The following is a 72,089-nucleotide window of genomic DNA, read 5'->3' as shown; positions in this document are numbered from 1 at the left end:
AGACAACATATGGCAGACTAAGAAGCCAGTAGTTTCACTAAAGGTAAACTCATCTTGACTGGATCCTGGTTACAGTATAAATGTCCAGATTTGTCACAGATAGTCAGTGTTCGTAACATACTCACCCTTCTCTCGACAGTTCATATCTGGGTTGTCAGGTCTGCCAGTGCGAGGTTCTAAAGTAAAAATAAATGCCTCTGCACCTCTACTGTATACACTAATATTTGTTCATGGGTCGGAGTCTCCGACGAGCTTTTATTACGACCCTTTAACTGTTGACACATGAATTAAGTAGTGAAAACCTGCATCACTCTGCTTCACCTAAAATCATTTAGATACAAAAAGTAAACAAAGTACGTTTACAGAACATCTCGCGTATGAAACGTGTTTTCTCGGGGTCCATGAGACTCTGTTACCTGGAGTCACATCCATTAACTGATCAAGGATAATGATTATAAAAGAACCCCCTAGATTCCATCACACATTGTGTCAGCCCTGAGGGACGCAACCATGCATAAAGGTTGGACGCATTAAACGACCGGGTGACGATGTGTCAGTATCTGAACTGAAGAATTTCTTTCACTTATTGTTAAACACATCGTCTTGACTGCATTCCTTATTAGTTGATGGTCAACACCCTCTCCTTCTCCCTTTAGTGACGTCAGTGTTAGATGTTACTTACCAAATCTGAAATTCGCACTGGTGTTTGTATCGTCAGCTCCCATCTTCACATAGTCGATATGCTTGAACTCTGGATCAGGGACCTGTTTCAATACGTCGTTTCCAACTATGTCCCCCCTACCCAAATTGATCGTTCCCTCATTCCAGGATATCCAGAACGGTGTCCACGAGGAATCATTACATGTGACAAGTGGTGTGTTCTCGTGACCGCTTGTGCCCATACCGTTATTGGTGCACAGTAGAAAATGCGGAGGATCACAATATTTCTTAATTCCAACTTGATACTTTTGCGAGCTGTCACGATCGATGAAGATCTCGTATTTGGGTAGGGGGGAGACTTTTGTCAGGATACAGCTCAAGTCTGAAAGCTCCACAAAAGCCCACAGAGAATGTGAATGAAAAATGTCCCCTCATGTCCAGTCCATGGTCATCGGACCACACCAAATCTGTTCCGACATCCGAGATGTTCACTGCAGCAACAAATAATCTGCATGGTTATTTGGAAGTGAAATCTACTGGTAAACAGTAGTGTGATTGTGCGAGGGGGGAGGGGCGTGGCGGGGAGAGGCATGGGTTAGGCGTGGACAAGGGGAAAGGAGTGGAGTGCAGTTAAATCGTGGTGAGGCGAGGTGGTGCGGGTGAGATGGTGTACATAAGGTGAGGTGTTGTTGGTGAGGTGAGATTGTGTCCAGGGCAGAATCTGATCATTTACCACTAGCTCATTTCGTCTGAGACGCTGGACGCCGCATGTGCATGTTCATGTTTCACATACGGCATCGGATGACTACCGCTATGTGTCGGATGAGGACAAAGCTGAATTGTTTAGGGGTAATCTGTTTTCAGATGAGAATATGTCCATGTTTGACAAATGTTTACAATCCATGTCTACAAATATGATTGTTGCCCTAGAAATATTAACAGATGCAGTATGTAGGGCTGCCAGTGGTATGAAGCGCCAGTGTGGTAGTTATGCACATAAACCTCAACAATTATGGCATGATCAGGTGTGTAGCTATCTCCGATGTAAGAGAGATAGGTTACTTAGAGTGTTTAGAATGAATAAATGTAATAATAGTTTGAGGCAGTATTTACAGGCAAGACATGTATTTACAGTAACTGTTGTTCGGGACAAAACGTGTGTGTATTTGAATAAATTAAGAAGTAAATTGATGAATAATCTTAATAATAGCAAGTCCTTTTAGTCAACACTGAAGCATGTTTCTGGTGCTTCCTTCTCTGTTGGACCATGTATTGCATTGCAGGAATGGTACTCTTATTTTAGAAATATGTATATGGGTTCGGTTGATGTGGATGATAGCAATATTGACGTAGACAATGTCATAATTGACATGGATGCATTTACTTCTGACATTATAGATTCAACAATTACGCGGGAGGAAGTGAAAGCTGCTTTGGATAATCTCAAAACATCAAAATCCCCAGGACACGACGGGGTTATTGGCGATTTCTTTTAAGCATTCAAGTGACGTCTTGTTACCTCTTCTTACTGTTTTATTAAATGGTCGTTTTGATAGTGGCGTTTTCCAGAGTCATGGTCGATAGGATTGATAGTCCCATTGCATAAAAAGGGAGATCTTAACACTACATCTAATTATCGAGGTATAACTAGTTTGGTAAGTTTGATAGCAAAAGTCGCAAGCCTGTTGACAGGAAATGGTATGAAGGTATTACGCAAAAGCAATGCTTATGCGCGTTAAGGATATGCGACCATTAAGTCTTGTTAAAGGGGAGGGTTTCAGGGCTTTCTGTGAACCATTGAACCCAAATTACCAGGTCCCATGTACTGCGACAATTCACAACTACCTCATAAAGTCGTATGAAGTTTGCAAGGAGAACAAAATATCAGTACCCAAAACAGCACCTGCCGTTGCCCTAACTACGGACGCGTAGACAAGCGTAGCCACTCACGGCTGTATCACTGTCCCTGCCCACTATACCTATGTTTGAACAACTTGTTTTCTACATAGATGTTCAGTCGTTCTTATCCAGCGTATTTCAGTGTTACATATTCAACAATCAACACATACATACGCATTCAAAATAACATTCACACTTAGAGACCTATATCCTTAATAGTGAAAATTTTAATCACAATGAATACCATTGACGTGATCTCCGTTCAGCAGAGTTTCGGAAGAAGAAATACAGCGTAGTGTTACTCAATAAATGGTTAGTCTTTAGTTTGAAACCAAACCGTTTTCACTATAAAAAGTCTAAAATAAACATCAATCCTGTTTTACATATTCTTTAAGTTCCATAGTCGATCCATCTTTACAAGATACTAGTATCTAATGCAGCATCAATCAATGAATGCTTTATCTATGTATCTTCCAGCTTTGGAACGTGTTTTGCCGCATTTTAACCGTGATTAAGGTTAATTGATTATGTGACTTATCGTCCAGGTGAACGTTTAAAAGTTGCTCATATGTCATAACTGCAACGACATATTAATATTAGATAATCTTGAAAGCGCAGTCAAACTTAAAACCAAAAGAAAAGAGAAGTAGATTGATTGGTTTCTTTTCCCGGACACATCCAATCATATTACAGCATTTACAGGCGTAATAAGGTATCACCGGCCCAGCTCATGAATATTAATCACATAATTGATCGCGTAGAACTTGGTCACAGTGACACTTACGTTGCCTTCACATTCTGTTTGCAAATAAAAAGGTAATAGATACTTCCATTGACATTGAATATCAATTGCTTTAAACGGGAACGTTTGGATTCACGTATACTTGTTGCATTATTCGTAGATTGGAAGTTGGAACAGCTACGTGTATGCCTGAATGTTGGTTTCAGATAAGCATCCAAATTGTCGGGTACTCGGGTCCGAGTCGGGTCTGACACCTCGAGTACTCGAGTCCCAAATTTTGGACTCGTGAGAGCCCTAGGTATAACTATCTTGAGTTTTTTCAGTACAGTTTATATTTCAGTCTTGAATGCGCTATATTAAAATTTTGGTGCGATGCGTACGAAAAAGTTTCAGAATCACAGGCCGGATTTCGGCATGGTTATTCGGCTATGGATAATATCTTAATTTGCAGTCTGTTGTTGGTCGACTCTTGGGGAAAAACAAAGGTGAAGTATATGTTTTATTTGTGGATTTTGCTAAGGCTTTCGATTTTATTAATCGTTCAAAGCTGTGGACAGTTTTACAACATAAAGGAGTTTCGCCAACTATGTTAAATCTATCTATGAGAGCAGAAAATCGCGTGTTGAATTTAATAATTTAGTTTCAGATATGTTTGAGAGTAATGTGGGAGTGCGTCAGGGATGTGTCTTAAGCCCCCTGCTATTTTCGTTGTTCATTAATGATCTTGCTATGAAATAGAAAGTTCATGCTATCCTGGCATCCAGACTTGACTCATTTATTCTTATTAATGTTTGCGGATGACGTCGTTCTTATATCTGACTCTATTGGAGGGTTACGAAATCGTATTAACGTGTTACAACAGTATTGCCAATAACATAATTTATCTGTACATTTAGATAAAACTAAAGTGGTTGTCTTTAAATACGGCGAAGTTCTTTCGAGGGGCTAAAAATGGTATTTTGATGGCAATCTCATTGAATGTGTCTCATCTTATCACCGCCACAGATCACTTTTTGGGTCATTGAGTTATGTACTCGCTTGTGTTCATCACAATTGGGTATCCTAATTTTCCTTTGAGTAACCAAATAAACTGTACCAAACTCACTCAAACTCAATTGGATATTTTGCCATTTTCCATTAATTGTAAAAATATAATAAAGTTTAAATGTTGGTTTACATGTTTGTTATTTGTATTTGATCTGTAATATGAGAAACAATAAGAAAGACTGCAAATTGCCAAGTTCATGTGCGGAAATAGAAACTCTCAATATGCCTCAGTTATTTGATCTGACCTCGGTAATCTCTATCACCTTTGTGTGTGTACGCATGTAAGATACACTTTATTGAGTATTTTCAAACGTTCAAGCGTACTTGTACGAAATAGGCTTAATATGAATTGAGTTTTCACATAAATATTTGCGTAATTTAGGCAGATACACAGCTTATCTGTACCTCTGTCTTATATATATTTAGGTGTGGTATTTTCTAGGAATTTAACTTGGAATAAGTAGTTTATTAGTTCATTGTTGTAATTTAGAAAAGCATTATTTGGTGTTTAAAAATGTCTGTTTTCTTGGTGTGGAAACGTCAACTTCAAACCAAGTCGTTCGTGGTGAGTGTGGGAGATACCCGGTATATATCTTTGCCTATAAGCGTTGTATTAAATATTGGGAGGAATTGCTATCCATGCCAAGTTCACGCTTACCCGAGAAATGTTATAACATGTTAATGTTAGATATGAGTCATGGTAAATGTAATTGGGCTTCAAAACTGAGAAATGTGTATTTAAGATGGGATTTGTTTATGTTTGGGATAACTAGTGCATTGATAATATTCAGTCGTTTTCATCAGAATTTATGGATAGAGCTAAACGTATTTATAGCAAGTTTATCATGCATCTTTGTCACAAGCTTCTAAAACATATAATTATTCTCTGTACAGGTCAAAGTTATATCCAGAGCATTATATTAAGCATATAATTATTCGTAAATTTCGTGTCGCTTTAGCTAAGTTTAGATTTAGTTCTCACCAACTGAAAATTGAAATGGGTAGATATTCAAATGTCCCAAGAGAAGAATGATTTTGTGTGATGTAAAATGAAGGTGAGTACCACGTCATGTTTTATTCCTAGGAAATACTACGTATTAGCATTAGCTAAATTTAATCCTTTAATGTCCAGTGATATCAGTGATCTTATAAGAAAGTTGGCTATGTATGTTGAGAATTCTGTGCAATTCTATGTATTGCGGCTGCTGTACAAGTGTTGGGTCAAGGGCCGATGTCCTACGTCTCTTGTTGAATACACCATTTAAGTATGGTGTCACTTGAGGTGAGGTGGTGTGCTTGAGATGAGATGGTGCGTCTGAGGCAGTGTGGTGTGAGCGAGGTGAGACGTTTTGGGTGAGGTGAGATGTGTGTGTGTGAGATGGTGTGAAGTGAGATGGTGCGTTTGAGGAAGCGTGATGTGGGTGAGGTGAAACGGTATCACTTGAGGGGAGTAGTGTGGGTGAGGTGATATGGTGTGGGTGTGAGGTGAAATGCCGAGTTTGCTCATATCTTATGACTATTGCTTAACATGAATAGAACGAAGACCTTTATCACGATCGACCCCTTATGAAATTTGCATTGCGTTATTCTAATATGTAGATGTCAACGGCTTATTAACAGACGTTCGCACATTTGTATGCTAAAGTCTCCTTTCATGAATTATATAGTACAATTTCCATCGGAGACCAAAGTTCATATGATCACTTCACAGGAAGTTGTGAAGGCCTATTTGATTATTCAGATGCTCAGAATTTGCTCAGACCTGTCACCAGTTGGCTAGTGTTGTAACTATACGAGACAAAAGAGACGATAAAACAATGCCATTTAGAAAGTGACCCACTGTAATATATGACATATTTAGGATTACACTTTCTCAGGAAAGAACAGATTCCCGTACATTTTGGACTTGAGTTTCGTCCGGGATTCGAACTCACACGTGCACCAAATTGACAACATACACCCACTCAGCCATCACAACATCCACACACAAATATAAAGTCTGACAACTGGCAGCCAAAATCATGTACTTTATGCATCCCCCCTGTCAAGTGTAAATTGGTGTGGCTCCCCTAGCCTAAGTCTTTGTATTAACAAGTCCATTTTGAAAATTGTTAAATGTTACACATACGATATTTGGGATTACACGTTCGCAGTAAAATACATATTCTGGGACTATTTTCGGGTTGAGTTCCATCTATCTTTGTGCACTAGCGAATAAGTGCACTACTCTAAAAGTGCAGGTTCGCAAACCTGATGGGATTCGACCAAAAAGGTACTGGTTCTTGACTGAGAAAGTGTAATCCAGAATATAACACATGTTACTTTCCCCTGAGTTCTTGGAGCTTAAAGCAAACCAATAGCATTCATTCATTACGTTAGGGCGGCGGGATAGCCTAGTGGTTAAAGCGTTCGCTCGTCACGCCGAAGGCCCGGGTTCGATTCCCCACATGAGTACAATATGTGAAGCCCATTTCTGATGTCCCCCGCTTGATATTGCTGGGATATTGCTAAAAGCGGCGTAAACCCCAACTCACTTACTCACTCATTCATTACGTTAGACATATGACGCCCCCCACATCTCATCACATTATGCATTAGAGCGAGAAGAGAAAGACCTTGCACTGAATTGCCAAAAGCAAGAACTAATCTCTGCCAGCGTACATGGAGAACTGGAATGGATTGCCTGCAACGTTTTTGCTGTATTTGGGCGTTAGGGTTGGTTTCCAAATGCCTCTGTCTCTGTTTTTTTCCCAAAGACCGATCGTAACATATGTCATCATTTCATACTTGAGACGTTGTATACAAATGTCATTTTGGTAATTCAAGTCGTTTGCCCGTTTCTGTTTTATTACTTTTGGGAAGAGTTTGATGGTGTGTTGAAGTAGACCATTCGCCCAACCTCGATGTATGATTTCCATTCTGCGTTTCTCTACATTTCGTATACTTTTACTGAAGAAAAGTGGATTGGACTTGGATTATAACTTTAACGGTCACCTAAGCTTAAGGTTGTTTCAGGCAAAGGAGTTACAACCTCAGTTCGACGTACCTTGTGTACCGGATGTTTCAACTGTGGTGGGATCACTTCCTGCAGTCAAGGTTGTAGTTGTTGTTTGACTTGTTGCAGCTGCAGAAGTGGTTGTTAAAGTTGTTGTTGCTAAAGGGAATCGAAACAGAAATCGTCACGATGTACCAGGTGTAATCGACATCCCCACTACGCGCTTTAAGTAAATATTGCCACCCCTGATATATTAAGTTCTAATACCACAATAATCTACACGGCATTGTCCACAAAGAGGTTCGAAAAGTCCATCAACAAAGTTTAATGAGTGAGAGAGTTATATCAGAAGACAACATATGGCAGACCATCAAGAAGCCAGTAGTTTCACTAAAGGTATTATCATCTTGATTGGATCCTGGTTACAGTATAAATGTCTAGATTTGTCAGAGATAGTCAGTGTTTGTAGCATACTCACCCTTCACTCGACAGGTCATATCTGGGTTGTCAGGTGTGCCAGCGCGACGTGCTGAAGTAAAAGAAAATGCCTCTGCACCTCTACTGTATACACTAATATATTTGTTTATGGGTCAGAAACTCCGACAAGCTTTTATTACGACCCCCAACTGTTGACACATTAATCAAGAAGTGAAAACATGCATCACCTACTTCGCCTGAAGAAAAATATATACAAGAAAACAAAATACCTGTACAGAACATCTCGAATATGGCACGTGTTTTCTTGGGGTCCATGAGACTCTGTTACCTGGAGTCACATCCATTAACTGATCAAGGATAATGATTATAACAAAACCTGGATTCCAATCACACATTGTGTCATGCATGAGGAACGCAACTATGCACAAAGACTGGACGCATTAAACGACAGGGTGCCAATGTGTCAGTACCTGAACTAAAGAACTTCGTCTCGACTGCTTTCCTTATTAATCGATGGTCAGCACCTCTCCCTCTCCTTTTAGGCACGTCAGTTTTAGATGTTACTTACCAAACATATAATTGGCACTGGTGTTCTTATCGTCAGCTCCCATCTTCACATAGTCGATATGCTTGAACTCTGGATCAATGACCTTTTTCACTATCGCTTTTCCGACTAGGTCCCCTTACCCAAATTGATCGTCCCTCAATCCAGGATATCCAGAACGGTGTCCAAGTGGATTCAACACAGGTGACAAGTGGTGTGTTCTCGTGACCACTGATGCCCATACCGTTATTGGTGCACAGAAGACGCGCAGGATCACAATATTTCTTAATTCCAACTTGATACTTTTGCAAGTTGTCACGATCGATGAAGATCTCGTATTTGGGTAGGGGAAGGCTTTTGTCAGGGTACAGCTCCAGTCTGAAAGCTCCGCAATAGCCCACAGAGAATGTGAATGAACAATGTCCCCTCATGTCCAGTCCATGGTCATCGGACCACACCAAATCTGTTCCGACATCCGAGATGGTCACTGCAGCAACAAATAATTTGGCAGGTTATGGTACTACACACAATACTGGTTTTCTGGTGACTTGTGATATAAGGTGAAACGACAGGCAATAGCAAGTTCCCGTCATATACACAAATATAGGTTTCCAGACGTCATAATTAGGTTCTAGTACACTCCAGGACATTTGTTCCAGACAAGCATTGATTTTTTTGCCGTTCTCATTGATGACGGAAATTTCCGAAGCCAGATATTAAACAAAGTTTGCCGATTACATCCTGTCCAAACAAAGGCCCTGTTGAACAACCGAAATTTTTGGAAGAGATCGGCAGTTGCATTCGACGATTCTTTATTTGGTACAGATCATTCCTTTGTGACGAACAGTAATGCCCAAAGAAGTATTGACTGAAGGTCTGCAAACCCAGCTCTTTAACCTTATGGAATAAGTGACAAACAGAACAGGATTACGAATCGTGCGGAAATAATCCTCTTCTGATAGATTGCTTCTGATGTCAGCACATGCCCTTGTGAATAAATCTCGAGTTCAGTTGACCAGCAAATCTGCAAAGACTTGGGTGAAACGCGTAACTGCTCAAGGAGATGTCAGTATATTTAGGTAACTTCAAAATCCATTCGAGAGGTGTAGGATGTGAAGCTTTTTGGCACTTTGTTTGGTCAACACTCTTTTCTGTCGGGCACCACTGGACCATCAACAAAATCAACACTGACGTTGAAATTGGGTTCAACATCCATGGTTCTTTTACAGAAACTCTGGAATGCCTTGACTTCGTTATGAGTTTTGGTAGACTCCACAAGAGGGTCATCAGACAAAAAGATGTGTGAAAGAATGCACAATAAAATGCTGGCATGAAATACCTCCACCTCAATGAAACCACGCCCTCCAATCATAATTGATACATGTAAACGATGTTTTGTTATCTTTATCAGATCTCATGTTTTTTAATGATAAAATGGAGCAGAGAGAGGTAGAAATGCCGTGTCAGGCAGGCTGGAAAGGCTCGTCACCTGCTCGGGTACCCTTTTCTAGACAGCAATTTGGACATTTGGAGCCGAACCCACCAAGAACTTTCCGAAGAACGTAGGCACACTCTTGATCTGCATCAAGAGATCAGGATGTACCAGTAGGACAACAGGCAAGACGGGATGCAGGCAAGAGATGCAAGGCCTGTTCCGCACATATGGCATCCCTTCCTTGAATCTTGACAATCATGTTGTCAAAAGGGACAGAAAATTAGATAACAGTTAGATACCAGATTAGATTAATACAAATTAAGGCGACCAGCAACTCATTAAACACTTGAGTAAATTAACTTTTGGCAGGTCAATACAATGTAAAGACCTCAGACTCCATTCATGAGGGACAAAGTCGTATACTATTTTTGTAGTCAATCCAGCACATTATCTGCTCACACTGGTGCGAGGATGGAATGTGACCTCGACATACACTCAACCGAATAAATAACTTGACACTTGTTAAACTGAATCACACAATGGGAGTAGTGTGTGCATTGTTATGAAATATATACATGGAAAGAAGAGTTGCATCAACCTATATTGTTCAGAGAATCAATATATACACACCTGCATTGAAAACGCACCAGTCTAAAATTTCCATATTTTCAAGATGGATTTCAGCCTGACAATTATCAATGAATATGAAGTCGCAGGGCACGTCCACTTGAAAAAAATATTATAGAAACAAATTCCAGTTCACAGTATGAAACTTAATTCCAACACGCCTCAACATACATCCACACCATAAAAAATGAAATCCAGCTGACTGTGACCTTAAAAGCAGGTGTATGAGAAACGATTCTCATTGCTTCACTAGCGATTGTGAAACGAGGAGAGGGCACTAGGCATGATTCAGGTTGGCACCAGCAGCGGGTACATTGCTCGACGACTTGGATGTAGCAACTCCACCATCGTTAGGTTTCATATACGACATCAGCAGACAGGCAGCACCCGTGACCCGGGCAACAACTCGTCACGACTCCCGGACATTATCGCCATATTGTCCGTGACCATATCCGTCATCCACAGGGGCATGTCACGCTTAGAAACAGCGTTAGAAGGACATGTAGGTTTATAGACCCAACCCTAGCACTATATAGAAGGAAAGGGATGTAACGACGGAACCACCCCTCCTCAATCAAAGTCAGATTTCACCACTAGTTGAAGAAGTCATCGATTCAGGAATGGTTGCCCAATTTCTTACAGTGTTGTCAGTCACATATAATGTGACTGCATGAATTCCTGAATTCCAGAAGTAACTGCATGAATTCCAGAAGGATTTCATCCCCATACTATATTGCAGTATTCCCTTGATGACAGTCATTTCAATTCGACCATCGGCACAAAACGCTTTTCAAACCATTTTCTGTTCGCATCACATCGGTTACCCTCACGAACACAGCACTGCGCGTGATGTCCCCCCTTTCTCTGGGGCAGAGGGATAGTCTAATGGAGACGTTTCATCTTCGTGTGACGTCACATGATGCACCCCAGGCCTCGGGCGACCTGCAACGGTACCTGTCTGATGTACACGGGTATTCAGACTGTGTCTTAACTGACGACTACAGCCCAGGGTTCGTGCACCTGCTGCAGCGGGCAATCCAGCATTAACCACCTATGGCCAGCTCACTTTGCTGATCTGTGATTCGTACTTTACTCGCTTTATCATTAAACTTCCAACAGTGATGGGTTTTCCAGTATGGTAAAGTATGTGTGCTTGCATTCCAAAGCACGTGTGATCATCGCTTAGGTGATCAAGTAACTTGCTTTGCATGACTGTTCTTGTTTGATTTGAAGCGCCTTATGGGTTTATATTATGTTATACAATCAACGCCGTCAAGTAACGATATCATGATATCAGTATAAACCTGCAATCCAACCCACAGGGTCGCTTCTTAAAACCCGCGGTTGTTGTGGTCAAGTTATAACCCAAAATGTCCATGGCCATATTTAATGTACATCAAAGTCGATTGTACGCTTTCAGATGCATCAAAAGCATGTGTTTATAAATCACTATATATAAATAACACTGCCTGCTAGTGCCGGTTAGGTAAACAATAAACAGATCAAGATGTCAAGTTATGAAACTGCCGATTGTTGATGTATTAGTATTTTTCCTTACAATATCCCTCACTCCAAAACAGGTTGTTCATTGGAATAATTCTGATCACTGAATGGTCTGGTCCAGGCATTACAGACAGTCGCTTTTTGGCTGGAATATTGCTGAGATCAGATAAATAATCATGGATTATTTGATTTAACGGCGTGTGATAAATGCTAAAACTCTCAATCGCTGATGCTGTCAAAGGAGTGAATGTATTAAAATGTGACAACCATCACATAACATATCGGTACGAATGCCCTTCTCATATTGTACAATATATCGTATTTCGTATACCATGCATGTTATATCCCTCGGCAATTATGGTAGTGGCTGTATCCTCGAAGGGGTTTAAAGGTATTGTGAAAAGATTGTCCTCCTGAGAAAGTAAGCAAGTCCCAAAACTTTCAAAGTTAATTTAGCACTACCAAGTTATTTAATCGTAGTATATTTGTTGTATATGTATTTGGCTAAATGTCAGTACAGTCGCCAATGGCTGAGAGATGGTATAATTCCAGCTAGGGTCCATGCAGGTAGCAAAAGTACTGTAAGTCCAAATGGTCCCTGGTATGGTGATCTGCCTTCAGTTGTTGACGATATGTATTGTATTGTCCTAATTTGAAAACCTATTTTAGAGACAGATGTTATTAGTTTTATTTCATGTTACTGTGATATACTAGTTGATTTTAAACTTCGTGTATTCATCATGGATGTATAACTATTTTTAGTCACGACATGGCTGCAGTACTGCCGCTGAAACTACATGTATAAACATTAAATCTCTCACTCCTCAGCAATTAAACTACTAAAACGTATTTGAAGTATCACTGGCTGTGACATAAAATTGTCACGTCTCTTTAGACAAGTCATATGTGGTTATATATCCAAAAACGTAAATATCGTTGGTAAATGTAGAAAGTCGTGAACTTACCGCCTGCTATGAGACGTGTGTACACGACCAGGACATACAGGTACAGCAGAGCCTCCATCGTCGGTGACATCTCGAGAAGGGATATTCGCAACACTAACACTAGTCAAGTCAAGTCATCCTTTTTGTCATAACAGATCCTGTGTAAGTGCCCTCTGACAGAAGCGTCTACATCCAAAGCTCTCCCCACCCCTTTCATCCCCCATCCCTTCTCCCAACGGTAAAGGCAAGATGTCCCCAGATGCCATACAAGATGGACGGTACTCTGTTTTAGATATCTGTCAACGTATTGCATTGTTCGTTTTCAAATGTGTCCCAAAAGGATTCGGTGAACTGTTCATGCCCCCCGAGTGATTTTGGTAGAAATACAATAGACTTGACTGTTTTACAATGCATCCAACAACATTACCGATGAGTATATGTGGCTAATCGGGGCTTTGTTGGAAGCATCAGTGGTTTGCAGGAGAAGAAAGTGGAAACGTGATTTAATCCTCGTGGGGCATAAAGAAACTTGTCCCTCTTGTGTCTTGTGAGACATTTTCTTAAGTAATGTACATATAGAGTGGTGTTTGTAATGCCCATGGTGCTTTCCATTACTAATCTTTTGTCAGAACAGTATGGTATTGTAACAAAAACCCAACGGTGCTACCTTTGAGAAAGGTATTCCCACACTACCATAAGCGCACAAGCCATGGCGGGTGTCCATACATTATCAATTTCAGATTTGATGATGTAAAACGCACACACAAATGTTCTATGAAGCGCGTCGACGTATTATTTACCTCACAACAACTTTGTCATTCCTGGTCTCACAGGATGTCGAAATAAGTTCGCATGAAGCAAGGCCGTATAAAACAGTTGGTCTTGAGGGACAAGCGGATGGTCATACTACCTTGATTTTCCTATATGTGTTTTGTTTCATGTTTGGGTTATGTGTGAAGGTGTCAGTTGTTCTCACTTAGCAATAGCTACATATTTAGATGAGGCTTGTTGTGGCAATTCGACCTTCTGTACCACACCTGAGTTGCCTCGAATAATTTGTCGTGCGGGTAGATAAGGTCCACATGCATCCAAAAGTTTTACTTCTTTGTAATCTTCATCGTGTCTGCTAAATTAATTCGATATCCATAGGCTGAATCTTGTGTCGTGGAAGTCCACGTTAGCCATATTAAATTTAAGGCGAAAATTCATATTCGGCATAAGTGGAAATAGACATTTCAAAAAAACGTATCAGACCATTTTATGTTTACAATTTGAGAACATGCAAGCAACTGGTTATGATTAAATTATTACGGCGTCAAAAAAGTACGAAAGACATGAGTAAGTCAGTATATTTTCCTCATACACTTGAAAATGTATACCTGCATACAGCCATTCACATGATTTCCATTAGGGAATCATCATCACATTACAGGCAAGACGACGCTCTCAAAGCTTAGTCACTGTTAAACTGAATGTCCACGTATGTAATAATTTCTTAGTCTGGTGAGTAAACCACAACTTTGTCCAAGCACTGGGCACATCCATACCAAGGCTATTCACTGATCCACGAGTTTGTCCTCGTACAGGGCACATCTGTGCCGAGGCTATTCATTGATCCACGAGGTTGCCCTTTTTCTGGGCACATATTTGCCAAAGCTAATATTATTATTATGTTTTACAGGTTAAAGATGAAAATGCAGCAGAAAGGGTTCGGGTGATCCTGGCACAGTCAGGCTGGTAAGGCTCATCATCAGCTCAGGGCCCTTGCCCCCTCTACACGCAGCCCAGACAGCGAATGGGACTTCTCCCAGGAAACACTGCCTAGTCGAACCCACCAAGACCTTTCCGGAGAATATGAAGGCTCCCAAACACTGCAGCCTTCTGCATTACCCAGAGTGTCAGAATGGCTGTGCTCCTGGTGGAGAACCCGGGCACTCTCCTGTTCTGTGCCAAGAGATCAGGAGGTACCAAACCAAAGGCACCGAGAACAATTGGGAGCCTGACAACAGTGTACTTGGGATGCAAGCGAGACATTTCAAAGGCGAGGTCCGCATATTTATCATGTTTTTCCTGAATCTTGCCAATCACATGGCTGTCAAGAGGGACAGATAAATCAATGATATAAATAAATTCATTAGCTTTATCAAAAAGGACAAAATCAGGTTTGTTGGCTGGAATTCATCTAGGCTGTATATGGGCCTATTCCAGAGAAGTTTAAAGCTGTCATTTTCCATGACGCCCTGGACATGTTCGGGGTCGTACCATGAATGGACCTCAGAGTCAAAGCCACAGGCATTGCGAAGACGATAGTAGAAACAATGAGCCATGTCATCATGTCGCTTAAGGTATGCTGTTTGTGCCAAGGAAGGGCATCCACTGACAAGGTGTTGGGCGGTCTCTGTAAATTTTTATTATTATGTTTTACAGATTAAAGATAGTATGCAGCAGAGAGGGTTTGGGTGATCCTGGGACAGTCAGGCTGGTAAGGCTCATCATCAGCTCAGGGCCCTCGCCCCCTCTACACACAGCCCAGACAGCGAATGGGACTTCTTCCAGGAAACACTGCCTAGTTGAACCCACCAAGAACTTTCCAGAGAATATATAGACTCCCCAACACTGCAGCCTTCTGCATTACCCGGAGTGTCATAAGGGCTGTGCTCCTTATTATTATTATTATGTTTTACAGATGAAAGATTATATGCAGCAGAGAGGGTTCGGGTGATCCTGGCACAGTCAGGCTGGTAAAGCTCATCCTTAGTTAAGGGCCCTTGCCCCCTCTACACGCAGCCCAGACAGCGAATGGGACTTCTCCCAGGATTATCATTATTATTATTATAGGATATTTATATAACGCACATATCAAAGCAACTAGTACATGGTATCTTTTTACCTCGATCGTTAGATGTCAATTTCAACGGCACATCGCATTTTCAAAATCTCAACTCCCTGGGGATAATACAACTCTTGACAGCCACTTGGCGCACCGAGTTATTGCGGCTTTCCCATCCTTACGAGGTACCCATTCACAGCTGGGTGGACTGGGACACATAGTCACAGTACTTTGTACCAGTTTACTACACGGTGCTGTACCCGCAACTAGGGGTTTGCACGTATTCATGTGGCCACCATCTAGTCAAATACCAACGGATTCGTGGGTTCTTTTAAATGCACAGGGTTGTGTACTGTACACAACTTAACTGAACGACAACTTCGTCCTCGTACAGGGCACATATTTGCTAAAGCTGTACCCAGCCTATTCATTGGGTAGCAATGACCACTCCTGGGTTGGTATGACCACTCCTGAGTAGGGATGACCGCTCCTGAGTAGGGATGACCGCTCCTGAGTAGGGATAACCGCTCCTGAGTAGGGATGACCACTCCTGAGTAGGGATGACCTCTCCTGGGTAGGGATGACCACACCTTGGTAGGCATAACCAGTCCTGGGTAGGGTTGACCACTCCTGAGTAGGGATGACCGCTCCTGAGTAGGGATAACCGCTCCTGAGTAGGGATGACCACTCCTGAGTAGGGATGACCTCTCCTGGGTAGGGATGACCACACCTTGGTAGGCATAACCAGTCCTTGGTAGGGTTGACCACTCCTGGGTGGCGATGACCTACCCAGTAGATGGGTCATTAGATAGTACTCATATTTCGAAATAGTTTATATTTTCCGTTTCCTTAACGTTTCCTGTTTTATTTCCTGTTTATCCCCTTCATGTAATATTTGGGTACAGGTGTTTACCTTAAGTTGTAAAACTTCGTGCCTATTTAAGCTCACCTGTCCGTCCACGAAGTAGATATACATAACATATATATTGCCTCTTGTGTTATTATTTTACCATTCAAACAGTCCCTTTGATGCTAGTTCACTCTAGACCTATTAACTAAATTTCAAGCAACAAGAATACATTCATTAAGAAATGCATACATTACTTACAAGGCTATATTTACAGATTTAACCAAGGACGGTGACGTAGTAGCCTTGACCAGCGTCACTGGATCCAGATCTATATCAGCAAGGTTCCCGGATAACTGCTCCATTTTTACGGCCGAATCAGGTAGTGTGAGTGAGTGAGTTTAGTTTTACGCCGAACTCAGCAATAATCCAGATATATGGCGGCGGTCTGTAAATAATCGAATCGGGACCAAACAAACCAGTGATCAACAGCATGAACATCGATCTACGCAATTGGGATACGATGACATGTGTCAACCAAGTCAGCGAGCCTGACCACCCGATCCCATTAGTCGCCTCTTACGACAAGCATGGGTTACTGAAGATCAGTTCTTAACCTGTTCTTCACGGGTGACGGCCGAATCAAAAGCCATATTAACAGCACTAAAGTATATTAGCAAGCAATCCAAATGTAAGCAATTTATTATATTTTCTGATTTTTGTCTTGCCCCCAGTCTATCAAAAAATGTCCTGTTACCATCCACTTTTACTCGAACTTACTGCATTATTAAATATTCTTGCTACTGGCCAGTGCGACATCGTCTTCTGTTGGTTACCCAGCCACGTTGGAATTACTGGTAATACGATGGCTGATGCTGCTGCAAAGGCTGCGCTCAACAACTCTGTGACACCACTTCTTATCCCATACAGCGATTATAAACCTGTAATTAGATGCTAAATCAGAAATCTAGTGCAAAAGAAGTAGGACACCCAAGTAGGTATCAATAAATTACATCAAATCAAACCAACCATCGGTTACACCTACTTGGGTTGTCGTATTGGGTTGACGCTGTCGTATTGGCCATTCTAGGTATACTCATAAATATTTATTAAAAGGTGAAGATCCTCCATTTTGTATCCCTTGTGATGAAAGAATAACAGTCAAGCATGTCAACGATTTCTCCACCACAAGGGATAACTATTTCAAAGTTTCAACCACGAAAGATCTTTTTAGCATAAATTCTCGTTTAATAATAGGTGTTTATAAAGAAATTGAGTTGCTGCATAAATTTTGATCAATATGTTCTGAATATAATAAATGAAGTTTTATGTTTTGTCGAATGTTCCTGAATTTGCTTGTGGCAGTACCCTCAATGACAACTGAAGTAGCGTAGAATATCTGTGCCCCTGAGAGGGTACGTAAGACCACGTCATTCAAAGTACATATATTCATATCATGTTTTTAATACTAGGATATGTTTTTATTTAAGTCATGACTAAGCCGGTCTTCAGCAATTTGTTTCCGGTGGGAACCGTTGTTATAACAATTATTGCGAACAAGTATCCAGAAAGGTCCGTTACACTGCCTCACTAGATTGGTTATATTGGATTATTGGAAAGAGAGAAAGGAGCAGCTTTCTTATCAGATATCAAAGATGCAATTGTTCTGGATATTGGTGGCACACCAACTGATGTAGGCGTTCTCAAGAACAGATTTCCAAGAGAAGCTTCCACTGAAGTAAATAGTGGAGGGATCAGGACAAACTTTCGAATCCAGATGTTCTCAGTATTGGCCTTGGCGATGGGTCGTATGTGACAGAAAACACGCTTGGGTCAGTTAGTATTGGTCCGTTCAGTGCTGAAGAATGAAGCCTTCATATTTGGTAATGGTGACACGAAGCAACATCTGATGTTGCTGTTGCTGCTGGATTGATGAAACTTGGAGAGATCTGAAGGAGGTTGCGGAGATAGACTGAAGCTGATCCGGAGATACATTGGAAGGTAAGGGACAGGAAACCAGTGAAGAGATGTGTCTACTGGGGTGATGTGTGTGCCTGAATGGGAGCTAGATATACAATTCGTGTTTTGAACACGAAGTCTATTGTTCAGAGATTTGGGAGCATTAATCAAGAGGCTGTTACAGTAATCAAGACGTGCGATGACTAGCGAGATAATGATGGTTATTGTTGCACTGGCGGAAAGGTGTTTTCTGATACATTTCTGGATATATTACTGGGCCTCCATAGTCATTTGGGAGTCAAATTTGACTCCATGGTTCCAGGCTGAGCTGACAAGAGGAATCAGTGTTGTTCCAACTGTAATGCTGCCAAGCAGTGCTTTTTTTGTATTCAACCCAGTTAGGACTTCCTCTGTTTTCTTGTCGTTCCGCTTCAGTGTATTTGCTGTCATCTTGTGTGTGATGTCTGAGTAGCACTGACTGATCTGCGTGTGAGCTGCTGATGCTGAGGATGGACCCGTTCTTAAGATGTTGATGATCTGGGCATCATCAGCATAGAAGGGCTTCGGAAGATCATAGTTTCCAATATGATTTCACCCAATTGTCGAATGTAGAGGGTAAATAACAGTGGTCCGAGCACTGAACCTTGTGGAACAACACGTCCATGCTCAAGCGCCGATGAAGATACCCCATTCATATGAATTGACTGATGCCTGTTAACGAAATAGGATTTGTAGCAAGCAAATGCAGTTCCATCCATACCGATGTCAATTTGAAGACGGGACTGAAGGCTACTGTGGTCGATGGTGGCAAAGGCTGCGCTAAGATCAAGTAAAACCAGTAGGACTTGCATTGCCATGGTAAAATCCATTTTGCAGAGCTGTCTCAGTGCTATGATTTGGTCGGTATGGAGATCGGTAGGTCTCGTGAAGATCATATAATGACAGTTGTTCTGATTGACGTTTGCACACCGCTCTCTCACTGAGTTTTTAAATGTATGGAAGGTTGGAAACAGGACGGTAGTTCTTCAATACATCACGCCAAGACCAGATTTTTCTCAAGAGAGTGCAGTATACAAAGAGTTTTGTTTGATTCCGTTGGCTAGACTGCGGTTGACCACTGGCGTCACAACAGGCAGGAGGATGTCAATGTTGTCGATAGTCAGCGTTGGAGGAAGGGGATCTAAGGGACAAGTAGCTGGTTTGAGTCTTCTAATCAACTTCATCATCTCAGCTTCAGAGGCTCGAAAACAGTTAAACGTTCATTCTCAAACATGACAGGATCGTTGTCATAGGCGTCATGAAACTGCTGACTAGTTGCCTCGATCTTGTCACAGAAATACGTCTACAGATAGAAGGAAGGATCAATCCTTTTACCCATCAGGGAGATCATAACCTTATACAACGCACTGGGATCAGATGTAATTTCCTCAATTTTAGCATTAATGTATGTGTCTTTTGTTTGTCTATCTGTCTTATTGGCAGCGTTCTGGCCAGAGACATATATCTGGTGATGGTGTTCAAGTTTAGTTTTTCTCCACTTGCGCTCAGCTTTCCTACTATCTGACTTTGCCCTATTTACATCCTCTGTATATAGCCAACGGGAGTTTGGTCTGTATGGAACACTTTTTGTCGCTTCAGATGCATTCTTGTCTAACAGTTCACTGAGCACATTGTTATACATGTCAACAAAGTCTCAGACGTTAATTGCAGCTTCTAACAGAAGCGGAGAAATATCATTTCTGAATGCTTGCATGTTGATTTCTTTAATTGTTTGCATGTTATGGCTTTGACAGGAGGTTTAGGTCGGCTGGTATCCAAACACAGGGTTATCGTGTGATGATCAGAAAGTTGCATATCAGTCACTGTAGTAGATTGAATAAGAAAGCTGAGGACCCAGTCGAGAATATGGTGACTTTTGTGGGATGATAGGATCGCAGAAGAGACATCATCATTGACGTGTTTGGATCACTCTGACTATCGTAGTGAAAGTTCAAGTCTCGCATAACGAGTGATCTCCCCTGTTCAACAAATATATGGTCATGCAGTGATGGAAACATGTTGGGTGTTAGCTTATTTTTTCTTGAAGGAGGGGGGCGATAGATAACACAGGCATGTTATCTGTAAATTCCATACACTCAAAACTGCAAAGTCCATATTTTGTGAATGGCTGAATTTCAATTTCAGATAGTCTCTGTACACAGCAGCGATTCCTCCGCCACGTAACGGGCATGGCTTATGTTCAAACCTGTATCCACTCGGTGTCATACTTGCTATTTTGGTTTTATCGCCGGATTGACGTAACCATGTCTCTTTCGTGATGAGGATATCAATGTTCTTGTTCATTATAATATCAGGGATTTCCTCGCAATTGTTCCGGTTTCAAACGGACGTTGTTTTTATGGTACAAGATAAATCAAGTTGTAAGTTTTGACACCTCGATTCTGATTTGCTGGTGGTTGAGGTTGATGACCAGTCAGTACACTGACGAGTCTCTGTTTTCTCCTCCCGGATCTCTTACCCCCTATGGGAGGAAGCCTCCTTCGTCGATTGTTTACTTGCAAACCTCTCAATGCTGATTGACTTACAAAGGGTATTGAAGAGTGGGCATGTGCTAGCTCATATCGTTGTCCAATTACAAAGAGGTGTTGTCTGGTGTAAGACAATCTGGTCACCGCGATCATAACTTGGCTTGGGCACATCCAAGTTGAACAAAAGAGGCACAGATAATATCATCAAAAGAGTGTATATTAAAACACATTTTTTAACAGAATATCGGTGGAGCATGATGAAGAGTTCACAGTGTTCGCGGTAGGTTTTGTACCAGTGCGTACAGAAATACAATAATATATATGTAGGCCAAATCTTTTGCATGTGAAATTTTCATTACAATACCATCATTATCATAACAAATAATTATAATTATAAGCTTTAACTTACCTTCCAATGTTTGAATATAATGAACGATCATTATGTGACTGTCGTTTGCCTATACCGTGTGATGAAGTCACTTATTGACTACCGACGATCGTTAATAGTGGTCTTACATATCGTTCCTATTACTGATCATATTATTAATTGCAACCTGGGCTTTGATTTGTTGAAGTGAACAATTCTGGGAATTCCTTTGACAGTAACCAATGACATCCTGTGTATGTGATTAATTATTCCCTTGTCCATTTCATTATATAACATGGCATATGAGTGACGTAGTTTTGGCGGCCAAGTTCGTAGACGGTAACCTGGGCGAAATTATCCTAAATATCGTGACAAGTAACGGATTTTCCGATAGTCAACTGTAAAAGACCTATGACTGCTAATGATGTCGACTGCTGAGACATAACAATATGATGTTATTGCTATGTAATTCGTGTATGTATTAAAGATATTCTAGTGAAAATATTTGTAACATGTACAATTCTTATTATCTATTTGAATGTCGATTATATTCAGCTTAGAGAGAAGTGTCTAATTTCGCAGCAATGTCAAAAACAATATAAACTGTAAATCAGAATCTGTTTTGCGTGTTTTATCATTTTTTTGCGTGAAATACGCAGGTTTCTGCGTTAACGGGAACACTTTGGTCACAGTTCATGTGTAAAACATGCTGTTGTCTGAAGACCATATCCAAGAGAAAAATCAAGAACACGGGGGATCAACGCTTGGTCCCGCTGCCTGTTGTACATTTGACCATGATGCCTTTATAACAAGCGATAGAATGCTAATGTCAAGGGATGCAACACACCTGGAACACAGCAACAGTATAAAGTGGACACTCTTTATTCATTGCTAAAGAAAACGTTTTACAAAAAGCGCAAAAATGGAAACGATGTTCAGAATCAAAATCAATCGTAAAACTGAAAAAGTATCACATAAACAAGTTTAAACGTGACGTATATACTTATGTATGTATACTGTGTGTATGTAAACTGTTTTAACATGGTTTCGACGAACTACACGTAAGATCTTGTCTTAAAGCACGTAAAGGTGTGGAACAAAAACACACGGAGTGAGTCACGTGATCGCACATACATTGAAATAAAATCGCGCAGGCATTGCTAAACAGTGAGTATGACGTGGCTCTCAATCGGCTGGGTCGTTGTCTACAGAAGTGTCACATAATCAATAGCTTCTGCTTCAGCAGACATTCTGTTCACGTGGAATTGGATTGAAAACCTTTCAGAAATGAATGTGCGTACATAAAATCACAAATGTTTTGGTGCGTAATATTCATTTTATGCATAAAGTTTAGAAAAGCAAACATCTAAATACATAGGATAAGGCGTTCTTCGTTGTGATAACTAGTACCCAAACCTTTACTTGAGAATAAAACATTTTGAAACTGAACTGAACATTCGAAGCCAGTGAGCCAGAGTGTTTTCATTTGTTCATAGCTGGTGACGAGATGTAACCTAAATTAACTGTCCATTATATTATCTGGATAGAATTTACCTGTGAGAGAAATCATAAAGTTCGAAAAAATGCAGTCATCACCTCCAAAGTAGATTGTTTCACCTGAGTAGCTTGTGCAGGTGTTTTACAGGTGTTTCATGGTGTGTCAGTTTGATGTGGGATGAATATCCAAGTGACACGGATCTCACATATACATGTATACTACCTACTAGCAAGGTGACGATGCAAACAGACCAAACATCACCCCAAACATATAAGTAGGTCAATGACCTGTGGTGGATAGTGTTCCAGTTTTATCATGGCGACCAAGGGTCATCTCAAATATATAATGACTTGTGGTGAATAGTGTTTCAGTTGTATCATGGCGACCAAGGATCATCTCAACTATATAATGACTTCTGGAGAATAGTGTTTCAGCTCTATCATGGCGACCAAACATCACAACAAATACATAAGTAGGTCAATGACCTGTGATGAATAGTGTTCTAGTTCTATCACGGCGACCAAACATCACAACAAATATATAAGTAGGTCAATGACCTGTGATGAATAGTGTTCTAGTTCTATCATGGCGACCAAGGATTATCTCAAATATGTAAGTAGGTCAATGACCTGTGATGAATAGTGTTCCAGCTATATCATGGCGACCAAGGATCATCCCCAATACTTCAGGAACATAACTACCGAGTCAGTCTCACTCTCCACTTGAGGCCGACATGCGGAGGTGATCCTGCAGGTGCCCGTGTTGCTGATGCTGTACAGCACGCAGGTCTGACGTGATGCACACAGCTCGGCGCAGCTCCCGGAAGTTGCCGAATAGAGCTCCTTGACATCTGGGTTGCTTGCTAACAGTGTTGTGTCGTTGGCTGCTTTTTCGAAAACCATCCCTAGATTTTCGGAATCAGGTCGCCGTGCGTTGTCACAATTATCAACGGTCTTCTTGTCATCTGCTTCTTTAGGTTGTGTTGTAGTCGTATTGGTTGTAGCGGCTGCTGCAACTTTTTTCAGATAACCTCTCTGTGTGGTTGTAGTGGTTGTTGTTGCTGATGTAAACATAAATTGACATTGTTAATGAGCACCTTGTGCCCTTGGCGCTAAAGTATAGCATTAACATAATCAATGAAACGTATTCTCGACATTTTGATTGGACATACTTCTACACTGCATTGTCAACAAAGAGGTTCGGAAAGTCCATCAACAAAGTTTAATAAGTGAGAGAGTTATACCAGAAGACAACATATAACAATAGGTAAAATTTTAACATCGAAAATATGCAACAAAATCCCGTGAGGGAGATTAAGATAATTAAGAAAGTAAGAGCAGATAATTCTTAGAACTTTCAAGAATTGTTCGGAAAGGACCTTCTGGCAGATGCACCATGAACCTGAACTTGACAGAAAAATGTACCCCGAAATATTTATAACTACTAACAACCTCTAACTGTTCACCATGGAAGAGAAGCTTCTCATATTTTCTAAGCTTACAACCTTCCTAAATACCATTACCTTAGTTTTTTTCTATATTTACCTTTAACTGCCATTTATCACAATAATTACTTAACTTATCGATAACTTTACTATCCACTACCGCCATGTCGTCAGCAAACAGTAACATAAATATCTGCAAAACTCCAATCTGCAATACTCCTCTGATCATCATCTCCCAAAAAGTCAATAGTATCATTTACATACAGAAAAAAGGAAACGCCATACATACGCCATACATACACTCAAAATCAAAAAAAATCAGCAAAGCCTTCAATTAGTGAGACAAAAGACTTTACATTGAAATACATATTTTTAATCAATCGGAAAACTCTACCCTTAATATTAGCCTGCCACAACTTGAACAGAGATCATCCTGAAGACTGGATCAAATGCAGCCTACATAGTTAATCAGGAATAAGTATGTGTCAAACCAATAAATAACAAACAATTATGCCGTAATTAACAATTTCATTTTAAACCAATCAATACAAATCACTTCAAAGGTATTTGTGAGTGAGTGAATTTAGTTTTACGACGCACTCAGCAATATTCCAGCCATATGACGGCGGTCTGTAAATAATCGAGTCTGGACCAGACAATCCAGTGATCAAAAGCATGAGCATCGATCTGCGCAATTGGGATACAATGACATGTGTCAACCAAGTCAGCGAGCCAGACCACCCGATCCCGTCAGTCGCCTCTTACGACAAGCATGGTTTACTGAAGATCAGTATTCTAAACCGGACCTTCGCTGGTCTCAAAGGTATTAGTATGGCAGTATAAAATTATGTGGCAGTACAAATTCAGAATATGACCTTTTAGCAACACTAATCCAACTTGCAACTAAGATAAGGCAGGGTATGGTTACCACACACAATGCTGGTCTTCTGGTGACTTGAGATATACTGTGAAACGAGATTCAACTACAGCAATCTCCCATCATATACGCAAATATATAAGTTTCCACACATCTGAATAGGGTTCTATAGACACTCCAGCACTCAGTCTTCTTGTTCCATACAAGCTTTGAGTTTTTGCCGTTTTCTTTGATGACAGAAAATTCCGAAGTCAGTAAACGAAATTTGACGACTACAACCACAGGCCCTGTTGGAAGAGATATTTTGGAAGAGATCGACAGTTGCAGTCGACGATTCTTTATTTGGTACAGATCGTTCCTTTGTGACCAAATGTATTGACCAAAGAAGTATTGACTGAAGGTCTTCAAACCCAGCTCAACCTACATTAAGTGACAAACAGAAAGGGATTACGAATCGCCCTGAAATATTTCTCTTCTGATAGATGGAGTTCTGAAGTCAGCGCATGCCCTTGGGAATACATCTTAAATTGAGTTGACCAGCAATTCTGTACAGACTTCAGTGAAACAAGTAACCACTCAGGAAGGTCAATACATTTAGGAGACTTCAAAATCCAGTCGAGAGGTGTAAGATCCAAAGATTTTTGGCACTCTGCCTGGTTAACACTCATTCCTGTCGAGCACCCTGGACCATCAACAAAATCAACATTGACATTGCAATTGGGTTCAAAATCCTTGGCTCTTTTACAAATAAAGTGGAATGCCTTGGCTTCATCATGAGTTTTGGCATGCCCCACAAGAGGGTCATGAGACAAATAAATGTGTGCAAACGTGCACAATTAAATGCTGACATGAAATACCTCCACGTTAATGAAACCACGCCCTCCCATCATAATTGATAAATGTAAACGATTATTTTTATCATGATTATAGATTAAGATAACATGCAGCAGAGAGAGGTTGAAAGGCTCATCATCTGGTCAGGTACCTTTGCTCCTCAACACGCTGTCCAGACAGCAATTTGGACATCTTTGAAGTCGAACGCAGTCGATGCTCAATATCTCGAGTTGAGGCGACCAACTTAACTTTACAATACAATGAAGAGAACTCAGACTCCATTGTTGAGGGACAATCCACCACACTATTTGCTCACACTGGTGTGAGGATGGAAGGTGACCTGGACATACACTCAACCGAATGAATAACTCGACACTCGTTAAATTGAATCACACAATTAGTAGTATGTGCACACACACACACACACACACACGCACGCACGCACACACACACACACGCACGCACGCACGCACGCACGCACGCACGCGCGCGCACTGGACAAAAATAGTTAGGGATATATGTAAATTTTGAAATTATGAATAATAATCTATTTATTAATTGACACACTGATACAATATCAATCATAAAAATACCAATATCCCTAACTTATTTTGTCCAGTATATATATAGAAAGAGAGAGAGAGAGAGAGAGAGAGAGAGAGAGAGAGAGACAGAGAGAGAGAGAGAGAGACAGAGACAGAGAGACAGAGACAGAGACAGAGACAGACAGACAGACAGACAGACAGACAGACAGACACACACACACACACACATGTAAAGAAGAGTTGCGTCAACACATATTTTTCTGAGTATCAATATGTTAGCATTAACCAAAGCCATTGGAATCTATTTGAACCTACATTTAACTTACTGTCTGGTTACACTGACCCTCAGATAATAAACTAATGGCAAATCGAAACACACGAAAACTGTGGTAGTATATCCATGGAAGCAAAGATGGCAAAACGTTGACTCATTTTGTAGTCCAGATAACTATGGTCGTGTGACATTAAGAAGTGCAGTCATTTTCAAGATTATGCCATATATCCTCAAAAATTCATCAATATCTGCTGTAACCTCCGCTACCAGCAATAGCATCCTTAACCCTCCTCCTCATTGCCTGTATCAGACTGTGAATTCAACGTTCAGGTATTGTGTTCCATTATTGATGGAGGGGTTGCTACAATACATCAAGTTCTCTCTGGTGTATTCTGCGACCCATAAAGTTACAACCACGTTCTGTGGGAATGAAGACATCAGATAGAGTGGCTACCATCTCTTGCAATAGGAATTCACCAACGGCACCTCATGATACCGTACTCAAGTCAAGTTTACAATCACAACCCACGCCATCAATGAACTCCCGCCGAACGGTACTTGATCCAGGATAATTCGTTGTGCATATGCAATGTTTCTGCACGAGCTCAAAGACGAGCTTGGCCATCCGTCATAAATACAACGGCTTTGTGGTCCTGTGCACAGAGCCCAGGTCACAAATACGTTGAAGTTAAGCAACGTTGTGGGTAGAGAGTCCTTAGATGGGTGACCGTGGACTCCTGAGAGTTTCTAGGACTTCAGTCCTCCCCACAACGAAGCACATGTGATACCTGTGGTCTCACCTTAGGCAAGTGAGTTTGTTCAAAATTGCCTCTGTTCACCCAGCAGAAAATTGGTACCCGTTGGGATAAGTACTGCAACTATAACCTTCTACCACCTACCAGGCAGCTTGAGCTATCCGGGGTAATAATGTACTGTGCTATTCACTGTTAGTGCTATGAGCATACCTGATGCGGAGTTATATATGGACACATTATTATTGTTATTTATTACTATCAAATATATACTAGTAACAATATTTAAGGGAACACTAAGATGTTTTGGTCATGGTGGAATTTATTGGAACTAAATTGTGACATTGTGTGAGCAAAGGTCAGTATCTGGTCCAGCCGCTTCAGGCATCAATGCATGTTTGGCATCTTCTGAGCATGCTTGAGATCAGATAGTAAATGGTCTCCCTTGGAATTTGACGCCATTCTTCTTGTAGGATTTGTCCGAGTGTCTGTAAGTTTGCTGGTGGCTGTGGTCTGCCTCAAACCCTGCGCCGCAAATCATCCCACAAATGTTCAATAGGTGAGAGATCTGGTGATTTGCCAGGCCAAGGTAGACTGTTTATCTGCTGCTGCAGGAGAAAGTCCAAAGCAACTTTTGCTCTGTGAGGTCGAGCATTATAGTCCTGGAACCCAAAGCTTCAACCAATCCTTTGCGAGAATGGAATCTGTAATGGTCTTAAAATTTCACCCAAATAGCGCTGGCCTGTCAAAGGTCCCTGCACAATCACAACATCAGTTCTGTGGTCATACATTATTCCACCCCACACTATTACTTTCACCACCGTGTCTCTCATGTTCTTGAACATTGACGTCATGATAGCGCTCTTCGCGTCTTCACCAAACCCGTTGTAGACCATCAATGAATCTCAACAGGAACCTTCACTTGTCGGTTTACATCGTGTACGGCCAGTGCCTCCTGTCATGATTACTAAACTGTCGAGACCATTCGAGTCTCAGCCTCTTGTGTTGCACAGTAAGTGGAATTCCACTGAATGGGTGCCTTGACTTTAACTGGGCAGACTTTAATCTGTTTATCACTGTAATGCAGGAAATCCGTATTCCGGTTGTTGTTCGGAATTGTCTGTGAGTTTCTGATGATGTCATGAACAGATTTCTAAGTGCAATTGTTGTAACGAAGCTATCTTGTTGGACTGTTGTCTTTCGTGGCCTTCCTCTCCCGGGTGGAATTGACACGTCACCTGTCTGTCGGTATCGTTCAATCGGACGGGACACTTTTTGTCTTCCCAAAATGACGTGCTACCTCGTTTTCATGTACCATGCAGACAACTTCCTATTGCTGATTTCTTGTTAAATAGACATTTGGAGGCATTTTGATACACAAATGTCACCATAACCTTGACAGGTTTTATACAATGATGATGCATGTGCAAATCATGCTTCAATGATAACACGATATCCTTCATGCTATCTCTAAGTCTGGTGAGTTTCGTTTGGATTGCTCATCAGGTTCGAATCCAGCATGCATTGTCTTAAACATACACGACTTAAAGTTAAGTTGGTCTTCTTATACAGGGGTTCCCATATATTTTGTTTCCTTATATTTTGTTTAAAGCCAATACGTTACGCAGCGTTTATAGATGAACACTTCAACGCCCAGACACTGCCTGTTAGTGTCAGTTACGTAAACAATAAACAGATCAATATGTCAAGTAAGGAAATTGTTGATAGCGATATATAATATTTTTTTCTTCAAATACTACTGATACTAATACAGCTCACATTTGTGGATGGATAAACCTTTGACAGTTATCACATAACGGTACGAATGCTTTTCTCATATTGTAACAGTTTCTTGACATCTGAGGGCTCCTCCGCCATACTGTGCTGTGATATCATCAAATCTTTCATCGTATTTCGTAAACCATGCATGTTCTTTTTCTTGGCAATTGTACAACTTTAAGGTATTAGAAGTATCACTGTTTGTGATATAAAACTGCCATGTCTCTTTAGACAAGTCATATATGGAGAATCCCAAAACGTAACTTTCACATTTGGTGTGCTTTGGTAATCACTCTGATTTGTTGAATATTAAATTTAAGTAAACAAATGTGACACCTCCAGAATGACACGAATAAACGAATAACACATGTTAATATAACTCTCGTTGGTAAATGTAGAAAGTCGTCAACTTACCGCCTGCTATGAGACGTGTGTACACGACCAGGATATACAGGTACAGCAGAGCCGCCATCGTCGGTGACATCTCGAGAAGGGATATTCGCAACACTAACACTAGTCAAATCAAGTCATCCTTTTTGTCATAACAGATCGTTGTGAGCGCCCTCTGACAGCATTCCCAGCACCAATGTTCCCCCACTTTGTCCCCTAAGTGTTGGTCGATATCGTCAGAAATATAACATCATACGTGTCTATTGCCGTGCACCCAGTTGCATAACAGTTGCAGAGTCAATAGTTAATTACGGCTTTGCTGAAGGCATCAGCGGTTAGAATGAGTAGAAAGTAGTCACGCACGTGATTTGATCATGGATTAGGACGTAAAGAAACTTGTTCCTATTGTACCTGGTGAGACGTTTAGTTAATTAATGTACATATAGAGTGGTATTGATAATGCCCAATGATTTCCATTACTCGTCTTTTGTCAGAAGAGTCTGGTATTGATACATAAACACAACAGTGCTACCTTTCAGAAAGATATTCCCACACTACCATAAACACAGCAGTGCTACCTTTCAGAAAGATATTCCCACACTACCATAAACACAACAGTGCTACCTTTCAGAAAGATATTCCCACACTACCATAAACACAGCAGTGCTACCTTTCAGAAAGATATTCCCACACTACCATAAACACAGCAGTGCTACCTTTCAGAAAGATATTCCCACACTACCATAAACACAACAGTGCTACCTTTCAGAAAGATATTCCCACACTACCATAAACACAGCAGTGCTACCTTTCAGAAAGATATTCCCACACTACCATAAACACAGCAGTGCTACCTTTCAGAAAGATATTCCCACACTACCATAAACACAGCAGTGCTACCTTTCAGAAGACATTCCCACACTACCATACACACAACAGTGCTACCTTTCAGAAAGATATTCCCACACTACCATAAACACAGCAGTGCTACCTTTCAGAAAGATATTCCCACACTACCATAAACACAGCAGTGCTACCCACACTACCACCATAAACACAACAGTGCTACCTTTCAGAAAGATATTCCCACACTACCATAAACACAGCAGTGCTACCTTTCAGAAAGATATTCCCACACTACCATAAACACAGCAGTGCTACCTTTCAGAAAGATATTCCTACACTACCATAAACACAGCAGTGCTACAACTTTCAGAAGTGCCCACACTACCATAAACACAACAGTGCTACCTTTCAGAAGATATTCCCACACTACCATAAACACAGCAGTGCTACCTTTCAGAAGAGATATCCCACACTACCATAAACACAACAGTGCTACCTTTCAGAAAGATATTCCCACTACCATACCATAAACACAGCAGTGCTACCTTTCAGAAAGATATTCCCACAACACTAGAAAGATATTCCCACACTACCATAAACACAACAGTGCTACCTTTCAGAAAGATATTCCCACACTACCATAAACACAACAGTGCTACCTTTCAGAAAGATATTCCCACACTACCATAAACACAGCAGTGCTACCTTTCAGAAGACATTCCCACACTACCATAAACACAGCAGTGCTACCTTTCAGAAAGATATTCCTACACTACCATAAACACAGCAGTGCTACCTTTCAGAAAGATATTCCCACACTACCATAAACACAGCAGTGCTACCTTTCAGAAAGATATTCCCACACTACCATAAACACAGCAGTGCTACCTTTCAGAAAGATATTCCCTCACTACCATAAACACAGCAGTGCTACCTTTCAGAAAGATATTCCCACACTACCATACACACAGCAGTGCTACCTTTCAGAAGACATTCCCACACTACCATACACACAGCAGTGCTACCTTTCAGAAAGATATTCCCACACTACCATAAACACAACAGTGCTACCTTTCAGAAAGATATTCCCACACTACCATAACACACAGTGCTGCTACCTTTCAGAAAGATATTCCCACACTACCATAAACACAGCAGTGCTACCTTTCAGAAGACATTCCCACACTACCATACACACAGCAGTGCTACCTTTCAGAAAGATATTCCTACACTACCATAAACACAACAGTGCTACCTTTCAGAAAGATATTCCCACACTACCATACACACAGCAGTGCTACCTTTCAGAAAGATATTCCCACACTACCATAAACACAGCAGTGCTACCTTTCAGAAAGATATTCCCACACTACCATAAACACAACAGTGCTACCTTTCAGAAAGATATTCCCACACTACCATAAACACAACAGTGCTACCTTTCAGAAAGATATTCCCACACTACCATAAACACAACAGTGCTACCTTTCAGAAAGATATTCCCACACTACCATAAACACAGCAGTGCTACCTTTCAGAAGACATTCCAACACTACCATAAACACAGCAGTGCTACCTTTCAGAAAGATATTCCCACACTACCATAAACACAACAGTGCTACCTTTCAGAAAGATATTCCCACACTACCATAAACACAACAGTGCTACCTTTCAGAAAGATATTCCCACACTACCATAAACACAACAGTGCTACCTTTCAGAAAGATATTCCCACACTACCATAAACACAGCAGTGCTACCTTTCAGAAAGATATTCCCACACTACCATAAACACAGCAGTGCTACCTTTCAGAAGACATTCCAATACTACCATAAACACAACAGTGCTACCTTTCAGAAAGATATTCCCACACTACCATAAACACAGCAGTGCTACCTTTCAGAAAGATATTCCCACACTACCATAAACACAACAGTGCTACCTTTCAGAAAGATATTTCCACACTACCATAAACACAACAGTGCTACCTTTCAGAAAGATATTCCCACACTACCATAAACACCGCAGTGCTACCTTTCAGGGGCCGGTTGTTTAAAACTCTGTTTACTTTTGACAGGTTGTTAACGTGACGTTAAGTTAACAAACCTAAGGACCGCCGCTAACTTTTTAACAGTGTGGTTAACTCGCAAATGGCGTTCATGGATAAAACTGCCTTCATGATGCCAGTTCAGCAAAGAAAGGATAGGGTGTGTCGTGGACTGGACTTCCATATTTGTAATTATTCTGGCGATGAGTTACATATGAAACTGTAACTATGCACATCATAGGAACTAAAATACATGTTGTATCGAGGAAATTATGTTCATCTACTATAGCGTTCTATAATACACTTATGAAATATAATACATGTTTTCCGACCTTGTAGTTATTAAAGGGGCGGCGGGGTAGCCTGATGATTAAAGCGTTCGCTTGTCACGCCGAAGACCCGGGTTCGATTCCCCACATGGGTACAATGTGTGAAGCTCATTTCTGGTGTCCCCCGCCGTGATATTGCTGAAATATTGCTTAAAGCGGCGTTAAACCAAACTCACTCACTCACTCACTCACTGAAGTTATTAAAATAATTATGCATTTTCTGCAGTCACTTGTGAATTGAACTAAATGGAGGTTCATCTGATTAATGAGTATCGAGGAAATTATGTTCATCTATAAATTAGACACAGCTTCATGGTTTTCAAGACATCTTTCAGGAATATGCGTCTGTGGAGGCGTTCAGATAATGACGATATTGCACAGTATTATTCATGAGATTCCTGTCAACAGTAAGGTCGGATAATAGATTGATTTTAGTCAGCAGTGTTGGCCCTGAGGCCTATAGTACAATTACAGTTTGATCTACTTGCACCTGGTGCTAGTAACATATTAAGATTCTATTGGCATTGAACGCATATTTCAGATAAAAAGCTAATGCTATTATTGTCACAACATCTATATTGTTTGATGTTAAAAGATTTGGCAATGTGTGTTCATATGTTACAATTTTTGACAGACTTGGCAAATAATTAATAAATGATACAAATAGCATCTTCACCGCTTGGCCATACAGTCATGACAATTTAAGGAGTGAAACGTGAGCGATAGGTCTTGTTGGAATTCAAAGATTCATTAGGACTGTAGCCGTCTAAGCGTAACTCCTGTCTGTAATATTTATAAATTTTCAATCCACGGACAACATGCTTCTACCATTAATATTATTTTTATGGATTCATCATATTTTATCTATAGCTGTGCTATGGTTTCTCATTAAAATGTCGTTTCTGTTGTCGGAATTGAAGTCAGTCCGACGCAGAGCTGGGGTCATATGTCTTTGAAATATATATATGCAAACGGCTGGAACCTTGTGTTCCAATACATAACGTTCGTAGCGCTAGACATTCGCATGCCTATGATAAACTATAGAGTTGGCCTGAGTTTGTCTCACAGTCCCTGAACCACATTATTTTCCCTACTGCGTAGCCCAATCTGCAGTGCTAAAGCCCTAGATTTCCACAGGTTCTGAATCTCTGGTCTCCAATGGGCTCCTTTTCAATTTAAATGGGCTTTGTTGCTATCAAAATTATATATATTCAGAGACTAGGCATATGTCTAAGTTGGCCTCAACCATTGACTGGATTACATTCTCTTCGTCAGCAGAGAAATTTCGACTTCTCTTTTTCCTTGGGATGCAGGCGACATTTCGCGTTTCCATTTTTGGAAAACCGGAAATAAACAGAAAACGGAATAGTGGGATATATGGAAGCTAACCAGTGACGTTAACCAAACTATTAAACTTTGACGGCGACGTTAGCTAACGGTATGACTTCCATGTTTTGAACAACGCACATTTAACGTTTGGTTACCTAATGGCCGGTTAAGGATTTAACCGTCTGTTAGGAGTAAACCGGCGGTTAAGATAACTGAGTATTGAACAATCGGGCCCAGAAAGATATTCCCACACTACCATGAACGCACATGCCATTAAGGGCGACTCAGTCTTGGTCGCAATAAGGTTGTGTGAAGCATGACCGTTGGTTTTGCGGGACAAACAACTGACCACTCCTGTGTAGGGATGACCACTCCTGGGTAGGGATGACCACACCTGTGTAGGGATGACCACACCTGTGTATGTATGGCCACTCCTGTGTAGGGATGACCACTCCTGTGTAGGTATGGCCACTCCTGTGTAGGGATGACCACTCCTGTGTAGGGATGGCCACTCTTGTGTAGGGATGGCCACTCCTGTGTAGGGATGACCACACCTGTGTAGGGATGACCACTCCTGGGTAGGGATGACCACTCCTGTGTAGGGATGGCCACTCCTGTGTAGGGATGACCACTCCTGGGTAGGGATGACCACTCCTGTGTACGGATGACCACACCTGTGTAGGGATGGCCACTCCTTGGTAGGGAAGGCCACTCCTGTGTAGGGATGGCCACTCCTGTGTAGGAATGACCTCTCCTGTGTAGGGACGACCACACCTGCAGGGATGACCACACCTGGGTAGAGATGACCACTCCTAGGTAGGGATGACCACACTTGTGTAGGTATGGCCCCTCCGTTGTTGGGATGGCCACTCCTGTGTAGGGATGGCCTCTCCTGTGTAGGGATGGCCACTCCTGGGTAGGAATGGCCACTCCTGTGTAGGGATGACCACTCCTGTGTAGGGATGACCACACTTGTGTAGGGATGGCCACTCCTTGGTAGGGAAGGCCACTCCTGTGTAGGGATGGCCGCTCCTGTGTAGGAATGACCTCTCCTGTGTAGGGATGACCACACCTGCAGGGATGACCACACCTGGGTAGAGATGACCACTCCTAGGTAGGGATGACCACACTTGTGTAGGGATGACCATACTTGTGTAGCAATGACCACACTTGTGTAGGGATGACCACACTTGTGTAGGGATGACCACACTTGTGTAGGGATGACCATACTTGTGTAGCGATGACCACACTTGTGTAGCAATGACCACACTTGTGTAGGGATGACCACACTTGTATAGGGATGACCACACTTGCATAGCAATGACCATACTTGTGTAGGGATGACCACACTTGTGTAGCAATGACCACACTTGTGTAGGGATGACCACACTTGTATAGCGATGACCACACTTGCATAGCAATGACCATACTTGTGTAGGGATGACCACACTTGTGTAGCGATGACCACACTTGTGTAGGGATGACCACACTTGTATAGCGATGACCACAACTGGGTAGCGATGACCACACTTGTGTAGCAATGACCATACTTGTGTAGGGATGACCACACTTGTGTAGCAATGACCACACTTGTGTAGGGATGACCACACTTGTATAGCGATGACCACACTTGCATAGCAATGACCACACTTGTGTAGCAATGACCACACTTGTGTAGGGATGACCACACTTGTATAGCGATGACCACACTTGCATAGCAATGACCATACTTGTGTAGGGATGACCACACTTGTGTAGCGATGACCACACTTGTGTAGCAATGACAACACTTGTGTAGGGATGACCACACTTGTATAGCGATGACCACACTTGCATAGCAATGACCATACTTGTGTAGGGATGACCACACTTGTGTAGCGATGACCATACTTGTGTAGGGATGACCACACTTGTGTAGCAATGACCACTCCTGCATAGCAATGACCATAATTGTGTAGCAATGACCACACTTGTGTAGGGATGACCACACTTGTGTAGGGATGACCACACTTGTGTAGGGATGACCACACTTGTGTAGCGATGACCACACTTGCATAGCAATGACCATACTTGTGTAGCGATGACCACACTTGTGTAGCAATGACCACACTTGTGTAGGGATGACCACACTTGTATAGCGATGACCACAACTGGGTAGCGATGACCACACTTGTGTAGGGATGACCACACTTGTATAGCGATGACCACAACTGGGTAGCGATGACCACACTTGTGTAGCAATGACCACACTTGTGTAGGGATGACCACACTTGTATAGCGATGACCACAACTGGGTAGCGATGACCACATTTGTGTAGCGATGACCACACTTGTGTAGTGATGACCACTCCTAGGTAGCGATGACCACTCCTGGATAGCGATGACCACTCCTGGGTAACAATGACCACTCCTGGGTAACAATGACCACTCCTGGATAGTGATGATCACACTTGGGACATATACAAGAACATGTTCAATATTTCCTTTTCTAATGCTTTATATATTTTCATTTCATTATTTCTGATAAGCATAGCCAACATTTCTGCACATTAGATAAACATATATGGTGATACAGGATCTCCTTGACGACAACCTCTGGCTATAGTGAAAAAGGTGCTAGCAAAACCATTTATAAGTACACTTGATCTAATATCTTTAGAACAGGTTTTATCCACCTTCATCTACCTTGGTAGCACCTGTGTCACGCTTCGCCTACATCGATGAGGAAGTGGCCTACAGAATCGTCAGAACCACCACAGCCTTCGGCTGACTGAAGGACAAAGTCTGGGAGCGACGAGGACTGAGCCAGGCTCAAAGTATACAGAGCAGTAGTTCTACAATCCTTGCTCTCTGCGTGCGAAACGTGGACACTAAAGTGCTCCAGCGTGCTATCCATGCTATCCTACTGCACGTTCAGCCCCGGTTGGCTTGCCACGTTCGCCGCATGGACGACTGTCGCCTCCGAAAGAGACTGCTCTAAATACGTTACCTCCTTGGAGCCCTACTTCCCGAACCTTTCTCCACTGCAACAAACTGCTATTTATTGAACAATCCCTGTGTAAGTCAATCCCTAGCCGCCCTTGTCTACAGAATGTACAGGCGCCGTAAACTTTATATCAACTGTTAGCTACCGTTTATCTTTTCATAATGTTATGCATTGTTTAATAGGTATGTGGGTGTGTCTATTTGAGTATATATACGTCAATATATTTTACATGTTCTACCAGCAAGTGGTCCCCCATCGTAGAAAATAGTGCTAAGTGCCAACACAGTAATGCTCTTTAGTGAAACAACTTTATTCGGGTTTCCAAAATTACCAGACAAATCATCAGATTTTGTCTGTCGATTTCAATGTGACTGTGCAAAATTTGGTTTAGTTGCGTTCGTTAGATTTTGTGTTAGTGAGCAATGCATCGGTCTCAAATGAAATCAAACGGACTGTACCTGATGTCAATGTCTTGTCTGTGATGCGTTGTTAGCAGTCTGACTTAAAAGTGTACTAATGACAACCGATGTTGGACAAGCAAGATTGCAGTAACCAATAGAAGCACCACGAATGTGTCAAGACTTATGCAAGCGCAACGAGATGAGTAAGGTGGAGGGAAGGGTGTGTGTGTGTGTGTGTGTGTGTGTGTGTGTGTGTGTCACAACGTCAGTTGGCAAGTACCTTCAACTGCCTCCAGGCCACCATCAGTAAATTGATAAACTGCTACCAGCAAACAGGCCAGACCCAAGACCGCCCGGCGGTGACAGCGCTCTCGTGTGCGAGCCGACCGCCGATTCCGTGGAAAAGGCTTCACCAGTCTACACCGTCAACGCAAATTGCAATGGGCTCGGACTGTATATAGATAAAAGTCGGTTCAGTCAGTTCAGAAACGATGTACTTATGGAACATATATGGTCATTGATGATTCCTGCTGACGCCACCCGCCGACTGACGACGTCAAGGAGGACATATGTGTTGGCGTGTATAGATTCCCGGACTGTTTTCACACTCGCTTTATATGACGTGTCCCCTGACTCCTGTCTTATCATGTGACTCATTAGGAGTCTACTCTTTCTTAATGAATTGCGGCAAATGCAAGACCAACATTACAATGAATTTTCAGTCACAATATTAGAAAACGATGTCTGTTTGTCATTTAATTATCATACATCTTACTTTATGTCTTTGTTTCTATTATTTGGTCTAGTGAAGTTGGTGACAACGTTCTTTTGCCCGGTAGCTCAGATAACAATGTCATTCCACGGACGCGGGGAACGCCAGGTCAGACATTATGCCATGTACACACCGGTCTACAATAGTAACGTTAACCCTATATCATTGTACAAGTAAGTGAGTGAGTTTAGTTTTACTCCGAACTCAGCAATATTGCAGCTATATGGCGTCGGTCTGTAAATAATCGACTCTGGACCAGACAATCCAGTGATCAACAGCATGAACATCGATCTACGCAACCGGGATACGATGACATGTGTCAACCAAGTCAGCGAGCCTGACCACCCGACCCCGTTAGTCGCCTCTTCGGACAAGCATGGGTTACTGAAGATCAATATTCTAACCCGGATCGTCACGGGTGTCATTGTACAAGTATCGATCAGTACCAGTTGTTCACCAATGACAACAGTGCGGAAGAACTGAATGAAAAGTCAATGGTCACGATATTTGTGTTTCACAGACATTTGACATACAGTTGAAGAATATTTCAGAACATACTGTCAGTGACCATTGTGATCCTCGTAGGATGTCCGGCATGTGGTTTGAGGTTCGAATGCTAGGCCCTTGGACATGTGAAGGAGATTTCAAAATCTGACGCATAATGACAAACACGATGCTCGATGCATTGGACTTATACCATACGTTCTCGAATTTGTTCAGGTGCATGTATTTATGACGGGTGGGACAGGATACGCTCACAATTTCGCCTGATACAAACACCTGATGTTATCATTATTTGACAGTGAGTACATGCTCTGTCATCGTATCTCACCGTGAATTATCTGGTCCAGACCCGAATGTTTACAGACCGCGTAGTATAGCTGTGATACTGCTGAATGCGGCATAAATGCACATACTTTGTTGTTTCTATTTACGCTTCATAAATATCTTCAGTTGGTCAAGGAGCTGAGTTCCTGACTAAATCATGTATATTGCCTGATAATCGTGCACAGCTATCATTTGTTGTCCTGTCAGTGTCACTATACAGAGTTATTCGCTGGCATTGTTGTTGCACATATAGTACATAACTTACATTTCTATTTCCAGGGTTGTCATTGAAGGTCTTGACACCAGGACAAACCATTTTGGTTGAATTTCAGAATGAAAATCTGGTTATTTTCGCCTTTAATGCCGAAAGAAAGCTGGGAAGGCAGTGGCCTCTGTCCCAGATCCCATCACCATCGTTGATGCACAGTTGACACAGTCGAGCCTATTCCCACAGAAGAGGTGAAATATGGACTCCGAGTTGTTGTCCTTGTACTGGCCTCCCCGGCAATACTACGAAGTGATCGGACCTAAAGCTTTTCATTATGACGATGTTGAGTTTAGACCAATAGGGGACCCCTATCCTGTTCAACCAGTACCACCCAGGCACTGAAAAATTATGAAACATATCTACTGTAATCTAACGACACCATGTCTTTGTTTACCTGAAGGGATAAGGCCTACATTATCAGACTGAACTGGCCAATAATTGTATCAGTCGGTGTTTTATATTGCATTTTGTCTTCAGGTTTCAAATCAACAAAAAACATACCACGTGTTTTCGAATGATGTATATTCTTCGCGGATCTTTATTTAGTAATCTGAACAAAAATATAGAAATTCAAGATTCAGGTATATCTTTGATCCAATATCGATCAGCAAAGGTTGAATACTGACTTATGCATTTGAACTTTTTGAAAGAGGAGAATCAACTATTAGCCCAAAATGGACCACGTAATGTCCATTTCCATTTTGAATTCTTCTGAATTGTGATTTGCTTTTAAATGAAATTATTGAAGTGTGCGGAGCATTGTCAATAGATGTTATATGTACAGTGGATAAATATAATGTCAATATGTATGTATTATATATATGAACAAATGTATTACACTGCATGTAATATAGAATTGTGAAGTGTAAAATGTGTGTGTAATTTAAAGAGGATAATTGAAAATAAATATCACAGTATAGATTAACCCTTTTTCAGTAACCCTTGTAATTGGGCGATATTATGATGTCTTAACAAAATGAAAATATATGAAATATCGCAGTTTCAGAACAAGTATTATCCAGTAACTTGGGTGATCTTATACCGCCTAAACGTAGTGACAGCTGATGCGATATTCAAGACAGCATACGGTCAACATAACATATGAATATAATGTACAATTAACCATGATGCCTTTGTAACAAGCGATAGAATGTCAATGCCAAGGATGCAACACACCTGCTACACAACAAAGTGGACACTTTTTTTCTTTACTATAGGTCAAAAACATATTACAAAAAGCGTTAAAATGGAAACGATGTTCAGAATCAACATTCAGTGCATACCTGAAAAAGTATCACATAATCAAGTTTAAACGTGACGTATATATTAATGTTTGCATACTGTATGTGTCTAGACAGTTCAACATGGTTTCGACGAACTACGCGTAAGATTTGGTCATAGAGCGTGTAAAGGTGTGGAACAAAAACACACGTAGTGAGTTACTGATTACATAATCAATAGCTTTCGGTAGAGATTCTGTTCACATGGAATTGGATTGAAAACCTTTCAGGAAAAGCTTAATGAATGTGCGTACATAAAATCACAAATGTTTTGGTGCGTAACGTCAAAATATCTTCATTTCACTATTTGTCTCAATCATTTCTTTCATTTTATGTATACATTTTAGAAAAGAAAACATCTAAATATATAGGATAAGGCGTTCTTCGTTGTGATAACTTGTACCCAAACCTTTCCTTGAGAATTAAACATATTGAAACTGAACAGAACATTTGAAACATTATGTTGCGGGCAGTGGGCCAGCAGTCAGTTTATCATGTTTTCATTTGTTCATAACAAAATTGCTTATCGATTTCAAGATTGGTGACGTGATTTAAAGAATCATAAATTAACTGTACCTTGTTTTGTCTGAAAAGAATTTACCTCTGAGAGAAATCTTACAGTTCGAACAATTTTGAAATCATATCACAAGTTGATTGTTTCACTTGAGTGGCTATTGCAGTTATATTACAGGTGTTTCATAGTGTGTCAATTTGATGTAGGATTAGTATCAAAGTGACACGGATCTCACACATTTACTACCTACTAGCACGGTGGTGTTGCAAACAGACGAAACATCACCCCAAACATATAAGTAGGGCAATGAGCTGTGGTGAATAATGTTCCAGTTTTATCATGGCAACCAAACATCACAACAAATATATAAGTAGGTCAATGACTTGTGGTGCATAGTGTTCCAGTTCTATCATGGCGACCAAGGATCATCTCAAACATATAACTAGGTCAATGACCTGTGATGGATAGTGTTCCAGCTCTATCATGGCGACCAAGGATCACAATAAATATATAAGTAGGTCAATGACTTGTGGTGCGTAGTGTTCCAGCTCTATCATGGCGACCAAGGATCATCCCCAATACTTCAGGAACATAACTACCGAGTCAGTCTCACTCTCCACTTGAGGCCGACATGCGGAGGTGATCCTGCAGGTGCCCGTGTTGCTGATGCTGTACAGCACGCAGGTCTGACGTGATGCACACAGCTCGGCGCAGCTCCCGGAAGTTGCCGAGTCGAGCTCCTCGACGTCGGGGTTACTTGCGGACAGTGTTGTGTCGTCGGCTGCTTTTTCGAAAACCATCCCTAGATTTTCTGAATCAGGTCGCCGTGCGTTCTCACAATTATCAACGGTCATCTTGTCATCTGTTTCAGTGGGTTGTGTTGTAGTCGTAGTGGTTGTAGTGGCTGTTGCAGGTCTTTCCAGACCACCTCTCTCTGTGGTTGTAGTTGTGGTGGTTGTTGTTGCAGGTCTTTCCAGACCACCCCTCTCCGTGGCTGTAGTTGTGGTGGTTGTGGTGGTGGTGGTGGTGGTGGTGGTGGTGGTGGTTGTTGTGGTGGTTGCTGATATAAAAATTAATTTACATTGTTAACGAGCACCTTGTGTAATAGAATTCCAGCACTACAGACGTTATTGAACATCAGAGACTACTGGATACACGTTACCGACCAACATATTATCATATGGTCAGAAAGGCACTTGGAACGTCATTTAAAAATGTTGTTACCATCACATCGAGTCGTATCGAAAGGTCTGTAGAGGCAATAAGAAAGAGTATGTTCATCGTAGGCGTTTACCCGTTTAATACTGCTGACATTTTCTCAGCACGTGCACTGACAAAAGAACAAAATTCAACAAGATGGATTTAGACCCTAATCCGGAATTGCAGTTACTACATGTGTTGCTAGGCAATGTGTCTCAGTAATAATTCCTGGAGTTGTGGTTTCAGCAGCAACTAAGAGACCATCTGTCTGAGTTGCAGCAGCTGTTGTAGTAGTAGTTGCTGCAGTAGTGTTTGCTGCAGCTGTTGTCGCTAATGTATAACGTAAAGATAGTCATTTAGTAACTTGTTGAATGGAATGGCATAACTGACATGGAAGTAAAAAACCTAGAATAATACAATTTATATCCTGATATAACAGGTTCGTTATTTTTTTCTAAAGACAATGTAAATTTTATTGTAACGTATAAACACTCCGTCAAGACCTAATATAAATGGCATTTCGTCATGGTTAACTGTTTCATGGAACAAAGAAAAATTCGCATGGCGATTGCATATCCCAGCAGCTTGGAAGTAAACCCGCGCTCAGCGGATCCTAAGTTTTGGAATGCGGGCTGACGTGGCTTCTACCGCTGGGCCACCCAGGTCGCTTCTATTTCAAACATGTAGTGATGTGCTGTCCTGACCTTTCATTTGATATTCTACTGCACTGCACATAGACGTTCTAAAATGGCAACAACAGCTACATGGTTTATAACACATATCAATAAGTCATCTAGCCTGTAGGAAGCATGAACTGAAAGTAAATACCACTTACAATCTTTCTGGCATCATTAATGATCACAGCAGCAATTAAATAATTTGCATTGTTATATGACAGTGAAATCTAAACAATATTGTAATGGTGTTCAGTGTGCGAACTAGTTTCCAAATTTGGCCAGTCAGCCTAGCTATGCCTGAACATTACTAGCCCACAAAATAATTCTCTAGCCCGAAATTTGAATGTAGAAAATAAGCAAAGGATTACAAAAATATATGAGAATCAAATATTGTTGGAATGACACGGTTTTCATCATTAATCTGCTAATATTATGAACATTTTTATCAGGCCATAATCTTGCATGTTTTAAAAGTGTATTATAACTTAACAGGTTGGAGAGAGTAATATATTGACAAAATCACTATATGAAAATTCACTAGCCAGTCCGGCCAGTGACGGGAAATTTACTGGCCCGACTGACTTTTACTAACCTCGGGCTAGCGAGCCAGTGGCTATTTCGCACACCGATAGTGTGACGTGGTTAGGGCTGTGGGCATGGGCTGGGTGTGGGCAAGGAGTGGAGTACAGTGAAAGCGATGTGAGCTGAGATGGTGTAGGCGAGGTGAGGTGGTGTTAGGTGAGGTGAAGTGATATGGGTGAGGTTGGGTTTTGTAACGTGAGGTGAGGTGCTGTGGAGTAACGTCAGGTGGGGTGGTGTAACGTGAGGTGAGGTGGTGTGGGTGAGGTTGGGTGGTGTAACGTGAGGTGAGGTGGTGTGGGTGAGGTGAGGTGAGGTGGTGAAGACGACTTACAAACTGTTCCAACATTATGTATTATATAAAATTGTCTCTGCTAAGAAATTCGTGCAACGCACTTACGGATATTACGACAGGTCATATCCGGGTCAACTGCTCTGCCATTGCGTGGTTCTAAAACAAAGAACTCATAATCAGTGTGAAAAGACTTGCTGATGCACGCTAACTTATCTAAAGCGCTTTATCTTAAACTTCTTCGTTCCTTTAACGTTCGCAAACTCCACTATCGCCACACACAAAATTGAACTGAAAACGAATATCATAAACCTCAACAACTACACACTTACACTAATTCCTCTTTAAGGTTCTGTGTGTTTCTTGTGGAACGTGTGACAAAGTATCCTGCCATGTTTGGTTACTGTGTGTTCTTCTTGTGGAACGTGTGACAAAGTATCCTGCCATGTTTGGTTACTGTGTGTTCTTCTTGTGGAACGTGTGACAACGTATCCTGCCATGTTGGGTTGCTGTGTGTTTCTTGTGGAACGTGTGGCAAAGTATCCTGCCATGTTGGGTTACTGTGTGTTTCTTGTGGAACGTGTGACAAAGTATCCCGCCATGTTGGGTTACTGTGTGTTTCTTGTGGAACGTGTGACAAAATATCCTGCCATGATGGGTTACTGTGTGTATTTTGTGGAACGTGTGACAACGTATCCTGCCATGTTTGGTTACTGTGTGTATTTTGTGGAACGTGTGACAACGTATCCTGCCACATTGGGTTACTGTGTGTTTCTTGTGGAACGTGTGGCAACGTATCCCGCCATGTTGGGTTACTGTATGTTTCTTGTGGAACGTGTGGCAAAGAGATCAGAGGAACCAAACCTTAGGACGATTGCAAGTTGGCCAAATTGCACGGAGGGTAGCCAATCATATTAATGTTCATGGCAGGACAATCTACCGACAGCAGGAACGGTATCAGGCCACTAACAGCATCCAAGACTGTTCATCACAACGTCAAGACCGACAGATAGTGCGCAACCATCTACAGGATCGCTTCGCTAGAGCCACGGAAACAATTCGCCAGACCATTGGGACTCACAAGAGACCCATTAGAGCCGAGACAGTGCGTCGACGTTTGCGCGAAACGAACCTCTGCTGTCACAGACCATGTCGTGGTCCTACCCTCAATGCTCGTTACCGCCCAAACCGACTGTAATGGGCAACTCAGCATCGCAAATGGCGTTATCGACAATGGAGAACTGAGATTTGTTCCGATGAAAGCCGATATTGTGTTTCGACAGCAGATGGCAGAGTGAGAGTATGGTGAAGGCGTGGGGAACGGTTTCCCAATGCGTATATTTTGAAAGAGACTCGTGGGGTGGTCCAAGCATCATGGTGTGGGCTGCAATCGGTCTGAACCAGTTAGTTGACATCGTGGTGTTCCAGAATCATGGTCCAGGATAAGGAAATGACGTGACAGCTGCTCGCTATATTGACCAAGTCATCAGACCCCACGTTGTACCACATTTTGAACGTCACAGAAATCACACCTTCCAGCAAGACGACGCTCGTGCCCACACTGCCAGAGCAACACTGGACTTCCTAAGACAACATGGCATCCAAACCCTACAATGACCCGGATTTAAGTCCAATAGAACACCTTTAGGACGATATTTGAAGAAGACTGAATGGCGTCCAACCAAGGCCGACAACTGCGGCTGGACTCGATCAGGCATTTCGCAGAGTATGGACCCAAGTGCCTCTGGCCTTCATCAACCGGCTCATTCATTCCATGCACAGTCATCGATGCCCAGGGAGGCCACACACGATACTGACTTTGAGGTATCTTAGCGGTACCAGTTTTTGGAGAATTTGTTTGTGTGAACTCTACACGTGCTTCCCGAAAATGTGTTAACCACAATTGTCAAGTTTGAACGCAATCCTGCATTTTGATTGTTAATTAGAGCGAATTAAAGTGTGTGGTTTAAGAAACCTCTATCGGTATGGCGTTTCTTTTGCGGTTCAGTATATTTTCAATTTCTCATTTATCTTGGCATGAGGAAATGAGGCCATCTCTGTACCTGAAACTGAAGTTGAATTTCTTGGCAATTAATCTGTTCTCAATAATTAATCATGGTTATGACCCTTACAGCCTAATAACAGTTGGGATTCGAACCCAACACCACAGGAATATAGCACGGAATGTAACAAAATATGTATTCCATTAATTGTTGAATTTTATTATTCGTCTCTACTTCGTTCCTTTTTCATTATTCCAATACTCACTGGTACACACCCTCTCCCGTCTTGGTGAGAGAGGGTGATTTCAGTTCTAGATGTTACTTACCAAATCTGAAATTCGCACTCGTGTTTGTATCGTCAGCTCCCATCTTCACATAGTCGATATGCTTGAACTCTGGATCAATGACCGTTTTCAATCCGTCGTTTCCGACAATGTCCCCCTCACCCAAATTGATTCTTCCCTCATTCCAAGATATCCAGAACGGTGTCCACGTGGAACCATTACAGGTGACAAGTGGTGTGATCTCGTGACCGCTGGTGCCCATGCCGTTATTGGTGCACAGTAGAAAATACGGAGGATCACAGTATTTCTTAATTCCAACTCGATACTTTTGCGAGCTGTCACGATCGATGAAGATCTCGTATTTGGGTAGGGGGAGACTTTTCTCAGGATACAGCTCCAGTCTGAAAGCTCCACAAAAGCCCACAGAGAATGTGAATGAACAGTGTCCCCTCATGTCCAGTCCATGGTCATCGGACCACACCAAATCTATTCCGACATCCGAGATGGTCACTGCAGCAAAAAATAATTTGCATTGTTATTTGGAAGTGAAATCTACTGGTAAACAATATTGTAATAGTGTGAAGGGGAGGGGCGTGGGCGAGACATCAGCGGGGCGTGGGCAAGGGCTAGGGAAAAGGATCAGAGTGAATTGAATGCGAGGTGAGCAGAGGTGGTGTGGGTTGGATGCGATGGAGTGCCCGAGGTGAGATGGTGTGGGTGAGGTATAAAGCGTGGTAATACTCTTTGATTTTGGTATCTTGTATTGAAAATGTTTGTATTGACAATTCTAAAACATGACCAGCAATGCCGAGTTTGCTCATGCCTTATGACCATCGCTTAAAACGAATATACATAGAAAACCTCACCCACTCAGCCATCACAGCTGCCACAAATATGGGAGTCTGACAACTGCCCATCTAACACACAACGTTTTCGCAATGTTATGGGAAGTTGTACATTGGTAACGTCATAAAACAACTTTGTCACAACGTTAGTATTACCTCATTTTATAACGACTAAACATTGGAGTGGATTTCTGCTTTGTTCACTACTGGGAAAACTATTCAACTGTTAACGTTAAATAGAATGTTAAGACAGCGTGAAATACGTTAGCATCAAATAACTTTAACATTGTGAGGACGTGAAAATGACGTATCACAACGCCACGTCACCACCGTGTGACAACGTATATGGGAGTCCACAGACAACGTGACAACGTTATGACAACGTGAAATTGTCAGCTGGGTGGCAGCCAAGATTATGTACCTTGTGTACCCATCTGTCATTAGAAAATAGGCACGACCCATATAGCCTGAGGCTTAGATTACACAATTCCAAATGCTCCTCTCTTTTTTTCTAACGAGATATCTTAACATATATAATAATGTGCCATCATTCCCTACCTTCTTGAGACTTTGTATAAAAATGCAAAAGTCATTCCCGTTTCCTTTTTATTACATTTGACAGAGGTAATTGAATTTTGAATTGTGTGTTGAAGTAGATCATTCGTGCAACTTCGCTGTAGGATTTCCATTCCGTTTTTCAAAAAACTAACATTCGTATACTAGTACTTTACTGACGAACTGTACATTACACAATGCATACGGTATATGGACCTTAATTGGATTTCACCAGACTTGGATTGTAACTTTAACAATCACTTTAGCTTGAGGGTGTTTCGTGTAAAGGGCATTCAACATCTGTTCTACGCACGCTGTGTACCGGATGTTGCAACTGTAGTGGGATCAACTCCCGCAGTCAAGGTTGTAGTTGTTTGACTTGTAGCAGCTGCAGTAGTGGTTGTTGCAGTTGTTGTTGTTGCTGAAGTAAATTAGGAACAGAAATCGTCACGCTGTACATAGTGTAATCGGATATCCCTACTCCGGACTTAAAGAAGACATTCAAAATTTGACAACTTGGAGTTACAACTTCTAATACCATTTATTGTGTTAAGACAGAATTTGAGATTGAGGCCAAAGAGCATGACCCAGTGATTCTGACCCGTACTAAGCTGACATACGAGTGTCCGGGGTGCCATTCAGAAAGGCGTGAAGAAGTGGCTTCTTCCACTGGGAAATCCAACTAGCATCTGCTGCAATCAGGTAATTAACGTTTTCTCGACATTTTGATTGGACACACTTCTACACTGCATTGTCCCCAAAGATTTGTCACTGATAGTCAGTGTTCGTAACATACTCACCCTTCTCTCGGCAGGTCATATCTGGGTTGTCAGGTCTGCCACGGCGACGTTCTAAAGTAAAAATGAATGCCTCTGCATCTCCACTTTATACACTGGTATTTTGTTCATGGGTCCGAAACACCGACACGCTCCTATTACGACCCTTTTACTGTTGACACATTACTCTAACTCTACTTCTCCTTAAACCATTAAAAAACAAAAGAAAGTATACATATTCAGAACATCTCGAATATGGCACGTTTTCTGGGGAGTCCATGAGACTGTTATCCAGAGTTACAACTATTATCTTAATAATTATAAGAAAAACCTGGATTCGGATCAAACATTGTGTCACGCCCGAGGGACGCAACCGTCTTAGATGTTCAGTTTTAGATGTTACTTACCAAACATATAATTGGCACTGGTGTTTGTATCGTCAGCTCCCATCTTCACATAGTCGATATGCTTGAACTCTGGATCATTGACATGTTTCAATCCGTCGTTTCCGACTAGGTCCCCCCTCACCCAAATTGATCATTCCCTCATTCCAAGATATCCAGAACGGTGTCCACGTGGAACCATTACATGTGACAAGTGGTGTGATCTCGTGACCGCTGGTGCCCATGCCGTTATTGGTGCACAGTAGAAAATACGGAGGATCACAGTATTTCTTAATTCCAACTCGATACTTTTGCGAGCTGTCACGATCGATGAAGATCTCGTATTTGGGTAGGGGGAGACTTTTCTCAGGATACAGCTCCAGTCTGAAAGCTCCACAAAAGCCCACAGAGAATGTGAATGAACAGTGTCCCCTCATGTCAAGTCCATGGTCATCGGACCACACCAAATCTGTTCCGACATCCGAGATGGTCACTGCAGCAACAAATAATTTGCATTGTTATTTGGAAGTGAAATGTATTGGTTAACAGTATTGTAATTGTGTTACAATTGTGTTTTGACAATGGTTAGTTGTCAGGAATGTATTACCATCTTATTTTATCAAGGCATAGAATTATCCGAAAGTATTACGCGTATAATATAACATTTAATCAAAACCAGCGGATTTGTGATGGTCATATTTTTTAACCCTGAATGTCCACCCTGGAGTGCAAATCACCAGGGACGTTATTGTTATTATCATTACCATTATACATACTCCTGTTTAACTTATGTTGATTCACAAGTTGAAACTACATAGTTAACCAGGAATGTGGGAAACCAATTAATAACCAAGAAATGTGCCGTATTTACCAATTTCATTTCATAATAAAGCAAGTGTACCCGTCAATACAAATCACTACAAAGGTATTACTATGGCAGCATAAATGTATGCGGCAGTACAAATTCAGAAGTATTTATAATGCAAGAGCAGTGGTTTTAGTAATGAAGGCAATGTTTGTAGATGTCACCTCTCAGCCACACTAATCCAACTTGCAACTAAGACTCGGCAGGTATGATCACCACACAATTCTGGTTTTCTGGTGACTTGAGATATAAGGTGAAACGACAGGCAATAACAAGCTCCCGTCATATACACAAATACAAGTTTCTAGACATCAGAAGATGGTTCTAGTACATTGCAGCACTTAGTCTTTTTGCCGTTCGCTTTGATGACAGAAAATTCCAAAGCCAGATATAAGGACGTTTGCCAATTGCATCCTGTCCAAAGGTCATGATTTTGGAAGAGACCCTCTATTTTAGTCGACGGTTGTTTATTTGGTACATATCATTACCTTGTGTTGACCAAAAGTACTGACCAATGAAGCTTTGTGCTGAGGAGTTTGTTGGTAATAACATTATGGATTAAGTGGCAAACAGAAAAGGAATGAACGAATCGCCCTGAAACATTCCTCTTCCGTTAGACTGGTTCTGAAGTCAGCACCTAACACAGTGAATTCATCTCAAATTGAGTTGATCAGCAATTCTGTACAGACTTAAGTGAAACAAGTAACCGCTCAGGAAGGTCAATACATTTAGGTTACTTCAAAATCCTTTCGAGAGGTGCAGAATCCAAAGCTATTTGGCACTGCGCTTGGTTAACACTCATTTCTGTCGAGCACCACTGGACCATCAACAAAATCAACATTGACATTGAAATTGGGTTCAACATCCTTGGCTCTATTACAGAAACTCCGGAATGCCTTGTTTGGATTATGAGTATTGACATGCTCCACAAGAGGGTCATCAGATAAATAAATGGCACGGCACACTCCTGATCTGCGTGAAGATATCAGGGTGTACCAAACCATGGACACCGATAACAGTGGGGAGTCGGGCAACTTTGTACTTGGGATGCAGACAAGAGATTTTGAAGGCCAGTTCCACATATTTAGCATGCTTTTCCTGAATCTTGGCAATCACGTTGTTGTCAAAAGGGGGACAGAAAAGTAGATCACATTAATACAATCTTCTTCATGATGTTCATTTATCTCAAGCTGAGGGGCTTTGGGGTAGCCTAGTGGTTAATGCGTCGGCTCGTCACGCCGAAGACCCGGGTTCGAATCCCCACATGGGTACAATGTGTGAAGCCCATTTCTGGTGTGATGTTTCTGGAATATTGCTAAAAGCGGCGTAAAACCAAACTCAGTCAGTCAGTCAGTATCTCAAGTTGAGGCAACGAGTAGCTCAGTAGATACAATGAAGAATCCATTCATGATTGACAGAGTGAATCCAGCACATTATCTGCTCACACTGGTTCGAGGATGGAAGGTGAGCTGGACATACACTCAACCGAATAAATAACTTGACACTCGTTAAATTGAATCACACAGTGTGCATTGATAGAAATATATATATACATGGAAAGAAGAGTTGCATCAACCCATATTTTGACAGACAGACAGTATTCAGTACTATTGGCCAACTGGCCCATGTTACAAATGTTGTCACAACATTTTTGTTGTCACGTGGTAAGAGAATAGAAAAACTATATTTAAACACTGTTTCAAACATTCTTGGAGAATACACATTTCAGAAATTTGGCTATGGCTTTAACGGTACATCTATTTTTGAATTCAACAAATTCATCAGTTACATACATATTTGCCATCGAGAAATCTTAAATATTTTATTCTCAAATAATTAAATTATGGACATTGTAGTAAAATATGGAATTCATCCTGAACTTGTCCGCTGTTATAATGGTTACATAAAGTGTGCTGTCTCTCAGCATCCTTGTTTCGTCTAGTTGCATTCACATTCAAATTATGTAGGGAAATTCAGAATTTATAAAAAAAATACCTTCAGTAACGTCTTATCGCGAAACAGGTATGCAATATACGCTTCAGGGTAGAGTCCTAATTTTACAAGACCATAATTAATAAAAAATGTGACGCTTGTACATTGCCTTGCCAATTTGGGACATAAATATCTACTTGTCTTTGCTTGACACATACAAGAACAGGTTTTCATCTCCAACGTTTTGGTATAACCATTCGTGTGAATACCCACAGGCAAAAAGTAAAAGATGGATAATTGAAACGTAGTTATCTGCCCCTACTGACAAGACGTGTGTGTGTACACGCTCTCGCTAAGCCACCCGACAAAAGCCAAACCAAAAGCTGTGAGTAGCACCTGACAGGACATATTGGTTTATTAAAGTGTTGTAAAGTCACCGTTACCGATGGGAATATCCCTTGACGTTTGGAGAGCGAGAATAGGAAATTTCTCACACCCACATGGGACCCGGCAGGTCGGCTATGTCAGCCCGTACACCCCGTACACGGAATGGCCGTGGTATGTTGACGTGGGCTGTCGACTCCTAGCTACATATGTGCTGCTTAGCTCCATATACAATGCAGGTTTCACTGTTGTGTCTACCTGGTCTAATATCCTACTCTCGGGGGATGTTGAACTAAACCCGGGTCCCACCGGCAAGGCTAGTCATGTTAGTGAAAGCGACTTTGAAGCCATGAAAAACGATCTTCAACAGGAGATTCGTGAAATGAATAACGAACTTACTCGTGACATTAGGGACATAAAAAGTCAAACTAGGAAACTAAGTAGTACCGTAAACGACATAAAGCGTAACATTCAGGATATACAGGGGGAACAATCTGTCCTCCGTTTAGATGTAGAAGCTGTTAGTGACCGTTTGGACAAACTTGAGTGTAATTCTTCTCGCCAGAGTGGCTCTGGTCAGAGTGATGTGACAGACTTGCAAAGTGAAGTTGAAAAATTAGAACAATATAGTAGGCGGAATAACGTTTTGCTATATGGTGTGTCCGAAAAACCTGAAGAAGTTCGCAGTGATTTGAGAGCCTTGTCATGTGAGATTCTGAATGATTGTTTGAACTCGGACAGTGTCCGGCTGTCTCCACAGGAAATTGCTGAAGCTCCTAGGATCGGACGTCGGTCACCAGAAGGTAAACGTAGCAGGCCAATCATAATCAAATTCTTTACCTCGGACTGTAAAATACGTTCTCTCGGACCACGGAACAGACTGAGGAGTAAAGGCTATGGGATCGCCAGTGACCTGACTCACAGACAGACGATAATACTTCAAGATCTACGAGCACAGAACAAACGTGGCTACTTCAGGAACGGCGAGCTGATAGTAACGGAGAACACGGACACCTCGAACGCAGGCACATCTAGCTCCAGTGCAGCGGAAACTCCTCATGTAAACACACCTTCCACAAGTACATAGGGGTGTGGTCACGCCCAGCTACACAACCCTACGACGTTGTGCTTAAGCAAACAATTTCTTTTTTGGAATATCTCTTGTTTCCTCAATAAACTTTCAGATACATGCTTTACCGACTACATCGCTGACTCAGATAATATCGGACATCCAGAAACATGGACTGTTGATTATGATTATGACCATATTTTCCATAAACACATATCTTACAATATCAACGCTCTTAAAACAGCTATAAGAGGAAGACCGTCAGGAGGTATAACTGTTCTTGTGAAAAAGTCACTTAATATTTATGTGAAAACTTCTAAAATCACAGAGAATGCTGTATTCTTGTTATTTGACAAGACCGCCTTTTCACTGGATAAAGACGTCCTATATGCCAGCGTATATGTAAATCCAAGTGGCTCTACCTGGTATACACACAAACAGATTAAGTGTGGTATCACACTATTCTATAACTCACTTGTTGAAGTACTCGGATCTATAAATAAAGATGTGCATGTGATTGTTGGTGGCGACTTGAATGCTCGAACGGGAACACTATCCGATGTCATCGATAATGATATCTCTGATATTTTAGGGGATGAGGATATGTCGTCGTTGAAGGATAGTGTGAACATTGAAAGGTCATCGTGTGATAATATTATCAACAGTGCTGGTCGTGTTCTGGTAAATATGTGTGCTTCTCTTAATATATGTCCATCCTAAACGGCCGTTGTGGTGCAGATTCCAGTATCGGCGACTTTACGTTAATTAATCAGAGTGGATCTAGTGTAATCGATTATATTATTGTATCTAATAGCCTATTTCCATATTGTAAACATTTTGAAGTTGTTTCACGAGCCGAGTCATGCCATCTACCGTTAACGTGCTCATTTCAGTCACGTGATCCTGCCACCGACGACAGAGCTGAAGGAGCACGTGCAATACGTGTGACGGACCGCTATGTATGGGACATAGAGTATCTCCAACAGTTCAGGGAGACCTTGTTGTTACCTGCTGTTGTTGACATATTTGAGAAATGTACACTACTCGTTGAAGACATTGATGAGGTTGTCACTCAGTTTACAGAAGCGGTATGTGAAGCAGCCGGTAGTATGAAGCGCCATAACAAGATTAGACTCATACAACCCGAACCATGGTTTGATGCGGAATGTAGATTCCATAGATCACAAAGGGAACGACTTCTTAAAGTATTTCGTCGTCGCAAAAATGATGTTCATCTAAATAATTATATTAAAGCCCGGAATGCATACACATCTCTACTTATTATGAACTTGTGAGCAATAAAATTTCAACATATCTCCATGACAGTAAATCATTTTGGTCTACATTAAAAGGGCTGTCCTATACTGCTTATATTCGTGTTCCTAATATAACCATTGTTGAATGGGCTGATCATTTCAAAAACCTTTTTATATCAGAGGATGTCACTACTGAAGACGCCAATGTTAACAACGAAACTGACTCTGAAAATTGTGATGATATGACACGCTCCATTTTAGACTCTCCTATAACACAAGAGGAAATTTTAACCGCCATTGAAGGACTGAAGTGTGGCAAATCCTCAGGTACTGATTTATTAATTCCTGAATTTTCAAATATACAACAGACATTCTGGTACCATATCTTACAGTGCTTTTCAATGTCATGTTTGAACATGCTTACTTTCCAGAATCATGGTCGGAGGCTGTCATTGTTCCTTTATATAAGAAAGGTGATATACACTCTCCATCTAACTATAGAGGTATTTCTCTTCTTAGTGTATTTAGCAAGCTTTATGTGTCTATACTAAACAGGAGGTTAACGTATTGGTGTGAAGCATATGGTAAAATTGCAGAGTCACAGGCTGGTTTCCGTCATGATTACTCCACCATTGATAATATCTTTACCCTCCAGTCTATTATCCAGAGGTACCTTAGTAAGCAAAAGGTTAAACTTTATTGTGTGTTCGTGGATTTTGCTAAGGCATTCGACAGTGTAAGTCGTTTGAAATTATGGTCAGTTTTGAAATCTAGAGGTGTTTCCCCCAAAATGGTTAACTCTATACAGTCCATCTATTCATCCGTTAAGGCTAGCGTAAAATTTAATAATGTGTTGTCAGGATTTTTCCCTTGTTCACGTGGTGTTCGTCAGGGCTGTGTCCTTAGCCCTCTGTTGTTTTCGATTTTTATCAACGAGTTGGCTGTTGAGGTAGAACGAAGTTCAGGTCCAGGTATTCAATTACATCCTGATGTTATTCAAATATTTATTCTTCTTTTTGCGGATGACATCGCACTTATATCTGATACTATTGGAGGGCTACAGAAGCGCATCGATGTTTTAGAAAAGTTTTGTATAGAATACGGTCTTGAGGTCAATTTGGATAAGACAAAAGTTGTCGTTTTTCAGAAAGGTGGTATTTTATCAAAAAGAGAAAGTTGGTTTTATAATGGAAGGAAGTTGGAAGCGGTAACTTCATATAAGTATCTAGGTATAACATTCACAAGGGGCTTGTCTTGGTCTAGTCATTGTTCTAATGCAGCTTTGCAAGGTAAAAAGGCTTTATTTGGTGTTCTTAAAAATATAAGTAAGCTTGGTAATATATCTCATGAATTATACTTTAAGATATTTGATATGAAAATAGCTCCTATTCTGCTGTATGGTGCCGAGGTCTGGGGATTCTGTCAGAATGATTATGTTGAATCTGTGCACACATTGGCTTGCAAACGGTTTTTAGGCGTTAAGATCTCTACAACTAATAATATAGCTCGTGGTGAATGTGGGCGGTATCCCCTATATATCCTAGCATATAAAAGGGTAATAAAGTATTGGTTAAAATTATTGAGTATGTCTGATTCTCGTCATCCCAAAAATGTTATCATATGATGTTAATGGCTTTAGATCATAATAAAGTTAATTGGGCGTCGAAGTGTCGAGATCTGCTGTACAGTTTGGGTTTTGGTTTTGTTTGGGAACAGCAATCTGTTATTTCTCCTACCTCGTTTTTATCTGAATTTGTGAGTCGACTTAAATGTATTCATGAACAGAATTGGTATAGTTCACTTCAAAATGGCAGCAAATCTATGTTTTATTCTTACTTCAAAATATCATTGTCCAGGGAATTGTATTTAAATGTGATTAACATTAAAAAGTTTAGAGTAGCACTCGCTCAGTTTAGATGTTTTTCACATCAGTTACGTATAGAAACTGGAAGGTATTATAATATAGATAGAAATGATAGATTATGTTTACAGTGCGATGAAGGTTATATTGAGGATGAATACCATCTTCTCCTCGTGTGTTCCAAATTCCAACAGCTCCGCTTGAACCATTTACCTAAAACCTATTGTATCAATCCAAGTAAAGCCAAATTCAAACTCCTCATGTCATCATCAGATTGTAAACTTATAAATAACTTAGCTAGCTTTATCTATCATGCAATGTATCTAAGATGTTAAAATTATCAATCTATACTGTACACACCATGTTTTGCCATGTAAATGTAACCTATGTAGTTATGGGCCGATGGCCTACACTTCTGTAATAAAGACAGCTTGAATTGAAAGTTAACTTTGAATCCATCAGGTTTCCGCAAGGTTTCAGTTATTAAGACTCCAACAGGTTTCCGCAGAGTTTCAGTTACCAACAATCCGACATAGTTTCCGCATAGTTTCAGTTACCGGTTTCAATTTCAGGTTCACAGGTTTTCATATGCGTTTCAAAGAGCTAAATGTAAACATTCTTCTTTATTCATATCATAAACTCTTGTTAAAAACAATATAAGCAATTTGTTATTATCATGACATTTACTTAAAGAAAAACAGAATGTATAATAAGATTCATTTTTTTATTTTCTCAACATGAATATGAATTAGCATTTAAGGCAAATAAAGATCATACATATAACTAGTAATATAGCACTAAATAGGGCAAAACATTTTGGCATAACTCAGTCCAGTTTAAGAAATCATATATCATTTATAACAAAGTAGTAATTGTTCATCAGTTAAACTTTCATTCACTTATTATCTTGAAATAGCATGTTAGATATGAAATTTATTTCTAAAATCATGCTAATGGTGAAAAATAACAATAACATACAACTTAACACAGTAATAAAACATAGCTGCATCGGACATTTGGCATTCAGCCACACACTATCTCCAAACATCCACTATGATATACATCATACAATAACACAACATAGAGCTTACAATACAAAAATAAAATAAAATAAAAATTACATTATGAAATTGAAAATAAATTCAATTAAATTGCAAGAGATGGTCAGTTAGCCCAATAAGGGGCATCCCTGGGCGGAGATCCCTCTGTTACTTTGGTTGGATGCCTCATCCTCGTCCTCATGTTGGCCTTGACGAGAGCAGTGGAGGTGTAGATTCTTTCCAAGTCCAGTGTCGTCGTGTATGCCCTAAGCTTGCTGGACTCCCAGACAAAGGGGGCGGAATGCAACTAATTGACGTCATCTTCGTCACTCACGACTGTATGTTTACACCATTAAGTCTTTGAGGTGTATTTAGAAGTGAATAATACAAGACATGAATGTTTACGGATGTCAACTCTGAAACATGTTTTCACATAATAAAGGAGTTGACATCCATAAACCTTGTCTCTACATTATTGGAAATTATTTACTATTTATAATGAAAGTCACTACAGATAGGTCAAAATTACCTTCACATGTTCCTGTTGACCATCTTTGGTCATTCTTTATAAAGTCTCCACACTCATCATCAGCTTTGCTGAAAAAAATAAACAATAACACGTTACTGTTTTTTGCATTTCCCCATTCATTCATTCGAGTTTTAAAAAAAACACCAAACAATTGCAGCGACATTTATACCAACAAGCAAACTACAGATTTATCACTTTAGGTTATGCAATCAGTAACTGAACGGCCTGACATAAACATCCTGATGAATGAAGTTTAGTTATCTCATGTGACATAACCTTGGAGTAATTACGGTATTGTAAAATCAAGGGGTCAGTTTGACTGCAATTTCATACAGGTGTGAAGTTAAGATATATTTGGTCCAATTTGAAATCATGATTAAGTTAACGGTTATTCAAATCCATTTGCAAATGCAACTTTAGTATGGTTCATTTTGTGAAAATGTATCTAGGGAAGCATAATAATAAAATATTCAAAGTGAAATTATGTCTATGTTTCGTAGTACCATAAACACATACCTTCAGTAAGAGAGGGTGATCATTTCCTCCAGGAGTAGTCGTGACACATGTTTCCTCACAACAGCCTAAATGAATAAAACAAATCCATTAATATATAATCTATTTGCTGTATTTTTCAAAATTGTAGTATATTTTTAGATAGACACTTATTTTACTTCACCAACCTTTGAAAATAGTTCGAGCAAAACTGTTTATACAGTCATGGGACTTAAATATACGTCAGTCGGCAAAATTCTCATAGACTTGCATGCTATTTTAGTGTAGCTGTGTAATTTTCATTAATTCAGTTTTCAATATTTGGTTGTCAAATTTTGCAGGTCGTTAGGAAATCATCTTGGTCACAGATACATAATTTTCCGCATTGTAGTTACATGAGCAACATATATACAACATTTCGTATTCTTTCCCCATAGACCGCCATGTTAAAAATTGCCATAACCATGACACGCACTGAATTTAAAATAAAACGGAAATTATGTCTTTGTAGCTGAGATAATTCATGACCCATGTGCAAAATATAAACAATATCAAACGGATATTAAATTCAAGACATATATCTAGCTGCACCAAATTAACATGTAAGTCGAATAATGCATAGTGACGAATACCTGGCCAGTGGCTGTAATTCGATAGATTCGACAATAAATTTATGGAATGCCCTACCAAATTTCAAAAGCGTCATGTAATCTCACAGAATTAATAAACCTAATTACAAAAACTGAAAATAAGATTTACTTTGACCTTAATTATGGCACTCGTTTTTGCCAAATCGTTCACTGTCGCCTCAGGCTCGGATGTAGCGACCTAAACGCCGATAAGTATAACAGACATTAAAAAGACAGCCCTTGTTGTTCTTGTGGACATCAGAGTGAAAACGCCCTACACTATTTCCTCACTTGCCGTAACTATACTCGGATAAGACTTAATATGTATTTGTACACTACCGGTTATAACCTGGATACCATTCTTAAGGGAAACAGAGAACTTACTCCCTGTGTAAACCAGAAAATAGTTTAATCCGTCCACGATTATATCACCAAGACACAACGCTTTAAATTTTCTCAGGAAAATAATTATATTTACTCAACAACCTTCTCATGATTGATTTATATTTCTACAATGGCTTGTGAGACACACACAACTGTAACTCTTTAACTTATGACTACTTAGAGAATAGTTGTATTTCATGTAATCTGTATATATTTATACATTTTAAAAATATTATATTTATGCAATGGTCAGTAACGATGACGTCTAATCCTCCATTTTCATGTTGTATTATATGTTGCATGGGAGCGGTGTTAACATAAGCAGTAATGCTTGTTCACCAATCCCAATTAATCTTCATGAATAAAAATATGTTTAAATCAATTCGATAGATTAGCTTGTTTACCAATCCGGATTTCTGTACGTAAAGTAAATAATTCATAAAACGTTATTTGACAACAAAATAAATTGGTCTTACCTGACAGGGTTGTGGTACTGCGAGTTTTTCACAGCCATTTCCATCTTTCTTTTCCTGGTACCGAATTCTCTCTTCCAGTGCTTTCAGGGAAACTGAGGCGGCTATGAAAATGGCGTCTCGCAAAGACCCACGGGAAACACTTTGTTGTTGTTTTTTAATCTAAATCTAACATTACAGTTTGACAATATCTTTCCGCGTTATACAACAAAATAAACATACACTATACACCTAAAATGTCAGCTGTGTGTTTTTATAATGATTTAGGTAGTCTCGCGTGGACGTGATCCGGTCGCCATTGTTTTATTTGTTTTCATTGCCGACATCAAATGAGACCGTGTAAGATGGAAATGAGCAGATTGAATGTGAGTACCCAAAGTGACAACAGTGGGCTGTTATGGGCTTAAGGGTCTTTTCATCGCATAATGGGCACTAATTGCTCCTCCTCAGTGTCAAGCATTAACATGTAGGCCTAGAGATAATTAACAGTGAATAAATCTGAAAACATATTCACGTTACTTTAAAAGTCCTGGGTGCCGTTCCACTAACCGATCTTATCTAAGATCAATCTTAGCAAGTTACGCCAATTTTACATTCGTCGTAGCTAAAAGTTACACCCGTTCCACTAACCGATTTTAGGCCGATTGTAGCCGGTCCCGATCTTACGATCCGATCCAAACTTAGATCGAGACTCTTTCGTGCGAGAGATAGAGGAATGCGAGGCACGAGTTATCTCCCTTTGCATAGTCTAGCAAATGATGGAAGTAGTTTACGAACCAACTGAATGAGTGAGTGAGTATAGATTTACGCCGCACTCAGCAATAGTCCAGCTATATGGCGGCGGTCTGTAAATAATCTAACTAAGATGCATAGCGTTCACTAACATGAGCGTTCATGTTAGTTAACGCTATGTATCTTAGCTATAAATAATCGAGTCTGGACCAGACAATCCAGTGATCAACAGCATGAGCATCGATCTGCGCAGTTGGGAACCGATGACATGTGTCAACCAAGTCAGCGAGCCTGACCACCCGATCCCGTTAGTGGCCTCTTACGACAAGCATGGGTTACTGAAGTTCAATATTCTAACCTGGGCCTTCATTGGTATTTTTCCAACCAAGCGTAAACGTGAAGAAAAAGGCTGGAGCAAAATATTACGGTAGTGAGCACCTTGGTTTCAGGTGCAAGTGCGTGTGAACGCTGGGTATGAGGCATAATATAATTATAATAATGCATATTTATAGTGCGCCTATTCCACATCCTGGGGCATGCTCAAAGCGCCATGTACAGATAATTGACACGAGAGCATTTACTGCCGAGGTAATAAACTGAGAACAGATTGTAAGTCTGGACTTTAAAAATGTCAGTTGTGTCAGAGCTTTTAATATGTGCCTGAATAACACGCGGTCTGCCTTTAGAACCCCCCACCAAATATGCGCAGTGAAATCAAACATATTTGTATCTTTTTGCTTCAGAACATTGTTCACTTCACGGCTGTCCCTATTCTTAACCATGACTTTGCAATATTGTTGTACAATACAAATGTGTTACACGGACTCGCTCGGTTGTGTTCCCATGACGACAGTGGTCAGACTGGCCTGACATTTGTAAGGCTTCAATGCAGTGTTTGTTTACATCACAGAAATATACAAATTCATTTCATGGGGGATTTTAGGGGACGCTCACGGTGAAATGCTCGCTCTTATTTTTCACATAGAATAGGAAAGCCACCATTTTGGTTTATCTACGATTGATTTTAGCTATCCTAAGTTGGTCATGAGCAACTTAGACTTTGAATCTTAACTTTACGATTGACTTAGGTAGATGGGTTAGTGGAACGGTATGCCGATCGTAACGTCACGCTAAGATTGGGATTTTATGGGTTTACGATTGGCGTAGGGCTAAGATCGGTTAGTGGAACGGCACCCAGATCGAGCTTCATGAGTCCTACTCATGAGAACTTGTGTTAGTGGCAAATAGGTGATTTTTCAAAACTCTGTCAGGAGTAGGCAATATACGAAAATATTTCTGCTGGACGTAAAACTTCATCATGTAAGTAATTTACCTATTGAGCTCAAAACATGCAAGTGTATTAGATACGCTTATATCATGTTCATTCTTTTCAGTTCTACACCTAGATCTACGTATACTATTCCCATGTATTATCAGTTTACTTATCTAATTTTGCAGTATATATTACTAGTTTATATGTAATGTCAGCTCAACATATCTAAGTGAGTGAGTTTAGTATTACGCCGCACTCAGCAATATTCCAGCTATAAGGCGGTATTGATCCAATTATACCAGTTCATCTTTTTTATCATTTTATAACCATTAAAACAATTATTACATATACTTTACAGTCATAGCTTTGTGTAATAATTTGTGTAATCAATTATTAAACCTCTTAGCCTTACAATGCATTGACACAAGTCACGTATAACACTTCTAAAAGAATCATTGTTTCAATTATTTGATTTACAGATACGTATTGTGGATCCACTGACTTGTTGGAGATTGACAAGAGGCTTGGCTTGGTAATCATTTATAGTTACACCATACCATGCTCCTAATTTCATTAAAGGAAATCTTAAAACAATATTTTTTATTCATCAGCATTTAGTCAAAAACAAGTAAACACTAAATAGATACATAGAATAAATTTCTTTATCTTTGTAAAAAAAAAAATCAATCAAATGTAACAGTGCGTGGATTCCAGTGTAATCATAAGTTGATATGTTTTTCAGTTCCAAGAAAAAGACGTTTCAAGGAAACAAGGAATCCGTCTGGAATGGACGGCAGTTTCTCATCAGGTTAGTCGTCAAAGATACTTCACTTCATAGGTTTCACTTAACGACTTCAGTTTGATCTGTCCCTTTGCTTTCCATCATATATCAATAATAAATATATTTAATTATTGTATATCAGATATGTTGTAACTGTAACTGAAAGTGAATAAGTTGTGTTACACATTTTACAGTTTTTAAATTAAAGTAAAGGTTACATTAAAAAATGATATTTTATGTTATTATATTGCTGTGAATGTTTCCTTAGAGGGTTGATAAAACTAAGAAATACCCACGATTTTTCATTCATGGGAAATGTTAGGTTTTGTATGCTTTTCTCAGTTGAGTTGGTCATTTCAATTTGAATAAGATCACATATATAATCAGGTGTTACATTCGGTGTTTGAACAGGATTCGTATCTATTTAAAATATGTATGTACCGTTTTACCTATGCTTAGATTTCAATTGGCGATTTGGTAGTAGATGTTACCTTGAATATGAGTACAGTAACAGTAATAAATATTACCACAATTTGCTTCAGAATACTGGGTTGGCTAGTATTTTCTGGTACCAATCAATCAAATAAGTGACATGTCCAATGGAAGATACAATATACATGTATACTACAGATCTTTCCTTTGTGATTGTGAAAAAATCTTTGGTTACATCTACAAATTAGTCGTTCTAATTTTATAATTTCATTGTGATCAGATGTACCACTGTGCATGTTTTTGAATATGTATCAATGTGTTACTTTGGCTGCTTTTGTAGTTTTACTAAGCATTGTATGTATTGCATTTGCAGGATGATGCAGAGTCTGTGTGGGATGATGAGGATGGCAACGATGTTGTGCCAGACATCAACCAGGACTCTTCATATTCACCCACAGATCTTAAGTAGAGCATACACCATCTGTTTGCGGTTGTGGACTGGTTCAAGCTTTGTTGTAATCAACTTGGTTATATTTCCCCTTTCTCTGTGTGGCAAAACAAATGTCTCAACTCAGGCTCTGCTTCATATGTACCAGATCAGAGGATTGCTGTCTGCTCACTATGAGTGCAACAGAAGCTTCATGATTGTCAGCAAGTTGCCAAGTCTTTTTATGTGAGATTGTTAGTGTGTATATGTTAAGATACATTGAGGCAGCTTCAAATGTACACTTCATGTATATGTATATGGGCCCATGACCTTTCATACAATAAACATTTGAATGTTAATTTGAAATCTGTTTAATAAATACCACAGCAAATATGTTATGCCTGCACTAGTAGACATCATTTCATCATATTCATAAAATGTTGTAGGGTTTTAACATATTTGTATTTGCATATTCATACAGAATTTGTGTTCTCCAATGTTGGAGATTCCCTTTTGATGTGGCCATACACACACACACATACATTGTTGAGTTCTGTTGAAATGTGAGCTATTCAAAATAATGAAACAGATGAATCATAACAGTGACTGTGTTACTGTGTTTGTTGTTTTTCGTGTAAAATATAATAAATGGTACATTCACAAGTTATGCAGAATGGTAGTGAGTGAGTTACAAAGTCACATCGGCAGCCATATCGTGACTATGAAAGTCGTAACTCTAAATTTGTAAATGTGTACATGAAATAAAAACAAACTTATTTCTTACCTGTCTTTGAAGGACAGTAAAATAACTAGTCTATCACAAATGTACACTAAAAACTGGCATGTAGCCATAAACACTATAACGGTAGAGTATAAAAATGGGCTATAGGTTGCTAACACCTGAAGGTTGATCAATATACTAGGGACTACGGCACGTACAGTACTTTTCCTTCCTGCATGGACCCTAGAAGGATTCTATATATAGAAATTATCTTGCAAATGTAACAGTAAGTAAATATAGTCCCCCAATGGAACAGCACAAAGCTATACTAAGTTTGCCATTTCATCTAAGCTGAAACCAACAGAAACCTAGCGGAAACCTACATTACCCAGTAGCAAATAGGTTTCCGCAATAGCGTAAACTAAGCCATTTTGCTATGAATGTTTCAGCGAACTGAAACTAAATGGAAACGCATAATGATAGTTTCAGTTGTAGAAACTTGACGGAAACCTAGATTTGTTAGTTTCAGTTTTGTAAACTATGCGGAAACTCGCATTGTCTGTTTCCGGATACTGAAACCTAGCGGAAACCTACATTACCCAGTATCCATTAGGTTTCCGCAAGAACGGAAACTCAGTTATTTTTGCTGTGAGGATGTTTGCACCGTTTTAATACATTCATGATACTTAAGGCTCCATCTTTCCGATGCATGCAACGAAATAGGTGCCATTTTACCATCTAAGATATTACATGCTGTCGAAAAAGGGTTATAGTGAAAACGGACCCCAGCGAAAACGGCCAAAACATAATTCCAGAAAACGGCCACCGCCCTCGAGAAAGAGGCCACCGTTGCTAGAGAAAACGGCCTCTTGGCCAAGAGAAAACGGCCATTATATATAACAGAAAACTACATGTATTATATTTTTTTTAATCATCTCTAAATCAATAACAGAATAAGAAGGCAACAACAATGATAACATAGAAATAGCTAAGTTTTAGGTTGTTTATCTACAAGTTGTATTTATGTATTACACTGTTTGCCGCAGAATGCTCGTTTGTTGTTATTGATAATGATTATGATGATACGAGTAGTATGGGGAGTGGAGCGAAAAATGGGCACAGGTGCACCCTGCCTAGGAGTGATTTCTCCCTCTCGAGGTTCCAGAAGAAATCGCGATCCCCTACTGTATCCCCGGATTCGCGTGTATCGGGCTTGCGATATGTGGTACTTCCTCTTCGCCTCCCGAATGGACAAACGACCAGATCGAATCTCGACATGGGCTTCGCGCGATAGCTTGGTTCCTGGCATTGTTCTATACCTATGTACCTGTCTATCTCTAATTGGATCGCACTTCCATCGGCGGCCTGTGTGTGGCTACTTTCGTGGGTTGTGGAAACCGAATTGGAGGCTCCTGTAGACAGGGTGTACCTCTGTGCATGGCTACCTTTTTGTCTTCTGTGGCCGCTGGCAATGGAGGACGAAAAGTGGTCCAACCCAGAAATGTAGTCCACCACCTTATATTTGTAGGCGCTGGGAGCCGAACTGGATTGTTTGGAGCTCCTAGGCAGGGTGCACCTATGCTCGTTTTTCGCTCCACTTCCTATACTACTATAGATGTAATAAAGGGATAAACAGAATAAATAAGAACTCTATCTATCAAATAATAGTATTTCATGTTTTTCTTAAAGAGATATAAGTGGCCGCCGGCTGGCTGATCGGTGTCGTCTCAGGACGCCGACCTTTCGATTTTCCACTAGTCCCAGGACGCCGACCTGCGGTTGCCTTTGAAGGTTAGGTTCTGATTAGGCTTAATTAGGGTTGCGGATAATCTACTCTAGATGTTTGGATAAGGTGAACTCGTCGCACATGTCACTTCCAATTGATTGAAAAGTTTACAATAACACTTAGCAGCTCGCGGCAGTCGTTACTTGGTTGTTGGCGGGTTCACGTACAGAGTCAGCAAGAGAAAACGAGACTGGAAATCTTGGATATGTACTGCAAAAGACTGCAAATGCACAGCATCAACAACGAATGACATCGTCACCATGGTGAAAGATGAACACAATCACCAAACTGTCACGAGTGATATTAAGGTAAGAGTTTAAATTCTTATATATGTATAAATATTATTCCGTGATTGCCACAGTTTTGTCGAATTTTATAACAGTGTTTCAGTAAGATGCTTAATAAATGGAAAGGTTTGGAAACAAATGGTTAATGATTCTTTGTTTCTTTGTTGGACCCAAATTGTTAATAATGATGTGCCGTCTCGCCTTTGGTGCCAGCACAGGAGGTCAGTTATTTTAAAACAAATAGTTAGCTCCACCCCAAAAGGTTGTGTAATAACGGTTTTATTTTGTCCTGTATATTCAGTAACATTAATTAATGTATCTTTTCTTTTTCAGGTAGAGGATCTGTGGCTGGATACCTTGGCAACGATGCCAGATGATAGCCGCTGCCGACAACTCGGAGACTACATGACCAACTTCTGGGTGGAGGGAGATCTGCACACGACGCAATGGAACCACCACTACTCAGATGGGCCAAGAACAAACAACCACCTAGAATGGTGGCATTCCCGCCTGAAGAAATACGTCGGCAAGGCTCATCCAAACATTTTCGAGATTGTGTCGTTCCTGTCACGAGAACAGACCAACACCGAAAACGAGCTGGTCCAGTATGCTGCTGGCCAGAAGCGTCCGTCCAAGAAGAGGAAATACAGGGATTTGGAGCGACGACTGGATGACATCTGTCACCAGCTTGAACAAGGAACACTGTCCGTTAAAATCTGTGAAAAAATGTATGCTATATGAATTTACGATGTATTTATTAAAAATGCTAAAATCTGTCATCTGTTGTCATCTTCTCATTAGGTGCGCTCTCATCCGCATAATCCGGATTATCCTCCTCTAACAGCTTTTTGATCCTGCATTGTCCTCGTAACCCATTATTAATTGGCAAAATGAAACTAGTCTCAGGACGTCGACCTTTATATTTCACTCAACCGTAAAGTTTGGTCGAAAGGTCGGCGTTATGAGCCTGAACCGGCTGATCAGGACCAAGCGTATATGTCAAGACCTCTTTAAACAGCCGACCGGAAAGCGGCAGCCGACCGGAAAGGACTATTTCGGGCTTGCGCCTTCACCCGTCAACAATTATTGAATAAACACGAGATGTTATCATTACTCAGTGGTTGTCAGTAAAAGTATTAGATAAGATGATCAATTAATTCTTTTGTCAACCTGTTTTCTCACTTTCACGTCAGTCAGTAGACAGATAGTAGCGGGGTGATTGGATATTTTGACCTGACTCATGGTGACTCGTGATACAAATTTAAATTCATTAAACATAAAACATTTAAACTATAGATGACAATACAATTTGAAAACAGGATATAGATTGCCTACAACTGAAGGTAGATCACCATACTAGGGATTATGGCAGAACTACAAGACCAAAAGTTGGAATTAGTTAAAAGAGCTTTCTTTATTCACATTTGATGTAATTAAATATTCTACTCTCCTTTCTTCAATATAAACACTGCCTTATTATCTTTTTTTCTCTCTATTATGAAATAATCTTACCTGTAAAATCTACAATCAATCAAATGGTTTGTTCATCATAACTATGGATATCGAAACAACCAATCAATCTTCAAACGTTTAACCGGTATGGATATCGAAACAACCAATCAATCTTCAAACGTTTAACCGCTATGGATATCGAAACAACCAATCAATCTTCAAACGTTTAACCGCTATGGATATCGAAACAACCAATCAATCTTCAAACGTTTAACCACAATGAAGTAAATGTCTATTATTTAGAATATATATATATCCTTTGATCTTGGTGCAACTATGGTGGCCTTTTTCTCTAGGTTCGGAGGCCGTTCTCTCGAGCGCGGTGGCCGTTTTCTCGATTTTTCTCGGGTTCGTTTTCGCTGGGGTCCGTTTTCTCCGCATCCCGTCGAAAAAGACAAGGACTTGTTGTTATAAACATATGTTACCATGAACCAAAGCTAATGGAATCTATTTGAACCTAAATTTAACTTACTATCTGGTTACACTGACCCTCAGATAATAAACTAATGGCAAATCGAGACACAAGAAAACTGTAGTAGCATATTCATGGAAACAAACATGGCAAAAACATGGCTCATTTTGTAGTGTTGATAATTATGTTCGTGTGACATTAACAAGTGCGGTCATTTTCATGATTATGCCATATATCCTCAAGAACTCATCAATATCTGGTGTAACCTCCGGTGGCAGGAATAGCATCCTTAACCCTCCTCCTCATTGACTGTATCAGACTGTGAATTCAACGTTCAGGTATTGTGTTCCATTATTGATGGAGGGGTTGCTACAATACATCAAGGTCTCTCTGGTGTATTCTGCGACCCATAAAGTTACAACCACGTTCTGTGGGAATGAGGACAGCAGGAAGAGTGGCTACCATCTCTTACAGTAGGAATTCACCAACGGGACCTCACGATGCCGTTCTCAATTCAGATCGGTCTGGTCGTCATAAGGTCAGGTTTACAGTCACAGCCGACGCAATCAATGAACTCCCGCCAAACGGTACTTGATCCTGGATAATTCGTTGTGGATATGTAATGTTTCTGCAAGAGCTCAAACACGAGCTTGGCCATCCGTCATAAATATAACTAAATCACCGGTAGATTGCGTAGTGGTGTGTGGTCCCGTGATTAGAGCTTAGGTCACAATTCAGTTGATTTAAGCAACGTTGAGCACGGAGAGCCCTTGTATGGGTGAGTCAGGGTGACCATGATTAGCAACTTAACTCCTGGGAGTTTCTAGAACTTCAGTCCTGCCCACAACGAAGCACATGTCATACATGTGGTCTCACCTTAGGCAAGTGAGTTTGTTCAAAATTGCCTCTGTTCACCCAGCAGAAAATGGGTACCCGGTGGAATAAGTCATGCAACTATAACCTTCTAGCACCTAACAGGCAGCCTGGGTTATTCGGGGTAATAATGTACTGTGATATTCACTGTTAGCGCTATGAGCATACCTAGTGTGGAGTTATAGATGGACACATCATTATTGTTATTTATTACTATCAAATATATTTTGTTTACAGCCAGTACGTTACGCAGAGTTGTCAGATAAACGCTCCGACGCTCCGACACTGCCTGGTAGTGAAATTGTCGACTGCTATGCATATTGGTTTTTCCTTGAAATACTACTGATACCAATACAGCTCACATTTGAGGATGTATTGAATGCCCTTCTCATATTTATGGTGTACTATAATTGCCATCGCGTGGCGCGTAAAAATAGAATTACGTCATGGGCGACGTCGCCCGTTATTTTTGTAGCCAAAATATATTTTACAAAGCGACGTCGCGCAAGACGTCGTCTTTTTTATGCGACGCCGTAGTTCTTTTTTTACGCGCCCCGCGATGGCAATTATAGGGCACCATACATATTGTAACAGTTTCTTGACATTTGTTGGCTCCTCCAGCGATACTGTGCTGTGACATCATCAAATCTTTCATCGTATTTCGTGAACCATGCATGTTCTTTTTCTCGGCAATTATACAACTTTAACGTCTTAGAGTGAGTGAGTTCAGTTTTACGCCGCTTTTAACAATATTCCAGCTATATCACGGCGGTTAACGTCTTAGGAGTATCACTGTCTGTGATATAAAACTGTCATGTCTCTTTAGACAAGTCATATACGGAGAAATCCAAAAAACGTAACTTTCACATTTGGTGTGCTTTGGTAATAACTCTAATTTGTTGAGTTTTGAATAAAAGTATACAAATGTGAATCCTTCAGAATGACACAAATAAACGAATAACACATGTTAATAAAACCTTTCGTTGGTAAATGTAGGAAGTCGTCAACTTACCGCCTGCTATGAGACGTGTGTACACGACCAGGATATACAGGTACAGCACAGCCGCCATCGTCGGTGACATCTCGAGAAGGGATATTCGCAACACTAACACTAGTCAAGTCAAGTCATCCTTTTTGTCATAACAGATCGTTGTGAGCGCCCTCTGACAGCATCCCAGCACCAATGTTCCCCCACTTTGTCCCCAAAGTGTTGGTCGATATCGTCAGAAATATAACATCATACGTGTTTGTTTCTATTGCCGTGCACCCAGCAACATAACAGTTGCAGAGTCAATAGTTAATTACGGCTTTGCTGGACGCATCAGTGGTAGCATGAGTAGAAAGTAGTCACACGCGTGATTTAATCCTCGTAGGGGAAAAAGAAACATGTCCCTATCGGATCTTGTGAAACGTGTTAGTAAGTACTGTACATATAATGTGGTCTTAATAATACCCAATGCGTTGTCTTAAGCACAACCTTTCAGAAAGATATTCCCACACTACCATAAACGCACATGCCATGACGGGCGTCCATACATTATCAAACTCAGAAAGATGCTGGTCCCACGTCATGTAAAAAGCCCATACCGATTGTCTAAGAAGATTGTCGACGTAGTGTTTAATTCATAAAAAGGTTGTCAGTCTTAGTCTCTCAGGATGTCAAAATAAGGTCGTGTGAAGCATGACGGCATAAAAAAGTTGGTGTTGAGGGACAAACAAATATCATGCTACCTTGACGCTCCTGTAGGTCCTCGTGTAGGGCACATTTGTACCACGCTTATTTACTGATCCATGCGGCTGTCCTCGTATAGGGCACATTTGTACCAAGCTTATTCACTGATCCATGTCGAGGCTGTCCTCGTATAGGGCACATTTGTACCAAGCTTATTCACTGATCCATGAGGTTGTCCTCGTATAGGGCACATTTGTGTCAAGCGTATTGTCCAGGTAGCGATGACCAATCCTGGTTTTGGCGATGGGGTAGCCTAGTGGTTATAGCGTTCGCTCATCATGCCGAAGACCCAGGTTCGATTCCCCACATAGGTACAATGTGTGAAGCCAATTTCTGGTGTCCACTGCCATGATAATGCTGGAATATTGCTAACAGAGGGATAAAACAAAACTCACTCACTCACTCACTCAACTCCTGTGTAGCAATGACAACACCTGCGTAGTGATGAAATCACCTGGGTATGGATTACCACACCTGGGTAGGGATGACCACACCTGGTTAGGGATGACCACACCTGGTTAGGGATGACCACACCCGGGTAGGGATGACCACGCCTGTGTAGTGATGTCCACTCCTGGGTAGGAATGACCACACCTGGGTAGGGATCACCACATCTGGGTAGGGATGACCACACCTGGGTAGGGATGACCACCACGGGGTAGGGATCACCACACTTGGGTAGGGATCACCAAATCTGGCTAGGAATGACCACGCCGGGTTAACGACGACCACTCCTGGGTAGGGATGACCACGCCTGGGTAGGGACCACTCCTGGGTAGGGATGACCACACCTGGGTAGGGATGACCACATCTCGGTAGGGATGACCACACCTGGGTAGGGACCACGCTTGGGTAGGGATCACCACTCCTGGGTAGGGATCACCACATCTGGGTAGGGATGACCACACCTGGGTAGGGATGACCACACCTGGGTAGGGATGACCACATCTGGGTAGGGATGACCACACCTGGGTAGGGACCACACTTGGGTAGGGATCACCACACCTGGGTAGGGATGACCACATCTGGGTAGGGATGACCACACTTGGGTAGGGATGACCACACCTGGGTAGGCATGACCACAATTGGGTAGGGATGACCACACCTGGGTAGGGACCACACTTGGGTAGGGATCACCACTCCTGGGTAGGGATGACCACATCTGGGTAGGGATGACCACACCGGGGTAGGGATCACCACACTTGGGTAGGGATCACCAAATCTGGCTAGGAATGACCACGCCGGGTTAACGAC

General features: G+C 40.9%; 2 protein-coding genes and 1 long non-coding RNA gene across 3 annotated transcripts; 1 reads left to right on the top strand and 2 right to left on the bottom strand.

Annotated features, from left to right (window-relative positions):
• Window positions 1–22,231: 22,231 nt before the first annotated feature.
• On the bottom strand, window positions 22,232–29,949 carry LOC124292162. The gene is made up of 2 exons (XM_046729210.1): window positions 29,783–29,949; window positions 22,232–23,923 (listed from the first exon to the last, which is right to left on the bottom strand). Exons 1-2 carry the CDS (start codon window positions 29,850–29,852, stop codon window positions 23,535–23,537), a joined length of 459 nt encoding a protein of 152 aa, XP_046585166.1. The 5' UTR covers window positions 29,853–29,949; the 3' UTR covers window positions 22,232–23,534.
• Window positions 29,950–39,948: 9,999 nt separating this feature from the next.
• On the top strand, window positions 39,949–41,931 carry LOC124292163. The gene is made up of 2 exons (XR_006902379.1): window positions 39,949–41,733; window positions 41,806–41,931. It is a non-coding gene; the product is annotated as an uncharacterized LOC124292163 (long non-coding RNA).
• A 113-nt stretch (window positions 41,932–42,044) lies between these two features.
• Window positions 42,045–70,320, bottom strand: LOC124292160. Its single transcript, XM_046729209.1, has 7 exons — window positions 70,116–70,320; window positions 48,978–49,446; window positions 48,595–48,645; window positions 48,108–48,215; window positions 46,437–46,904; window positions 44,216–44,266; window positions 42,045–42,889 (listed from the first exon to the last, which is right to left on the bottom strand). Exons 2-7 carry the CDS (start codon window positions 49,018–49,020, stop codon window positions 42,729–42,731), a joined length of 882 nt encoding a protein of 293 aa, XP_046585165.1. The 5' UTR covers window positions 49,021–49,446; window positions 70,116–70,320; the 3' UTR covers window positions 42,045–42,728.
• Window positions 70,321–72,089: the final 1,769 nt, after the last annotated feature.

Source organism: Haliotis rubra, unplaced genomic scaffold, assembly GCF_003918875.1.
Source record: "Haliotis rubra isolate DU_JTF1 unplaced genomic scaffold, ASM391887v1 Scf51, whole genome shotgun sequence".
NCBI lineage: Eukaryota > Metazoa > Mollusca > Gastropoda > Lepetellida > Haliotidae > Haliotis > Haliotis rubra.
Note: the sequence above shows the minus strand (reverse complement) of the source record. Positions and strands in the feature narration are given on the sequence as shown.

Coding starts and splice junctions, on each gene's coding strand:
- LOC124292160 (XM_046729209.1), bottom strand. CDS start 49,020: ATGGGAGCTGACGATACAAACACCAGTGCCAATTATATGTTTG. Junction 44,267..46,436: donor GAGTGCGAATTTCAGATTTG/GTAAGTAACATC, acceptor TCTTTGTTTTAG/AACCACGCAATGGCAGAGCA. Junction 42,890..44,215: donor TATGACCTGTCGTAATATCC/GTAAGTGCGTTG, acceptor GTTATACATTAG/CGACAACAGCTGCAGCAAAC.
- LOC124292162 (XM_046729210.1), bottom strand. CDS start 29,852: ATGTCACCGACGATGGCGGCTCTGCTGTACCTGTATATCCTGGTCGTG. Junction 23,924..29,782: donor CACACGTCTCATAGCAGGCG/GTAAGTTGACGA, acceptor TGTTTACATCAG/CAACAACAACCACTACAACC.